This window comes from Dipteris shenzhenensis, chromosome 18 (genome assembly GCF_047967505.1).
Source record: "Dipteris shenzhenensis isolate YYH24624 ecotype China chromosome 18, Dip_SZ_1.0, whole genome shotgun sequence".
Lineage (NCBI taxonomy): Eukaryota > Viridiplantae > Streptophyta > Polypodiopsida > Gleicheniales > Dipteridaceae > Dipteris > Dipteris shenzhenensis.
Genome location: NC_141613.1, coordinates 49,603,671 through 49,675,759, shown reverse-complemented (window position 1 = coordinate 49,675,759; position 72,089 = coordinate 49,603,671). Strand labels below are relative to the sequence as shown.

At 41.3% G+C, this 72,089-nt stretch overlaps 1 protein-coding gene across 1 annotated transcript; it reads right to left on the bottom strand.

Moving 5' to 3' along the window:
- Positions 1 to 36,483: 36,483 nt before the first annotated feature.
- Positions 36,484 to 39,722, bottom strand: LOC147891360 (uncharacterized). Its single transcript, XM_087389823.1, has 2 exons — positions 38,336 to 39,722; positions 36,484 to 37,421 (listed from the first exon to the last, which is right to left on the bottom strand). The coding sequence occupies exons 1-2, from the start codon at positions 38,648 to 38,650 to the stop codon at positions 37,176 to 37,178; spliced, it is 561 nt and encodes a 186-aa protein (XP_087245949.1). The 5' UTR covers positions 38,651 to 39,722; the 3' UTR covers positions 36,484 to 37,175.
- Positions 39,723 to 72,089: the final 32,367 nt, after the last annotated feature.

Sequence of the window (72,089 nt, the reverse complement as noted above, 5' to 3'; positions counted from 1 at the left end):
TTGAAGCATCTCAGGTTCTATTTTCAGTAGCGCTCATTACCGTGGGACTATGATTTCTTGAGCATACCTTATGCAGATCACTCTGGTTGCAGTTTGAGCAGTGTGCGCTCATTCGTGGTATGCATTGGGTTGCAGTGGATGATTTATAGGCCATTTGGATGCATTGCGGTCCTTGTTGGATGCGCTGATAGGCCCAAATTGCGTTGTGGGATGCTATTTTTTTATGGACGCTTTGCACATGGATGCTATTTTAAGCTGAGGGACAGCTTTGACACATTGCAGGTGATGCACTGATAGTGCTATGCTCTCTTGGATGAGACATTATTGATGCATATGCCAGTGGACGGTGTTTATGCTTGAGTCATTTGGTACTTATTGGCATTTTCTTTTGGGCCAGATTTGCTCATATGGATGCATAGTATATGCACATGAGTCAGATGCTTTGAGTTTTGAGTTTTGGTGATATTTCACTCTATTGTGGCATACACATTTGGGTGCACCTGGTATTTGGTGTGATTCTCTCTTGCAGGCACTAGCATTTGGGATTTTGCTTTATTTGCATCATGGCATCCTCTTCCATGTCTGAAAAGGAGTTTTTCAGCATTAAAAAGTTTGATGGGACAAACTTTTCTTTGTGGAAAGAACAGATAAGGGATGTGCTTATTCAAAAGAAGCAGATTAAACCCTTGGCAGGGATTGAAGCTAAGCTTGCAAATATGTCTGAGGATGATTGGAATGAGTTGGATGCATTAGCAAAGTCTACTATTAGACTTCATCTTGCAGAGTCAGTTTATTTCACAGTAGTAAATGAGCAGACTACGGAAGATTTGTGGAAGAAACTGTGTGCCACTTATGAGAAGGAAACTGCCTCTAATAAAGTTTACCTCATGAAGAGGTTGTTTGAGCTGCAGATGAAGGAAGGGGTCTCCATTGCTTCTCACTTGAATGAATTCAATATTATTTTCAGCCAGCTTCAGGCTCAGAAAATGAATTTTGATGCGGAGACTAAGGCAATATTTCTCCATTGCCATCCTCATGGGATACCTTCCGTACAGCTGTCAGTAACTCTGCACCTGGTGGAGTACTCAAATTTGATGATGTTGTGGGTAGCTTGTTGGCCGAGGAGATTAGACGGAAGTCTATGGATGGCAACAAGCAGGATGCAGCCTTAAATGTGCAAAGGGGCAGATCACAGTTCAGGGGGAAGTCCCAAGAAAGAGGCAAGTCTCGTAGCAAATCCAGGGCACGGAACATTGAGTGTTACCATTGTGGCAAGAAGGGCCATATGAAAAAGGATTGCTACAAGCTGAAAAGAGAGCAAAAGGATAAGAAAAAGAATGCAAATTGGGGTGCAAATCAAAAGGAAGAGAGTCCAAGGGAGGACAAAGGAAAAGTGAAGATCGAGGAGATCAATGCAGTCACACGTGATAGTGACAATGATGTTCTCTTCATGTCTAGTTTATCTGCAGAGTTGCTTACCACTTCAGATGATGCATATTCCCAGGATTGGATTTTGGATTCTGGTGCTTCATTCCATGTTACTCCCCATAGGGAATGGTTCTCCACTTATGATAGTGGAAAGACAGGTTGTGTGCATCTTGGAAATGACTATGCATGTGACATAGTGGGAGCAGGTGACATAAAGTTTTCTTTTGCAAATGGGTCTGCATTTGTTTTGAAACATGTGAGACATGTGCCTAAGCTGACCAAGAGTCTTATTTCAGTGGGTCAGCTAGATGATGCTGGTTTTCACACCACTTTTGGCTTTCAGAGTTGGAAAATTCAAAAGGGCTCTATGCTTTTGGCCAGGGGTGCCAAGTGTGGGACTTTGTATCCCTTACATGTATCAGGGGTATTTGATCATGTTGTTGCAATAACCGAGCAGCCAAGCACTTCTTTGTGGCATTGCAGGTTGGGGCACATGAGCCAGAATGGAATGAAACTCTTATGCCGTTTGGGTTATGTACCGCATTTGAGTTTCTCTGATTTTGAATTTTGTGAGCATTGTCTCTATGGGAAGCAGACTAAATCAGCCCATAAAAGAAGGGGAAAGAAAGAGTTTGAAATGCTTGATTTGGTGCATTCAGACGTATGTGGTCCCATGCCTACACGGTCATTAGGCGGGGCCGAATACTATGTGACATTCATTGATGATGCAACTAGGAAAGTGTGGGCTTATGCTATAGCTCGGAAGAGTGATGTATTCCAGGTATTTCAGAAATGGCTGGCCTTGGTTGAGAATCAGTCAGGTAGAATGCTTAAATGCCTACGGACTGACAATGGTGGAGAGTATCTCTCTCATGACTTTCAGCATTTCTGTGATACACGTGGGATTAAGAGGGAGCTCACATCCCCTCGTACTCCAGAGCAAAATCCAGTTGCAGAAAAGATGAATCGTACCATTCAAGAAAGGTTGCAATGCATGCTTTCCAATGCAAGTCTTTCTGGTGTTTTTTGGGCTGAGGCAATGAAGACTGCAGTGCATGTGATCAATAGATCACCTAGTAAGAGTTTGGATGGTGGTATTCCTGAAGAGGCATGGAGTGGCAAGAAGCCCTCTTACTCTCATTTGCGTATATTTGGGTGTGAGGCATATGCACATGTGCCAAAAGAGCTTCGAAAGAAGCTAGATCCTAAGTCTAGGAAATGCATCTTTCTGGGTTATGGTGAAAGTGGAGAGATGGGCTATCGTCTCTGGGATCCAGAAGCAAAGAAGATCATACGCAGCCATGATGTGGTCTTCAATGAGAAGAAGATGCATAAGGCACCCATGAGGGATGTGGAAATGAGGAGAATCACTTTCCAGGATGTGAATCCACCTGCATATGTTGATAGACAGCAAGCTGTCCATGCACCAAATGTGCAAGAAATGGTACCACCAAGTACTCCCACAGGTATACAATCGAGGGTAGATGATGGATCATCTATTGGTGGAAATGATGAGCCAAATGTGGCTGATATGCAAGTGGGACAGCAAGCTGAAATGTTGAGAAGATCATCTAGAGTGTCTAGACCGCCTGATAGGTTTGTTCCAGGGGTAGACTATGTGATGCTTACTGATTGCGGGGAGCCTTCTTGCTATAGAGAGGCTATGATGCGTGAGGATCAACGCAAGTGGGAGTATGCTATGCAATCAGAGATGAGTTCACTTATGAAGAATAAGACTTGGGACTTGGTTTCTTTGCCACATGGAAAGAAAGCATTGCCATGTAAATGGGTCTACAAAATGAAGGTCACAGGTGATGATGTGCCTAGATACAAGGCCCGTTTGGTTGCTAAAGGGTTCAAGCAAGAGAAGGGTGTGGACTTTGATGAGATATTCTCTCCGGTTGTGAAGATGACCACACTTAGATGCATGCTTGGACTAGTGGCAGTAGAGGATATGGAGCTTATGCAAATGGATGTCAAGACAGCTTTCTTGCATGGGGACTTGCATGAGGAAATTTACATGGTGCAGCCAGAAGGCTTTGAAGAAAAGGGCAAAGAGCATTTAGTTTGCAAGCTAAAGAAGAGTCTCTATGGTCTTAAGCAAGCGCCTAGAGAATGGTATCAGAAGTTTGATGCTTTCATTCGGTCCCAGGGTTTTAGGAGGAGTGAAATTGGTCACTGCCTCTACACTAAAAGGGCTAAGGATAGTAGCCTGATAATCTTGGCACTATATGTGGATGATATGCTATTGGCTAGCAAGAATACTTATGAGCTAGATGCATTAAAGGCCAAGTTGCATGAGTAAAGGATTTGGGATTTGCAGGTCATATTCTTGGTATGCGCATCACGCGTGATCGGAGTAGGAAACTCCTTTGGCTTTCACAAAAAGAGTATGTTACAAAAGTATTACAGCGTTTCAATATGCAGGGGGGGAAGGCAGTGAGTACTCCATTGCCTCCATATGTGAAACTGAGTCATACAGATAGTCCCAAATCAGATGAGGAGAGGGCCATGATGGCCAAGGTTCCTTATGCATCAGCAGTTGGGAGTCTTATGTATGCTATGATAGCTACTAGACCAGACATTGCATTTGCAGTGGGAGTTGTTAGCCGGTATATGGCTAATCCAGGAAAGAGGCATTGGGAGGCAGTTAAGTGCATCATGAGGTACATGAAGGGTACCAAGGAGATGTGCATTTGCTTTGGTAAAGGAGACATGCGTGTACTTGGGTACACAGATTCAGACTATGCAGGGCATGTGGATAGTAGGAGATCCACTTCTGGTTATGTGTTCACCTTTGCAGGTGGTGCAGTGTCGTGGATGTCTCGCGCACAGAAGTGCATGGCTTTGTCTACCACAGAGGCTGAGTATGTTGCAGCCACAGAGGGTTGCAAGGAGGCTATATGGCTTGATCGGCTAGTGGGAGATTTGGGGATTCATACAGGTGTACCGACATTGCATAGTGATTCCATGAGTGCTATTCAGCTAGCACGGAATCCGGTCTTTCATGCAAAGACCAAACACATTGAGGTCAGGTATCATTTCATCAGGGAGGTACTTGAGGACAAGCGCATAGAGCTTGTCAAGGTTCATACAGATGATAACCCTGCAGATATGCTGACGAAGAGTCTACCTAGTGTTAATCTAGATCTCGACATGTGTGGCGGACCTACTTTTCTTTGGCCTTATCCTATGTGGATGGCCTTTTTTGACCAATTTTCATTTGTGTTAGCTCAACCTTGTGAGGGATATTTCTCGATGTCATTTGGATGGTTGTGGTTATGACATCTAGTTCTATTCCATCCCCTACTCTGATTAAGGGGGGATTGTTTTATAATCAAACTCATTGATGGTTGTTGTTATGACATCTAGTTCTATTCCATCCACTACTATGACTAAGGGGGGATTGTTGGATAATCAATCTCATGAACTATCATTTGAAATGGGTGAAAGGACCGTGAAGGTGTAAAATGGATTTTGGAGGTTTGATAGAGCCAATCAATGTGGAAGCATGCATGCATTGACCAATAAATTTCATATATCTATGTCTCTTCTGGCAATTCAAAGATGAGGTGATGGATCCCTTTATGAATTGGTTTGTTTCATGCATCAAAGTCCTCTTTGTCCAGTCATTGCTCATGAGGGTCGACCCTTGAGCTGTTCTCTCTATCTTATGAGATGTCATCATGTTTTCAAGCAAGATGATCTTGTTGGAGGGTCCTTAGAGGTTTGGATTCTTTGATCATAATAGCAACAAACCTGGTAGGGGTGAGTGACATGTCTATCTCAAGTCTTGGTCTTCGAATCTATACAAAGATTTTTTGATAAATTTTCTTTTCTATTATTTTTCTCGGGTGTAATTTTGGGTTCTAAGAGAGGTTGTCAGTCATTCTCATGCATGAAATTCCTATAGGTACAACAAGATTAACATATTTCAGTAGCATGGGTTCACAAGAAGTGAGCTTAATCATGAAATATATGTGAAGAGAAATGAAAATGTTCTTACGATCATTGTGCTCTATCTAGATGACCTCATCATAGTAGGCAACATCAATGAGGTTAAAGTGCATCCTCACAAGAGATTTGAAATGCAAGTGGGATTCTTGCATGACACTCTCGATTTTGAGGTAGAAAAAATAAAGGAAGTCAGATTTCTAATCAAAAAATGTATATTGACTCTATGTGGGAGCAATTTAGAATTTTAGATCCCATACTTTTGAGCACACCTATTGAAACTTCTCAAAACATGTGAACCATTTTCAGATCCCACATTATACCAACAAGAATTTGGTAAGCTCATCTATTTGATGACATTGGTATAGCGTGAGGAAAGCCAAATATAGTCTAGTATCTCTAAAAGAGGAGGGATCATATGTACAACCACAACTTGAGGGGTTCTATGAAGATTGTCCCTAATCATAATCTAATTTTTGTGATGGATTGTCACTATGTATCTTGGTTTAGTAACTCCCAATCTACCATGGAATCATCTATAGTAGAGGATGACTATATTTCTCTTATGTAGTGTGCATGTGAAGTAAATTTTTTTGGGAATCTCTTGGTGCAATCGAAGATGGTACTACCATGCTATTTTGTGGCAAGAAGAGTGACATTGCCTTGGAAAAAAATCATGAGCAATCAAAGCACATTGACATACACTATCACTTATCCTAACATCAAGTGAAAGAAGGAACTATTTAGCGAGTTCACTTTGTCTTTAAGGTCCAAGATCCAATTTTTTTCACAAAATACTTTCCTAATGAGAAGTTTGTTAAGATAAATACTTTCCTATATCTATGTGATATAGAGACCATTCAATGATACGAGAGTGTTAAAGTATGTTCATTAGGATGGTCATCATATATGTACATGTGGTGGGACATATGTGTATATGATGTACACATGGGATAGATGTTTATTCATATAGAGAAGTGCAAAAGGGACCCACTTTAAGGTGTGAACTTAGGGAAACCCACACTAAGGCTCTCGATGTATTGTACCATATTTAGTTTTGTTAGTAAATAGAAGAGTGTATATTTTGTATATCCAATAGGATAGTTCCTCTTCACTTCCTTAATGTGAGTTATGGCTTCACTTACATGGTATAAAAGTATGTCCCTACATATGGAAGGCCCAAACAAAACATAGATGCACCAAGATTAATTTAAGGATGCATGGTAAATCAAGAATAACCCAAGTGGTAGGCACTAGGCTAAAAAGAAGATTCTAGGGAGCTTAAGAGACAGATGGGTCTAAAAGAGGACCAAGGGCAATAGGAGATTCATACAAGGAAAGAAAAATCTCTAAGGGAATCGGTGTGGGTGGGAGGATAGTTTGGGCAAAATCTCTCACATGGTAAATCTTTATTGGTATAAGAATAACATTTGATAGTGGGATTAGCTAGCTAAGAAGGGATGCACATCCTAAAATCATGGTATGATGACAATTATGTAAATTAAAGATAGCTTATAGGTTATGTAGCTAATAACCTCATGAAATTAATCAAGCATCTATTTGAGAAGAAAAGATTTATCAAGTTCATGAACCACAAATAAATTTACATATCAAGTAATGTCCAAATTGATGCACTGTGCATGTAAATGTGCTACTAAAGATTATAGAAAGTGGAAGAGTCACTTGCACCTTGACATCAAACCATTTCTTCATGCTTGCACCATTTTATTATAGTTTAATGCATCAAACTATTTCTTCATGCATGCACCATAGCTAAAGGTAGCAAACTATTTCTCCACCACATGAATGCATCACTTTTTCATTGCTCAACTCTATATAAATGAGTTTAGAATCCCTTGAGTGGAATAGCAATAGGAGGCAATCATATAATGTGTTGTAACTAGTAAATTTCCAAATCAAGTGAGTGCCTCAACAACAAATTTGGAGCTCTAATACCCTTATAGAATGTCATACGTAGAAAGTTTCCAAAGCAAGTGAGTGTGTCAATGAATTTTTCATCTTTGACACTAAAAAAATATGGAGGTATTATATTCTAAAACTATCTTATGGAAAGTGGAAGCAAAATCTCTACAGCATCAAGCTCTTCTGTGGATAGTTGTGGGTATTCAAAAGTGATGCTCTTGGACATTGTGAATGCACCTACACCCATGCTAAGGGAGAATTTACAAAATCAAGATTGGGTTCAATTAATTGGCTACTAAGTTCTCAATTCTATCTCAACTTTTACATACATAAGTAAATGGTTAAAACTAAGGTCTTTGAATGTTTGAAAAATGCCACATCATCCAGACATTTTTACACCTTTGAAATTAATTTTCCTCTATTTGCACTAAGTCTTTCCTATTCGTTGGTTGAAACACCTATAATTCTCTTGGGCATATAAGATAAATGTAGCAATGAATATTGTGCTAATAGCTACAATTGATGCCACAAAAGTAGCAAGATATATGACAAATGATGAAGCAAGAGTGGCATTTCCAAATGGATTCACTAAAGAAGAAGAAGCAAAAAGGAATTCAGTCAACAAAAAAAATCAAAAATGGTATTTCCAAAGGCATTCACTCAAGAAGAAGAAGAAGGCATTCACTCAACAAGAAGAAGGATACAGGAAAATTCCTTGCATGTTACATTAGTAAAAGTAGTTGGAAGGCCAAATCATTTAGGGATAAGACATCAAAGGACTCAATGTGAGTTCAAAAAGAGAGCCAAAAGTGATATAGATCAAGAGTTATTGAGAAAGCCTATGAACTCTTTTCATGATACAAAGTGGTCTTCACATCGGAGTACATAAAGATAAAGTGTGTACCACCCACATTGATTCCCTCTAATCTTGGATGCAAGGATGTGTTGAGAGTTCATGCTCAACATCATGTGATCATGTGTGCATAGCAACATTATGTGATCGTATGTGCATAGCACTAACCTTATAGAGTGCTATAAAGGAAAGGGTTAGATGCCCTAAACCTAACCCTAAATAGTGTACAGTTTCAACTAAATCTAGTGTACAGTTAGTCATTTGTGGTGTGCTCTCTAGCTGTGCCCTCTCTCCTCATCTCCACTCTTCTCCTCTCCCCTCTTCATATTTTGTCATGGTACGAGGGAATGCATCCGCCAATGTGTCAAACATTCAGTGCAACAACTGTCACAAGTTTGGACACTATGAAAGAGATTGTCTATTGTTCAATGGGTAGATAGCACATGATTTGATTTTACACACACATGCCATCATTGTAAAGCCTATTCGGCTATTTCATGACATTGTGCACATCATTTCAGCCTTGTAAAGCCTCTTGGCTAGTCCCAGCATAATTTGCCACAAGCCTTATAATACAGATCGGATTTTATATATTGCAGTTCTACCTTCACTGACAATTTAGATTTCACTTAGCACAGTCAGTGTTTTGCAGTTGATTCATAAATACCAAATGGAGACCATCTTGTACTTCAGGATAAATGGGAGTATGTCGATGGACCTACACCTAGACCATTGGACGATCTATCCACTAGTAGCTCTACTCCACTTATTGTCACATCACCCCAACAACAGGATCTACAATGGGATCTATAGCTATACAAACAGTTTTCGCACCTGTAGCAGATCTTGCCATTGCTTGACCATAGGCAGAATGGGATAAGAAAGATAATTATGCATATCATCTAATCAAGTAGAATGTGCAAGATGTCATGCTAGGATAGCTCAACAGACATCAAAAGAAGCATGGGATATGTTTGTAGCTCTCTACGAGTCCAAGAACACATCTAGGATTTTCACACTGAGAAACCAAATCAACCAGAGTTTCTACAATAGCAGCGAAATCGATCATGCTTATGTACTCCAGATAAATTACTGCAACAATCAACTCGCAGCAGTAGAAGAGACCATGAATCCAGCAGAAATGGTTCAAGTAATCTTGAACAGAGAGGGATATGAGAATCTAGTTCAAAGTATTGCCATCCAATGGCAAATACCAACACTGGAAGAACTTCAATCAGTCCTACTTGGTGAAGAACTCGGGACGCGAACTCGGGACATAAGCCATTCAAGCATGCAAAAGTCATTCTAGATCAGGCATTCATAGCTTCAGACAGAAGCAAAGGTAGAGGCAGAGGCAGAGGCAGATCATTCCAGCAAAGTGGTAATCATCAGCAACAAAATCAGCAAAGTCAGAATCAGCATCAACATCATCCTCTGTTGAGAGCTCACGCTCAACATCATGTGATCATGTGTGCATAGCACCATCACGTGATTATATGTGCATAGCACTAACCTTATAGAGTGCTATAAAGGAAAGGGTTAGATCCCCTAACCCTAACCCTAAAAGGGTTTGTATATATTCTATTTTTTCAACTAAATCTAGTGTACAGTTAGTCATTTGTGGTGTGCTCTCTAGCTGTGCCCTCTCTCCTCATCTCCACTCTTCTCCTCTCCCCTCTTCATATTTTGTCATGGTATTAGAGCTCCCTTGCCTTCCACTGAGGCATTGCAACCGAGAGATCGAGAGTGTTCTTGAGTGACCGTGAGGACTCTCTTCCATTGAGAGAATTTCCATTTGCTTAATAGAATTTCTGTCCATTTCCGTTCATTGCTTGAGTGCAATATGATAGTTTCTTGTGAGGGAGAGAGAGATCATTGAGGGATTTCATTAAGTTTCATGAGAGATCTATGCTGAGAGATTTCTCTGAGAGAGAGAGTGCTTAATGCTCTTACATTGAGAAAGAGAGAGGTGTGACAGTCGAGACTAAGATCCAAAGCGGCTCCAACACATGCTTATCCACACAAAGCTTAGGCTTGCATAGCACAGCTCTACCTCAACTCTAGAGCACTTATCATCGATTTTTGCAATCACGGCCAAAAAACGCAAGCTCCCTTCAAGGCCAACCACAAAGGCTGCCTCTCCAATGATAGGCGACAGGCAAAAGCTCCAGCTACACTATCCACAAGCCAACGGGCTACTCCATCGATAGCTCAATGGCCTCGATGAACCTTTGACTTAGGCGTAGAGGATTCGAATCCATCGGTGTATCGGTGGAAAGGCCAAGGAACCAAGCGCAACTCTCAGGGCTCCCATAATGATTAGCAATAGAACGATCGAAAGCCGCTCCTACGTCAATGCTCTCTAAGTCCTACAGTAGCCTAATGCAATGACTCCACCATCCCTGGCTCAGTAGCTTCATCACCAAGCTCCAGCAGCTACAAGTCGACTCCCACAATTCCTGCAATAGTCGACTCCACAACGATGGTCTCCATCCCTCAACGAAGCACACAAGCTTTACGATGGCTGAGATGGGCCTCTATTAGATGTGCAACAGCCCACAGTGCTCCTCTAGCAACCATGGCTCCTGAGGCGCTGCCAAAGCACCTTCATGCCACAAGCGGACCTCCAAGTCGACTCAATCGACTGTGCCTCCATCGACGGGCCTCCTCCAAACAGTAAGCCTCCTTCCACAAGCAAGCTTCTACAATAGCATCTGCCTCAACCAGCCACCAACGGACAAGCGAATGGCAGTAGCTCCTAGCACCTCGATCCTCAGGAGCTTCAACCTCCTCAACGACCTCCTACATCTGCCATCAACAACAGCTGTGCCAATGCCATCTTCATGGTTGCAGACAGCTCCTACGATAGCGGCAACGTCCACCTCCAAGCCTCACGACTCCATCGATAGAATCTTCAAAGATTTTAAAGCATCTCAAAAGATTCCGGCTACCCATGCCTTGACAGGTGGAGGATATGGCACACACCCATTTACGACACCTGGCAACCCTATCCAAGGGTAACCACTCAACTCAGGAGTGGTCAATGATTTGACACATGGTAGATTATCTGCCACATTAGCAAGCATGCTTATCTACCACATCACCACCTCGCTCAGCTTGCCACATCAATAGTACACGTCATTTGCCATGGTGGCAAGCACATCATCACTGATTGCCACATTATCATCGACTACCACATCACCATTGCCACATCATCAGCACATGTCATCTTGCCACATCATCTACCACATCACCATTAACACGCGTCACCTACCATGTCATCAGTGCCACATCATCCAACCATGTCATCATTACAACGTCACCTTGCTGACATCATCATTTGTGCCACCTCAGTAGTGCCACCTCAGCTGTCCAGTCAGCACTGACCTTTGTAGGCACACACAATGCTCTACAGTCACTTCATATGACCACTCTTGCCACCTCAACACAGAGCTTCACTAGCACACCTCCTACTAGGCACAGTGCCACATCATCATTGCATGTGACTCACAGTAACACATCATCATTGAGCACATTTGCACTCCTTTTGCCTCTCCACATAGATCAAGTCGTATCTCTTGATCCAGGAAGAATTTGAGGGCTCCAAAAAGGAAAGTCGCTCGTTTTTTTGTGCTCATCACATCACGTGCACATTTTGGCACAACTTACACTCACATTTTAGCCTCGCCGACAAAACCACTTCCTTCATGCACATTTGCCTCTACATCGACGCGTCTGACCCAGCACTTAAAAAGAACAAAAGAAAAGGAATTATTTGCTATTCTTTCATCGATCGAAGGTTGGTTTAGATCTAGATTAGAGTAGACTAGATCGCCATAGAGGGGACACTTTGAATCTCCCCAAGTTGCCAATCTAAGCCATGCCCAAAATTTCCAACTAGTACCTACTCGGAGTTAGTCCATATGCTCACATATGGTTTCACATCATTACATTACCTAAAACCTTACATTCATCAGTTCAGTGAGCAGACTTTAGAGTTTAGAGGCATTGCATATTGATTCAATGGGCAGATTGGATTTGATTTCACACACACATGCCAACATTGCAAAGCCTATTCGGCTATCTCATGGCATCGTGCACATCATTTCAGCCTTGTAAAGCCTCTTGGCTATTCTCGGCGTCATTGCCACAAGCCTTGTAATACAGATATGATTTTATATAGTGTAGTTCTATCTTCATCGACAGTTTAGAGATTTCACTTGGCATAGATAGTGTATTTGCAGTTGATTCATACAGAGATTTTCATGACACCTTTGAGTACATTTCTTGCACCATGTTGACTAGCAACCTCAATCTGGAGGCATCTGCTAAGTTAGACAACTCCAATTACGGTACATGGAAATACCAAATGGAGACCATTCTTGTGCTTCAGGACAAATGGGAGTATGTTGATGGGTCTACACCTAGACCATTGGACAATCCAGCCACCAGCAGCTCTACTCCATTTGTTGTCACAGCACCAGCAACAGAATCTACAATGGGATCTACATCTACACAAATAGTTTCTGCACCAGTAGCAGATTCTGCCATTGCTTGAGCTCAAGTAGAATGGGATAAGAAAGACAAGTATGCCTATCACCTGATCAAGCAGAATGTGCAAGATGTCATGCTAGGACAACTCAACATAGTCAAGACATCAAAAGAAGCATGGGATATGTTCGCAGCTCTCTACGAGTCTAAGAACACATCCAGGATTCTCACCCTGAGATACCAGATCAACCAGAGTTTTCACAACAGCAATGAAATTGGTCATGCTTATGTACTCCGCATAAATGGTTCAAGTCATTCTAAATGGACTAGGAGAGGGATATGAGAATCTAGTCCACAGTATTGCCATCCAACGGCAAATTCCAACACTGGAAGAACTTTAGTCAGTTCTACTTGGTGAAGAACTCAGGACTCAGGCCATTCAAGTACGTAAAGTTCATTCTAATGATCAGGCATTCACAGCTTCAGACAAAAGCAGAGGCAAAGGCAAAGGCAGAGGTAGATCATATCATAAAAGTGGTCATCATCAGCAACAAAATCAAAGTCAGCATCAACGTCAGCATCAGCATCATCCTTAGCAACATCAGAATCAACAAAGAGAAAATCATTCCAATCGAGGAAGATTCCAAGGATGAGGGAATGCATCCACCAATGTGTCAAACATTCAGTGCAACTACTATCACAAGTTTGGACACTATGAAAGAGATTGCCGCAAGAAGCAATACGACCAAGGCGGTCAATCCAGCAGTAATCGAGGGAGGCAGAGGAAATCATCGTGGTGGACATTCTAGTCACAGTCATTTTGCAAATGAACATGGAAATATGTTTCTTGCAAGCGAGGAATTGCATATAGTGTACCTAGACAGTGTACCTAGACACTGATTTCAATTCCAAAGAGGATTTCAGCTATCAAGTCAACCAAGTGGAATAGGATCCTTGGTACATCGACAACGGTGCATCATCTCATATGACAAATCATCAGGAATGGTTCACAGAAATGAAGCCATTAGAAGGACAGAAAAATGTCATCTACACAGTAGACAATACACTGAATCTAGTTCAAGGGACAGGTGTAATCCCTATGAACAATTTCACTGGTACAAAAGGATTAGTGAAAGATGTGCTCTATGTTCTGAAGCTCAGTAAGAACCTCTTGTTAGTAGGTCAAATGATGGAACACAATTACAAAGTCATCTTCAACGGTGATGAATGCACTATCAGAGACAAATCCAAATGATGTCAGAGCAAAAGGTGTCAAGGAAGGATGCTTATACAAAATGCTAGCTATAGTACTAGATAAGCATGCCATGTCAGCTCAACTGCAACAGATGCCACTATCTACAAAATGGCACAAGAGATATGGTCATGTCAATTTCAAGTACTTGTTAGATCTCAGGAATTAGAATATGGCAATTGGGATTCCGAAGCTATAGTTTCTTGGAAAGGTTTGCGAAGCGTGCTGCTTCGACAAACAAAAGCTAACCAACTTTGTCAAAAGTACCTCTCGTGCACAAGGTATTCTTGATTTGATACATACAGATGTATGGGGTTACGCCCATACCCACAGCATCAATGGTTCACTTTATTACTTGACCTTCATCGACGACTACAGCAGATGGGTCTACTTTTTGAAAGAGAAATCTGAAGTGTTTTCCGGATTTCAAGAATTCAAAGCCATGGTAGAAAACCAGATAGGCAAAAAGATCAAAGTCATGAGATCAGATAGAGGATGTGAATACATGTCTTTAGCATTCATGAACTTTTGCAGAAGTCATGGCATTCGAAGACAATTCACATGTGCAGATACTCCTTAGTAGAATGCAAGAGCTGAAAGGAAGAATGGGACTTTAGTAGATAGTGCTAGAGCAATGCTTAGTGAAAAGCATCTTTTGAATCAGTATTGGGTAGAAGCAATAGCCACTACAAACTATTTGGTTAATCAGATTCCTACCAAACCGATACAAGGTATGACACCTTATGAAGCATTCACTGGACATAAGCCACACATTGGGCATCTCTGCATATTTGGTTGCATAGCATATGCCCACATAAATGATGATCATTGCAGGAAATTGGATACGAAGTCACGCAAATGCATCATGGTTGGCTACAGTGAAGAAAACAAAGCATACAAGTTGTATGATCCCATTCATTATCATGAGAGATGTAATCTTTGATGAGGAATCAAAATGGAAAACCTCAAATACACATGAGATAGACGCACTGATTACATAGTCATCTATAGAAACGGTTGATGAAGAAGAGAAAGAATTGCCAACACCACCCCAAGTAGAGCCACAGCAGCTCATACAGTCTACTAGGGAATGCAGACCTCTAGCCAGATTGACATATGCTCAAAAAGGAAAAGCAATTCAAGTTGAAACCACCAACTATGCTCTTATTACTACCATCATGGCTACAGAAGAGCCATTGTACTTCAAAGATGCAGTAGACAAGCCAGAATGGCAAACTGCTATGAATGAAGAAATGGATGCTTTATATAAGAATAATTCTTGGGAATTATACGACCTTCCACCAGGAAAGAAGGCAATAGCAAAAAAATGGGTATACAAAGTGAAGTACAATCCAAATGGATTCCATACGGTTCTTGATATCACTAGCGACACTCAACAGATGGAATGTGTATCAACTTGATGTCGAGACTGCATTTCTCAATGGTTATCTAGATGAGGAAGTCTACATGAAACAACCAGCAGGTTACGTTGAACTAGGAAAAGAGAATAAGGTTTGCCATCTCAAGAAAAGTCTCTACGGCTTAAAGCAAGCACCTAGAAGTTGGTACAATAGAATCGATAAGTATTTTGTTGATCTGGGATACATGAAGTCTAATGCTGACCATACTCTACTACAAAATTCAAGGGGAAGCCATTACTATTCCACTTTTGTATGTAGATGATCTGATTGTGATAGGAAGCAAGGATAGCTTCATCAGAAAACTAAAACAAGACTTATGTGCAGAGTTCGACATGAAAGATCTTGGACTTATGCACTATTGTATTGGAATTGAGTTTTGGAGAGATTCAGATAGCACATTCATGAGTTAGCTCAAGTACGTTGATAGTCTCCTGAAGAAGTTTCATATGGCAGACTGCAAGATTGCAGCCACTCCCATGGAACATAGTTTGAAACTTATAAAAGATTCAGAAAAGCCTACAATCAATGACAGGGATTACAGGATGCTCATCGGATCTCTTATATATCTGACTATCACACGGCCATATATCTGTTATACAGTAAGCTCACTAGCATAGTTTATGGAAAATCCAAAATAGTCTCACTGGAATGCAGCCAAAAGAGTCTTGAGATACATCACAGGTACAAGACACTTTGGAATAGAATATAGAGGAAGCATCCATGGTTGCATGGATACTATGACAATGACTATGCTGGAGATCACGAGACCAGGAGATCAACACATGGATATGCATTTTTCCTTGGTCAACGTGCTATATCATGGTTGTCAAACAAACAGCCAACTATTTCTTTATCTTCGACTGAAGCAGAATATAGAGCACTCACTATAGCATGTGAGGCTATATGGCTCAAAAGACTATTGTCAAAAATAGATTACTTTGATGAGTTAAAGCCAACAACAATATACTGTGATAATCAATCGGCTCAAGAATTGGCCAAGAATTCAATATATCACTCCAGGACAAATCACATTGATGTCATAGAGCACTTCATTAGAGAAAGAGTGTTACTTGGTGACATCACATTGCAGCATTGTGATAGCAAAGAGAATGTTGCAGACATCTTTACCAAACCACTCGATAAAGTGCTTTTCGAGAAACATCGACTAGCTCTTGGTTTGACACAGAGAAAGGACATTCCCATTAAAGGGGTGTGATGGAATGTAATGTTTACTCCTTCTTCGATTCCCCAAAATCATCATCTTGAGGGAAGGCCTACTTCATGATGTTGATCTTGAGGAAAGGTGTTGAGAGTTCACGCTCAACATCATGTGATCATGTGTGCATAACACCATCATGTGATCATATCTGCATAGCACTAACCTTATAGAGTGCTATAAAGGAAAGGGTTTATATATATTCTACATTTTCAACTAAATCTAGTGTACAGTTAGTCATTTGTGGTGTGTTCCTTAGTTGTGCCCTCTCTCCTCATCTCCACTCTTCTCCTCTCCCCTCTTCATATTTTGTCAGGATGATCATATAGTAGAGATACCAAATCCATATCAAGTACTTAATTTTGGTCAAGGAAGAAATTTATGAGATCTAGGCCAATTTTTTCTTGGATGTAGCCATTTTTGGTGAGGTTACGAGGCATTTCTTGTATATAGGTATCTTGTATGACCCATAACTTATGCATTTCTTAATAGAATTTGGAAAAAATTGTATTCAAGTTGTAATACACATTCCAATCTTGAACGTAAGACCAAAAAAAACAGAATAAACATTCGAAATAGGACTATTAAAGCATTACAAGTGCTATGTTGCATGTGAAGCATGCATCTTGAAGAGTATAGGATAATATAATTTATTCAAAAACATCAAAATTTTGTTCTATAGATACATGCAACCAAGTAATCATTTAAAAGTACACTATGTGATATTCTCCTCAATCAAAGGAAACACCTAATTGAGAACCTTAGGTGTGGTTTAAGGGGGCTCCTATGTCGTGCTAAAACTATGCACACCCATTCAAAGGACACGCCCAATAACTTTTTCTTGTTTTGTTGAAAACCAAAACCGACTAAAAAAATGGAAGCCAAACTAGTGGGACTACTGCATGGTGGGAATTTGAAAATGTGTAATGTGTGTATGTGCAAAGATCTTTTAATAAATCCACCACTATTTAAAATTTTGTATTGGTCCTTTTCCATGCAATTCTTTGCTATATGGATAATGAGCATGTCAAATGTCATTGCATTTCATAATATACATCATCAAACCCAATAGTGTGCCCTTTGGACTATTTGTATTTTGAAACAATTTGGGCCACATTGCACTTGCTTGAGGGTGACCATTCTATCCAATTTTGTAGACGTGTATCACCAGAGGGGCAAAATCATGATGATTGAAAATTTTGCTATCCCTGCGCACTTTCAAAAATTTTCACCTTGCGCCATGTAAATCTTTGAATATTAAAGTACATCCTCCTCCTACCACCTTGCAAAGTACATCCTCATCCTATCAGCCTACAACATGCCCCATGTAGCTCAACATGACTGTGTTATTTTGGTTTGGCATTATCTTCTTTACTCAGGTAAGTCATCTTCTATTATTTGCTCACCTCACAAGATAGCTAGTCTCTGTTCTAGTGGCATTTCACTGATTGTCTCCATGGCATCAATGGCAAGATGTAGCTCGTTATGGCTTGCAAGAGAACTAGACAAAGGCTACGAGATAGGAAAGCTAAAAAGCTTAGTCAAGGCACAAGGAATAGTGTGAGGCAAGGAAAGATTTGGCACAGTGTTAAAACAAAAATGAAAACTTTTGCAACATTTATGGAGGGAGAAAAAATGAGAAAAAAGAAGACTTGTTGCAAGCAGCAGCATGGAGTTGTAGATGCACGCATTCGATCACGAGCTATGGTCTCACATTTGGAAAGACCATTCAAGGCAACAACATTAGGCCATTCAAGTATGATACCAATATCAAGTCTTCATAATATTTAGCATGCATCCTAAATTTATAGAATGATAACCCTACCAACACCTCGAGAGATGTACATGCAAGAGATGATGCCCTCTAGCCTTAGAAATGGCCTATAGAAAGTGAAATGGGTGCACAGCTTAGATAAGCTATTTGCAAAGAGGGTGACGTTAACTATGCTGGTATTCTCTGAAACAAAGGAGAAACAGCTTGGGCGCACAATGTCAAAGGTGTTGTCAATCAAAAGAACCAACATGGCTTCAGTAGTTGGACGTAGAGAGAAAGAAATGCAAGATCATCCCAATTTGAGAACTCTTTAGGCTTCAATTGGCTTCAATTGAACACCAGAAAGGAGAGATAGCCTAAGTGCAAAAGTTATTGATCAAGTCACAACGTTTGAGCATGAGAATACGAGAGTTTCTCCAAATAATAATGACATCTACAAAATGTGGATGGGATGCAAGCAGTGGGGTGAGCACATCATATACATGATTGATACAATGCAGGTCAGTTTTTGCCTAAACCAATCCTGTGGTTGTCTGTGAATGAGTTTTGGAATAGTTTAATTGTTTAATTTCTAGACTGGGCTAGCTTGGACTTAATGTGACTATCCTAAACCAGCCGAGTGGTCAGAATATCATGCAATATATCACCATGTTACTTTAGGTCAAACATCAGTTATGTGATTGTCCTAAACCAGTGTGGTTGAATAGCAATATATTTCACCAGTCAAGTGGTTGTCTATGAATGATTTTTTGAATACTTTTATTATTTAATTTTTGGCTTGGACTTAATGTGATTGTCCTAAACCAACTTGGTGGTTGGGACATCATGCAATATATCACTGTGCTAGTTTAGGAGGTCAAGCACTAGTTATATGATTGTCCTAAATCAATGTTGTTGAACAATAATATATTTCACTAGCCTAGTGGTTGTCCGTGATTGAGTTTTCGAATACTTTAATTGTTTAATTTCTAAACTTGGTTGTCTTGGACTTAATGTGATTGTACAAAACCATTTTTGTGGTTAAAACATCATGCAGTATATCACTATACTTGTTTAGGTCAAACATCGGTTATGTGATTGTCCTAAACCAATGTGGTTGAAATGCAATATATTTCACTAATATATTGTTATTGTTTGATTGATGACCAGCTGAGTGGTGGTGGAAATTGTTGTGTTTTCTAGTAGTTAATTATTAGTTAAATTTAATATACTAGTTAATTTCTAAACCGGGATGGCTTGGACTTAATGTGAGTGTTCTAAACTAGCTTGGTGGTTGCCATGCAATATATCACCAAGCTAACTAATGTCAAAATGGAGTTATGTGATTGTCCTAAACCAGCGTGGTTTGAAATAAAAATATATTTCTCAACAAAAATACTTTATGACCAACTTGGTGGTTGGTTGAAATTGTTGTGTTTCCTAGTACTTTAATTATTTAAGTTTAATTTACCAATTGGTCCAGGTCATATACTAGTCGATTTCCAAACCCGACTCGCTTGGACTTATGTGATTGTCCTAAACCATTATGGTGGTTGAAACATCATGCAATATATCACTGAGGTGGTTCAGGTCAAATAGGAGTTATGTGAATTTTCCTAAAACAACATGGTTGAAGTTTCTACCCCAAAATTGGATACTACCAGCTCACTTGTTGTGTGATATTGTGGGGTTAAAGGTCACTGTGCCTTAACCCTAGTTATGTACAATACTCAAACACATATATAAATGAATGAAAAAGAAGATTAGGGTGGTTCTGCACCCACCAAAACTTGTGTGGCTCTCTGTCTCTCTCTCTCGCTCTCTCTCCTTCTTCCATTCTTACTTCCGTTGAGAGCACTCTCAACTGGTATCAGAGCCCGGGTGATCTAGCTGAGCGTGCGTGAATGCTTGGAAGCTCAGCAGCTCTGTGGGAGGAAGGAGAAGCTCTGTGGGAAGCTTTGTGGGTGATTTTACTTGCATCCGAGTGTGCAGAGACCTTGGAGGAACATTTGGAAAAGTCACTTTGGCTTTGCGAAGTGGTTTTGAGAGCCTGTTAAGAGTTTTCAAAGAAAAAGTCGTTTTTTGAGCTTTTCCCTGTTCCGTTCGATGACAGAGACTCCGTATTGACTTGTGGAGGCAACTATTGCTTGCTTTTGGTGTCCACATTACTTCAGGAGCTTGGAAACATCTTCATTCTTGAATCTGAGATCATTTCAGTGGATTTCTGACTCAGTGTGTCAATTCCTGCGTTTTTTGCCCGGGTGTTGGAACTCAAGTTTGGAGCAACCATTTGCAGATCTGTCAGTTCCGGTGGACTCAGGAGGTCCTAAAACTTCTATGTTGCTCATCATTCGCACTCCGGTGGAGTTTACAGATAGCTCTATTTCCAAAAACGTTTTTCAGTCCGTGTGTTGGACCCAGTGATTGAGGCCACGGTTTCCAAAACCGTCTGTCCCATTGCGTTCCGGATGCCCAAAAACCCCTACCTATCAGTTCTTGCGTGATTCGGTGGAGGATTTTCAGAGTTATAAATCTCTGTGTATTCGATTTCCTCTCTGTTATGCATTTTTCATGCTAAGGTTTTGAAACCTTAGATTTATGCCACATGGCAGTGGATAAGTGTTAACTCCCATTTCTCATTCATCGGTTGGGATTTTGGAGTTCTGGCAGAAGAGAGATATTTGCAGATTTTCTTGCTGAGTCCGATTATGCAATGGCGCCCATGTTTTGAAGCATCTCAAGTTCTATTTTCAGTAGCGCTCATTACCGTGGGACTATGATTTCTTGAGCATACCTTATGCAGATCACTCTGGTTGCAATTTGAGCAGTGTGCGCTCATTCGTGGTATGCATTGGGTTGCAGTGGATGATTTATAGGCCATTTGGATGCATTGCGGTCCTTGTTGGATGCGCTGATAGGCCCAAATTGCCTTGTGGGATGCTATTTTTTATGGACGCTTTGCACATGGATGCTATTTTATGCTGAGGGACAGCTTTGACACATTGCAGGTGATGCACTAATAGTGCTATGCTTCTTGGATGAGATATTATTGATGCATATGCCAGTGGAAGGTGTTTATGCTTGAGTCATTTGGTACTTATTGACATTTTCTTTTGGGCTAGATTTGCTCATATGGATGCATAGTATATGCACATGAGTCAGATGCTTTGAGTTTTGAGTTTTGGTGATATTTCACTCTATTGTGGCATACACATTTGGGTGCACCTGGTATTTGGTGTGATTCTCTCTTGCAGGTACTAGCATTTGGGATTTTGCTTTATTTGCATCATGGCATCCTCTTCCATGCCTGAAAAGGAGTTTTTCAGCATTAAAAAGTTTGATGGGACAAACTTTTCTTTGTGGAAAGAACAAATAAGGGATGTGCTTATTCAAAAGAAGCAGATTAAACCCTTGGCAGGGATTGAAGCTAAGCCTGCAAATATGTCTGAGGATGATTGGAATGAGTTGGATGCATTAGCAAAGTCTACTATTAGACTTCATCTTGCAGAGTCAGTTTATTTCACAGTAGTAAATGAGCAGACTACGGAAGATTTGTGGAAGAAACTGTGTGCCACTTATGAAAAGGAAACTGCCTCTAATAAAGTTTACCTCATGAAGAGGTTGTTTGAGCTGCAGATGAAGGAAGGGGTCTCCATTGCTTCTCACTTGAATGAATTTAATATTATTTTCAGCCAACTTCAGGCTCAGAAAATGAATTTTGATGCGGAGACTAAGGCAATATTTCTCTTATGTTCATTGCCATCCTCATGGGATACCTTCCGTACAGCTGTCAGTAACTCTGCACCTGGTGGAGTACTGAAATTTGATGATGTTGTGGGTAGCTTGTTGGCCGAGGAGATTAGACGGAAGTCTATGGATGGCAACAAGCAGGATGCAGCCTTAAATGTGCAAAGGGGCAGATCACAGTTCAGGGGGAAGTCCCAAGAAAGAGGGAAGTCACGTAGCAAATCCAGGGCATGGAACATTGAGTGTTACCATTGTGGCAAGAAGGGCCATATGAAAAAGGATTGCTACAAGCTGAAAAGAGAGCAAAAGGATAAGAAAAAGAATGCAAATTGGGGTGCAAATCAAAAGGAAGAGAGTCCAAGGGAGGACAAAGGAAAAGTGAAGATCGAGGAAATCAATGCAGTCACACGTGATAGTGACAATGATGTTCTCTTCATGTCTAGTTTATCTGCAGAGTTGCTTATCACTTCAGATGATGCATATTCCCAGGATTGGATTTTGGATTCTGGTGCTTCATTCCATGTTACTCCCCATAGGGAATGGTTCTCCACTTATGATAGTGGAAAGACAGGTTGTGTGCATCTTGGAAATGACTATGCATGTGACATAGTGGGAGCAGGTGACATAAAGTTTTCTTTTGCAAATGGGTCTGCATTTGTTTTGAAACATGTGAGACATGTACCTAAGCTGACCAAGAGTCTTATTTCAGTGGGTCAGCTAGATGATGCTGGTTTTCACACCACTTTTGGCTTTCAGAGTTGGAAAATTCAGAAGGGCTCTATGCTTTTGGCCAGGGGTGCCAAGTGTGGGACTTTGTATCCCTTACATGTATCAGGGGTATCTGATCATGTTGTTGCAATAACTGAGCAGCCAAGCACTTCTTTGTGGCATTGCAGGTTGGGGCACATGAGCCAGAATGGAATGAAACTCTTATGCCGTTTGGGTTATGTACCGCATTTGAGTTTCTCTGATTTTAAATTTTGTGAGCACTGTCTCTATGGGAAGCAGACTAAATCAGCCCATAAAAGAAGGGGAAAGAAAGAGTTTGAAATGCTTGATTTGGTGCATTCAGACGTATGTGGTCCCATGCCTACACGGTCATTAGGCGGGGCTGAATACTATGTGACATTCATTGATGATGCAACTAGGAAAGTGTGGGCTTATGCTATAGCTCGGAAGAGTGATGTGTTCCAGGTATTTCAGAAATGGCTGGCCTTGGTTGAGAATCAGTCAGGTAGAACGCTTAAATGCCTACGGACTGACAATGGTGGAGAGTATCTCTCTCATGACTTTCAGCATTTCTGTGATACACATGGGATTAAGAGGGAGCTCACATCCCCTCGTACTCCAGAGCAAAATCCAGTTGCAGAAAAGATGAACCGTACCATTCAAGAAAGGTTGCAATGCATGCTTTCCAATGCAAGTCTTTCTGGTGGTTTTTGGGCTGAGGCAATGAAGACTGCAGTGCATGTGATCAATAGATCACCTAGTAAGAGTTTGGATGGTGGTATTCCTGAAGAGGCATGGAGTGGCAAGAAGCCCTCTTACTCTCATTTGCGTATATTTGGGTGTGAGGCATATGCACATGTGCCAAAAGAGCTTCGAAAGAAGCTAGATCCTAAGTCTAGGAAATGCATCTTTCTAGGTTATGGTGAAAGTGGAGAGATGGGCTATCGTCTCTGGGATCCAGAAGCAAAGAAGATCATACGCAGCCATGATGTGGTCTTCAATGAGAAGAAGATGCATAAGGCACCCATGAGGGATGTGGAAATGAGGAGAATCACTTTCCAGGATGTGAATCCACCTGCCTATGTTGATAGACAGCAAGCTGTCCATGCACCAAATGTGCAAGAAATGGTACCACCAAGTACTCCCACAGGTATACAATCAAGGGTAGATGATGGATCATCTATTGGTGGAAATGATGAGCCAAATGTGGCTGATATGCAAGTGGGACAGCAAGCTGAAATGCCCTTGACAAGATCATCTAGAGTGTCTAGACCGCCTGATAGGTTTGTTCCAGGGGTAGACTATGTGATGCTTACTGATTGCGGGGAGCCTTCTTGCTATAGAGAGGCTATGATGCGTGAGGATCAATGCAAGTGGAAGTATGCTATGCAATCAGAGATGAGTTCACTTATGAAGAATAAGACTTGGGACTTGGTTTCTTTGCCACATGGAAAGAAAGCATTGCCATGTAAATGGGTCTACAAAATGAAGGTCACAGGTGATGATGTGCCTAGATACAAGGCCCGTTTGGTTGCTAAAGGGTTCAAGCAAGAGAAGGGTGTGGACTTTGATGAGATATTCTCTCCGGTTGTGAAGATAACCACACTTAGATGCATGCTTGGACTAGTGGCAGTAGAGGATATGGAGCTTATGCAAATGGATGTCAAGACAGCTTTCTTGCATGGGGATTTGCATGAGGACATCTACATGGTGCAGCCGGAAGGCTTTGAAGAAAAGGGCAAAGAGCATTTAGTTTGCAAGCTGAAGAAGAGTCTCTATGGTCTTAAGCAAGCGCCTAGAGAATGGTATCAGAAGTTTGATGCTTTCATTCGGTCCCAGAGTTTTAGAAGGAGTGAAATTGATCATTGCCTCTACACTAAAAGGGCTAAGGATAATAGCCTGATAATCTTGGCACTATATGTGGATGATATGCTATTGGCTAGCAAGAATACTTATGAGCTAGATGCATTAAAGGCCAAGTTGCATGAGGCCTTTGATATGAAGGATTTGGGATTTGCAGGTCATATTCTTGGTATGCGCATCACGCGTGATCGGAGTAGCAAACTCCTTTGGCTTTCACAAAAAGAGTATGTTACAAAAGTATTGCAGCGTTTCAATATGGAGGGGGGGAAGGCAGTGAGTACTCCATTGCCTCCATATGTGAAACTGAGTCATACAGATAGTCCCAAATCAGATGAGGAGAGGGCCATGATGGCCAAGGTTCCTTATGCATCAGCAGTTGGGAGTCTTATGTATGCTATGATAGCTACTAGACCAGACATTGCATTTGCAGTGGGAGTTGTTAGCCGGTATATGGCTAATCCAGGAAAGAGGCATTGGGAGGCAGTTAAGTGCATCATGAGGTACATGAAGGGTACCAAGGAGATGTGCATTTGCTTTGGTAAAGGAGACATGCGTGTACTTGGGTACACAGATTCAGACTATGCAGGGCATGTGGATAGTAGGAGATCCACTTCTGGTTATGTGTTCACCTTTGCAGGTGGTGCAGTGTCGTGGATGTCTCGTGCACAGAAGTGCGTGGCTTTGTCTACCACAGAGGCTGAGTATGTTGCAGCCACAGAGGGTTGCAAGGAGGCTATATGGCTTGATCGGCTAGTGGGAGATTTGGGGATTCATACAGGTGTACCGACATTGCATAGTGATTCCATGAGTGCTATTCAGCTAGCACGGAATCCGGTCTTTCATGCAAAGACCAAACACATTGAGGTCAGGTATCATTTCATCAGGGAGGTACTTGAGGACAAGCGCATAGAGCTTGTCAAGGTTCATACAGATGATAACCCTGCAGATATGCTGACGAAGAGTCTACCTAGTCAGCGGTTTGAGTATTGTCGTGTATTGATGGGCATTGGATAGTATGCTCACTGGTTGTTCTCCCTTAAAGGCACATTGTCCTTTAAGTGGGAGGTTGTGGGGTTAAAGGTCACTGTGCCTTAACCCTAGTTATGTACAATACTCAAACACATATATAAATGAATGAAAAAGAAGATTAGGGTGGTTCTGCACCCACCAAAACTTGTGTGGCTCTCTGTCTCTCTCTCTCGCTCTCTCTCCTTCTTCCATTCTTGCTTCCGTTGAGAGCACTCTCAGATATCACGTCTTGCCATACCATCATCTCTAGCGAATCTATTGATTGATCTTTGTGTTTGTCCCATCCTTTCAACTATCCTAGGTCAAGACCACCTTTGTCTCCTCGAATATGATATGGCATTGCAGTTTTGAGCAAGTGGGCAAGATCACTCTTGTTAAGGCTCATGATATCAACGAGTACAGACATCAAATGCACATAATAGATTGAGAAACTTCCACCACCAATTATCATATCTGGTCCATCAAGATGGAAATACTCTTGATACATTTTGAGATTTGGGACATTATCATTGGTATTTCAACTAACCTAGAGTTGTGTTGCTTGCCCTACATAAAGCATGGGTGCTTTTTAATTCCAAATCACATTTGTACTTGATCCCTTACTATGGCAATACACATATGTGATTGGTGCAATACTTAAAGTAGGCTTACGACCATGTTGATGTCGCTATTTCTATTGACTCACACTAGTGCCTAATCAACTTGTGATTAACCATAGTCAAAATATTCCCAGTACCTAATCAACTTGTAATTAACCACAATCAAAATATGCTCCCCAATCCTATGAATCAAACAAGCGATGTCATCCCACTCTTAAGCAAGGTCATCGTGGGCACCAATTGATCAAGCAAATGTGTTTGCAGTGGACCTCCCACTCCAAATATGTCCATAGTCTAACTCCCACTCCAATTAATTAGGCAAATGGGTCCACAGTCAAATCCCTACTCCAAATGTTTTGGCTCATTGATTTCAATTCCTTGTTCCAACTCATATTAGGGCTTCAATGATGACTGTTGGCTTCTTGCTTTTGGCATTGTCAAAGTGCTTATTCAAGTGACACATGGTGTTGGGGTATTGATTATGACATCTACTTTGTGCCTAAACTATGCAAAAGTCTTTTATTAGTTGTTGGTAAAGCTACAACATGAGATACAAGCATTGGGTTCTTTGAATCTCTATGTCATCAAGACTCAATATCAAGGAAAGAGATCAGACATTCCTTTCCTCAAGAAGACTAGCTTTAACCATTCAAGCAAAGGACCCTCACCATCCATGCTTCCTTTGCATGCACATCTTGATCTCAAGGTGACCTATGCCATGATTGTTTGGGCCATGTCAACTCTATCATTCGACTATAACATTACACATAAATGTACTTCAACAAGCATAAGCGTCAAGCCCTTGCTAAAATAGTTTTTGCCTTCGAATGCTTTGCTTAGGCAATGGTGGTGAAGATTGATCAAGTGCATTAGAACCAACTACCATGTGCATGGAATTCTCTATCAAACTACCATCTCTTACACATCAGAACATAACGGTGTCCTAGAGACAGAGATCCAATCTTGTATGAAATGTGCTTCGACCATGCTTTATGCCACTTCCCTACCTACTTCCCTTTGGGTCAGAAGTCGTTTATCCACTCTAGGAACTTGTTGAATCTCTAAGAGAAGCTCAAGAACCCTATTCTTACTTGAAATTTCTTATCTCCTTCAACTTTTAAGTAGAACCAATATTTGTTTTCTCCATCATAATACATTTTTTCAAAAGTGTGCCTTAATGTTACCCCAAACAAGACACAAAATTCACATTAATGGATTGGGAGATTTTAGTCTTCTTGCATTTCCAAAACACCTTCATACACTTTGTGTGTATACTAGTCATTCAAAATGTGTAATCCTGAAATATTTCCCACATGAATGTCTAAAAAATATTAGCATATTTTTAAGGCCAAATGGAATCAATTTTCGTGAGTATGACTCCCATGTTGTGATAAATTTTCTCGATCTTCTTTGGCCAGAGTGAGCTAATTGGACTCACTATATTTAAACATGAACAAATACATCTCATGCCCTATCTAAAATGCTATTGGTGGAGTATACGGAAAAAAAGCATTTAATGCATTTTCAATCAACTTCCTCTCCACATACACACACACACACACACACACATTTCCGTTGTTATCCTTAGGCATTATGATGATGGGAAGCACAATCCATGGCATCATTGAACCTTGGCATTGGTAGAGAGGTCAATGCACGATTGGGTGTAGCCAACCGTGAAACTTAGGGACTATTTTGGGGCTACGACGCGATGCACTGGTGGGCGATATTTTGAATTTTGGATGGACTCGAGCTCTCATCAAAAATTTTCTCGGCATAATGTGCCTTACTGGTAGAATAATGAGATGCAATCTTTCAAAACTTGCTGTTTGGAACATCACAGAGCTCGTTGCACTTGTTGTTCTAAACACCATCGAGCTCAACACATGTCACTACATGAGCAATTCTGTCCTCCTTCGCACAGTCCTTGTGCTGCATCTTTATGCATCAAAGTGTCCACAGTTTGTCTAGATTCATGACTATGATGTTGACGTTGGCTTGGTGTAGCCACCATGCTAGTTCTTAGAGGTATTTCAGTATGGCTATAGCTTCTCCTAATTTAACCAAAGAAAATATATTTATGTTAATTGATTGAGTCACGTGAGACTTTCATTGGCGTTCCACAATTGTTCATATATTTCGCATTGAGTGGTCCCCTTTCTTAACTTATGTTCTTTTAGTGTGCCATCAAGCAGGTTTAAAACCAACCTAGTGGTTGGAATAACATGTCTTATAGTATAATGAGAGTGCAAGAAGAAGTGGATAAAAGTTAATCCTAAATGAAAGAAAATGTATTTCCTTGTGCAACCATCGTGTTGGTTCTATTTTAGGATGGGCTGTAGGTAACCCTAAACCAAGGAAAATATATTCCTTGCAACCACCATGCTGGTTCTATTTTAGTACGATGGTTGCGCAAAGTTAAACATTTTTCTTCGTTTAAAAAAGTGAAGAAAAATGTATTTCCTTGTGTAACCGTGCTGGTTCTATTCTAGCAGGGGTTGTAGTTAATCCCAAACCAAGGAAAATGTATTTTCTTGCAACCACCATGCTAGTTCTTGGAACTATTTCAATGCTTCTTGCAGTTAATCCTAAAACCAAGGAAAATGTATTTCCTTGTGCAACCACTACACTCGTTCTATCTTTGTGCGGGTTGCAATTAATTCTAGACCAAGGAAAATGTATTTTCTTGCAACCACTGCACTAGTTCTTGGAACTATTTTAGTGCTGCTTCTAGTTAATCCTAAAACCAAGGGCAATGACCGCTATGAGCAATGACTGCTACTAGTAATGATTGCGATAATAGTATTATGTATATTAAAATTGAAACTTAAATGAAATTACACTCGATAAGTATAACAACCGAGCCTTTGTTGAAAGCAAAAGTTGAATAAAGAGATTACATCCAAAAATAATTTATAACAACTCAACAATTGCTGAGAGCCACATCGAGCAAAAATTGAACAAAAGACATTAAATTTACATCCAAAGATAGTTTTATAAAAACTAACAACTTAGCAATTATTGAGAGTCTCATAGAGTAAAAATATGAACAAAAGAGAATGCATTTATAAGAACTCAGCAATTGCTGATAGCCTTACAACCCAAAAGATTACCTCCAGTGAGGATAACCACTCAGCCATTGTTAAGTGGTTATGAGCCTCGTTGAGCAAAAATTACAAAGAGAATATTTGTACAAATTAGTATTGTCGATTTTTGTGTTGATAGACCATTATATATTATCATATTCACAGAGGCTAGCCTAGCTTGCTGCGATCAAATTTTTGGGGAGACGATGGAGAGGCCGAAGACCATGCACAAATGCAGGAGTCAAAATCCGATCCCACAACAACACAAGAAAACTCTGCCCTGACAACGTCTCCAGGGAATCCATAGAGCATAGCCATGTTAGATGTGTGCATGCCATCCAAGGTGGCAATCTGGAGATGTGGGGGGAGTTGATGGAGATTACAAAGACATTCCAAAAGAGAAGTTATTTCAATTCCTAGTAGCGAGTACAACATAATGACCTTATATGAGAAAGCAGACAAGAGTAGAATCACGTTGTATCAAGGGGGGGTAGTATTGTTGGCTATGTTTCCTGCAGTTCCTATCTACATGAAAAGAGTAGGTGAGTAGTGGAGCAGATGAGAAGGGGAGTAGATGAGCAGATGAGAGTTGGGAGAGGGAGCACAGAGCAAAGTAGTAGAGCATGGGTAGATGAGAGCTAGAGGAGGGACATGGACCAAAGTTTTAGAGCAAGGGCAGATGAGAGCAAAGTAGCCAAATAGCATTCTCCATGTTTAGGGCCATGGTAACAGTGGCACTCTAATAGTAATGAGCCACCTTAAATTAATTAATATTCAAGCCACCACGTGGCTGGAGGAGGTAGAGTGGTGCCATCCAAATAATCATGGACCATCTTAATAAGCCACCTTAAATTAATCAAAATTCAAGCCACTGTGATGACTGGAGGCTTGGTGGTACCATCCAAATAATCATCAGCCATCTTCAATTAGTCAAAATTTGAGCCACCAATTTATCACATGTTTGGATGCCTGGGCAGTGCTGTATTTTGTAGACATTATTTGCCATGCAAAGCTTCATCCGAAGGCCTTAGAAAATAGTAAAATTTGGCCTTCTCACTAAAGGTGAGGGCATTGCGGTGACTTGGACTAGATTGCTTGTTTTGCCCCAAAAATAATTGCTAGCACGCAAGCCACCAATTTATCACATGTTTGGATGCATGGGCAGTGCTGTATTTTGTAGACATTATTTGCCATGCAAAGCTTCATCCGAAGGCCTTAGAAAATAGTAAAATTTGGCCTTCTCACTAAAGGTGAGGGCATTGCGGTGACTTGGACTAGATTGCTTGTTTTGCCCCAAAAATAATTGCTAGCCCATAGAACCATGACTTGTTATTTAATCTCATACCACCACGGTGACTAGGAATTAACTGCACGAAAAATAATCGAGAATTGTTTTGCCCCAAAAACAATCACATGCAAGCCCGACATGCAAGCCCATCCAATTATAGAATCATGAGCCACTATTAATCACATGGTGACTAGTAATTAAATGCACTAAACTCAATCGGGATGTCAAAATAATCATGAAGGAGCCAACATGCCGGTGATTGGTAATTAAGTGTTAGTTAAATCGCATGCATGCCGGTGACTAGCGCACCTTGGGCACTACCCACAAAACATGGAAGGGAAAAATTGCTCACATTGCACTTGCATTCAATGCACCATTAGATTGCATACAAGCATGGTGGTGCCTTCCAAATAATCATGAAGGAGACACATGACAGTGATTGGTAATTATGTGATAATTAAATTGCATGCAAGCTTGATGGTGTCGTCACTGCCACATTCGATTAATCAAAATTCGAGCCGCCAATTATTCACATTCCACCCATCTAAATAATCATGAAAAATCCACCATGGTGGCTAATGATTAACTGCACTTTCCCTAATCGCATGCACGTCAAACTTTTTTTCGCAAAGAAAGACTTTTGGTTTAGTCGCCGATTCAAGCCTCATCAAACCACTGTGGTGGGGTCGCTTGAGCCAAACCACCATAGTAGAATTCACTCTACTTAAGCCTCTACTATTCCATTTCATTCCCCATTTCCAACTTATTAAGCCTCTACTATTCCATTTCCAACTGCTTTCATTGTTTCTTCTATACCATAATCACTCTTTTGCCATTTCCAACTCCCTTCACCATTAACTCTCGACCTTTCTCTGTTGTACTCTTCTTGCAACTCCTATTCCCTCTCATACAATGGATCCCTTGGACACACCGAGATCCCAAGCATGTCATCTTGCTCCTCCATCTCTTCACAATCCAAACAATTTGTCCTCCTCCTTTGCATAGTGGGAGAGCTTCTCACACGATCTTTCTTCCCCCAATCTTTAAATTGTGACATGAAAGAGCTCCTCACACGATCATTTTCTCCACTATTATTGAAATTGTGACATATGAGAGCTCCTTACATAGTATTTAAAGGCCCAATTTAAATTCTCTCTCCAACTTTACCAAGTTGATAGGTAAAGTGAACGTGAAGGATGGATACATTGTCTGTCGAATTCAGAAGATTAACGAGAGATTAACATTAGTGAAAGCATTATTGAAAAGGCACTAGGAATTTGTGGAGGAGATTTGCAAGTGCAATTCATGGAGAATCCATGCAATAAAAATGATATTAAAGATTTATACCCCAACACTCATATTAGTGTAGGTGGTGGAATCAAGCATTCGAGCTTGCCAAAACTGATGTTCACGATGTATTGAAAAAGGCAAGGCAGTACTTTCCTAACGTGACCGAACCATGAAGTTTTGGCATGTTCAAGCAGCATTAGAGCAATTGTTCAAAACTACAGTCTCTTTTTCAAAGGCGATGTCCAAAAGTATGATGACAAACTTGAAGAATTGCAAGGATGGTAAATCCAAATGATCATCTCAAAAGATCTGATTTGTTATGGACCTAATGGGGACATCCCTCAAATCAGTATTTGAGTAATATGAATAGAAGATGAATTTTCTACATATGAAAGCCACTGATACAAAAAAGACAATGCTCTATGAGACAAAAGCCAAGGTGTAGGAGGTAGAAGCAAAGGCCTTGAGGCACAAGAGCAACAAGCTGAGGCCGTTGAAAAAATGGCCAAGATGAAAAGGTATAGAAGAGAAGAAGTAGAGAAGCGCATCAAGCTACTATATTAGCAGCTTGATGATGTTAGAATGGATGGAGACAAACGGAACAAGAGCTAGCAGGGATGAAAAAAATTCTTGGAGATCAAAGAGCCAACAAGGAGGCTCTTTACCAATAGCTCTGCAAAATACAGAACGCATTGAACATCGATAAAGATTGTAGGATCCCATAGGATAGAATAGATGCATCTTGCAAGAGGTGTGAGAGCACAATGAAAGAAAGATGGTAGATCTCTATTATGATTGTGAGAGAGAGGACTCTCTCTTATAGGAAGGGGGAGAAGGTAATACCTTCCCTACATAGTGGCAATCAGCCCCTACATCAGTGGGAATCAATCCCTACATCAGTGGGATTGCCTTTGTCTTACATCATCACTTAGGTCACACAACACTAGACACATCATAGCACTTGATGTGCCTTTACAACACACACAAACACACATGTGACTCCCCTAGATGCACACATGCACCATAGAGCAAGCCCTTGATCATACTTACCCCAACAAACCCCCCCTCAAGGGGTTGCCTCTTGCAGTGTCAAGGATACATCTAGTCTCATAGTTTCTCAAGCCATCTCATGGTGGTCAAGGATTAATCTATGGCTAGGATCTCATGCTAGCAAGGGTTCCCAAGGGTGTGAGGTTCACAGAAATGGGATAGACAAAACACATATGATCTACATCATATGGTGACCAGAGGTGATTTTACAAAAGACATAACATATGATATTCTTTTTGGAGTACTACCCTAGGCAGAGAACCTCAAAATTTGACCAAGTGATGATAAACAAAAAAGACAAAGTGCCTAAATAGCATAGTCTTCATTTTCTTCATTTGCTTATGGAGTTCTTCCTTTAGGCATAATTGCTTTATTGTTGAAGTAGTCCTTCTTGTCTTTAGCTTTTTCTTTTGTAGACTTCTTTCCATTCACAACATTCCATATCTTCTTTTTCATAAGCATAAACTTGGCTTTTGTTTGCCAAGTATGGAAACTAGTTCCATCCAAGTTCTCAAAAAAGGTCTTAGCTTCCATGGCAAGGTCTTACCCGAGGGCAGTGTCTATGCCTTACAAGTGAAAATATGAGCAATAAAAAATAATCCTTCAAAGTACAAGCATTTAGTGTAGCAAAGACTTGTAACCAAATTCCATACTACAAATCAATGATGCTTTCACTTGCATGCTTCATATAGGTGGCTAAATGAAAGTATTCCAAGAAAATTCAGGTATAGCAACTTAAAGCAAAGCTGTAGCCATAGTTATACTAAAGCTATTCAACACTTTAAAATGTCAAAAATGCTAAAGTAGCATCTAATATAGCATCAAACTCACAACCTTGTCAAAACTGTCCAAAACAGACTCCTAAACTTGGAGGGCTTGTATCTCACTCTTCAAAGCAAAGAAAAGAGGGCTTTCTAGGTAGAAACAAAGCTGGTATACCACAGAAGAGCCACTGAGGAGGAAAGGCAAAATGTCGTGTCATGTCGCCATAGCCAATAGCTTGAAAGTCGACTGGTTTTTTTACTGTTTCTCCCTCCCTGGTGGACCATTTCCCTTCAAATCTGGACAAGAGCTAGCTCATACTATTGTGCAAGCTTGGCTCAGAGGAATTTTGGAATGGCTGCTCCAACAAGTCGCATTGCAAGAAAAGGCATTAGGATGAAAATGACTATTACACAATTTCGTGTGCAGCATTCTCTAATTCCTCTACATGGAAGTTCGCCCATATGAAGGGTCTCTCTAGCCAAAAGGACCCTGGGAATGGTTGCTTGTAGGTGGTGAACTCAACTCTCAAAGATTTGGGGAAGAAGGAGGAAAATGGAGAAGATGAGAAACTAGTAGTGTATGCTAGAGATAGCATCTAATGCTAGGCTAGGCTAGATCTAGAACTTAAGGCTCTGATACCACTTGTAGGATCCCGTAGGATAGAATAAATGCATCTTGCAAGAGGTGTGAGAGCACAATGAAAGAAAGATGGTAGATCTCTTTTATGATTGTGAGAGAGAGGACTCTCTATTGTAGGATCCCATAGGATAGAATAGATGCATCTTGCAAGAGGTGTGAGAGCACAATGAAAGAAAGATGGTAGATCTCTATTATGATTGTGAGAGAGAGGACTCTCTCTTATAGAAAGGGGGAAAAGGTAATACCTTCCCTACATAGTGGCAATCAGCCCTTACATCAGTGGGAATCAATCCCTACATTAGTGGGATTGCCTTTGTCTTACATCATCACTTAGGTCACACACTAGACACATCATAGCACTTGATGTGCCTTTACAACACACACAAACACACATGTGACTCCCCTAGATGCACACATGCACCATAGAGCAAGCCTTGATCATACTTACCCCAACAAAGATGATCTGATAAAGCAACTAAAAAGGGAGAATGCAGAAACCAGAGCATTGTTACCGGAGCTATGAGAGAGCTTCAAGTCAAAGGAAGGATGCAAATTGGATAGAGAGCAAACATGATGGAGAAGACAAGAGAATGTGCAGTTTTGACAAGATTTATACAATTCCCTACAATCGAATTGCACTAGGACTCTACGTAAGCTTGCCATGGCTCTTGAAAGTTTCAAAAATAAGTCCTCCATGGCTCTTGAAAGTTTTGAAAAGTCCTCCATCTTGACTTAAACCCTACATAGAGTGGATCTCTTGGAAGAGGTCTATGATGAAGCTGCTAAATAAATTTTCCACATTCAATAGTAACTATGATAGAATCAGATAGAGATGCAACCAATGTGAGCATTAAGTGGAGGTACACACCCTCACACTGGCAATAAACTTTAGATACAACTCTGCCAGCTCACCCAACATGTAAAAAATAAAAATTTAAAAAAGCAAACACTATGTTTTCTACACTACTATAAGAAAAACAAGCACAAGTACGTGCAAAAAAACAATCTAATTAAGCTAGTTAAACTAATAAAGATACTAGAAAACAAAACAATTTCACTATTACAAAACAAAACAATTTCAACCGTTAAGCTAGTTTAGGACAATCACATAACTGGTATCTGACCTATACTAGCTCAGTGCTTTGACCAATTTAGGACAATCACACTACTAATTAAACTAATCAAGCTACTAGAAAACAAAACAATTAAACTATAAAACAACAATCATATTAACCAGCTGAGTTATATATTATTACTTCAACCATCGGATTGGACGATCACAATCCAAGCATGATTCAAACTATTCCAAAAATTAAACTAAACGAGTTTAATTACTAGTAACATAAAATAATTTAATTACTTGAAAACACAACAATTTCAACCACCAGACTAATCATCAATTATTTTGCTTGCAAAATATATTTCTGTTTATTTGAAGCTTGTATTTTATGAAAAAGATGTCAATAGACGAAATACAAGGAATTATTAGCTAAGTAGTTAATCGACTAATCGCATGAGGATATAAAATTTTCAACCTAATTCAAACTCGACCTAGAATTTATGATAATCTAACCAAGTAAAGATTGCAGACTCACATTGTCCCAAAAAGTGCATATTACTCCAAGATTCCAATTGTGTTGTGGCAAGAGTACAATTGTAGAAGTCTTGCCTCTTGCCCATCGTTCATGTTGGAAGTATAGGGACTTGGAAACTGCCCTTGGAGGGCTGTACAAGGAGACGAGCTCATTATATATATTGAGCTTTGCTCTCTATATTGTAAAAGGTATAGAAGGGCAGCCTAGATTCCTTGTCTATTGTCATTCGAAATGAACGCATCAGCAAAGCAAAAGCACTACGCTTTGCATATTTCTTCTAATTTGCATTTTCTTGCTCCCATGTAAAACCTTTTTCACCTAAGAGCAAAGCACTAGGCACTATCCCTGTTCATTTTATCGAAGCATCTCTGGATTGTATATAATCTTTCACTAGACTGACTACACGAATACATCTGTTAGCATTGTTTGTGGACTTCTGGCGGAAACGTTTATAGCACATTGTATTTTTGTGCCAAGTTATTGGTTCCACAATTTGTAGCAGATTGCAGCTTGCAACGGCCTAACATCCTAGATTGGCATTACATCCTGAGCCTGGCAGGCTCCACAAGCTTAAACGAAGACATGCAGCCATTTGAGTGTGCAATCCAGTCAACGTTTGTTTGCAAAAAATACCGTGCTTATCCAAAGATTACTGAACATCAACTGTTTCTGGTAACCCAATATGGCTACGGAGGGCGACAGAGAGGGGAAGAGGCATGGTTTTTGGTTTTGAGAGCACACTTTCTGTGTAGGCACAAACACCCATCAGACATCTCATCGAGCCACAGAAGTCTTCTCCTCTCTTTTTCTAAGACCTCCAGACAACCAGTAGGGAAGTCCTAAAAATGTTAGTAGAAATTTGAAAAAAGTCCTGGCAACCCTGCCCTCTTTCCTTAAGCCTTCAAATTTTTTTACGGATATGATTGAAGCAACTAAGCATTCTTTCTGGTAGGCTTTACTGTCCCGGTGTTAGTATCGTAACTGTTAGGAACATCAAGAGTAGCACCACAGTTCAGGCAATCGGAGCCTTGGAGGTAAAATTGTGACGCTTCTTTTTGGCTGCTTAGAAAACTCCTCTGCACAAAGTCACTCAGTACTTTCATCTCCTCCAGGTTCCGAAGAAATTAGCCCATGTGTAAAATGTTCCTCCCCCTACTTTGCAGCTAGTTTGAGTTCATTAAATGACTATTTTAACGCCAATGCATCATGCTGCACTACTTCCTCCAGGAGCTGTCACACTGGAAGATACACTCAATTCCGTGTATGTAGGTATCAATACCTCCACGCTGTTCTCTGACGTGGCATTAGTGAACCCTGTATCAAAATCACAAGATCCTGCATGAGTAGGCCAGGATATGCTTTCCCGTGGGCATAAAATTGGAAGTGGCTTGGCAATGAAAGTAGGAATGTCTTGCCCTGGCATGAGTACTGAGATGCCTGTGACATACTCCTGTAATCAAGGAAATCGAGCGAGTTAATTCTTTAACAAACAAACGAGACCTAAGATACGCACTGATTTTTACAAAAGACAACATGCACATGGTCTATAAAATAGATTACAAACTGGGTTCTCAGAAGAAGAGTTGCAAAAGAGAAAAGTGAAGGCCTGCACTATATGAAGAGATCCAGTCTCCTCTACAGAGCACAACTTACAACCTTCTCTCTCTCTCTCTCTCTCTCTCTCTCTCTCTCTCTCTCTCCCATGATCCATCAAAGAAACAGTTGGACCTTAACGGAAACAACACATTCCTGGCAGCTCAAGTTTGGAAGTATACATTATATCGCTTGCTAATGAGAGCAACAGAGTGGGCTGTATATCATCCAGGCGTTGAATAGGATTGTAGCAGATCAGACTCTTACTATGACCATGCTTGAGATTCTCCTTAAAGGACCGTCCGTTACAAGGACAAAACGAGATCTGTTCAGTGAGAAAGACTAGATCCAAAATTTTAAATCATTCACTCTTCCTACTCAGATTGAGCCGAACATGAGATCCAATTGCCGAGTTAAAGTAGTTCTTGAGCCATGACCTGCGTCAACTTACCAAGAAAAAATTTGCATCAATAAGCAATGTCCCTCATGTAACCATTGGCCATTGTGCCTGTCAGGCTCTTTCCCTCGATCTCACGAGTGTACCTAACTAAATTCAGCCGAGGCTTACGAATTATCACATAGCCTGGAATGATGATAAAACATAACTGTTCTATAAACCAAGAGCCCAGCATGAGAGCAACCAACGATTTCCATCTCTAAACGACAATTATAGTACAACAAGAATAGAGCGAGGAAGAAGGGCGAAGTTGAAGCGTATGCGAATCTCAAGAGAGTTTTTCTAGAGAAAAGGCTCTTGAGCAAGAGACTTACGATGATAGCATTATCCCTCTTGAGAGGACCTTCGGCAGCCGCAGCGTCTCTGACAACGGATTGCCCAACGCGAAGGGGAGAAACAGGGGCAAAGGAGGACCTTGGTCGAAGAAACCTTTCAAAGAATGCCATGGCTAAGAACATGGAGATTAGGACTGCTGTTGCCACGAAGCCAAAAGAAACCGCATTCACAGAGGCATTATCCCGCTTTCCATAAGTCTCTTTGTCAGTAAGAGGTGGTGGCGGCATCTGGGAAGTGCTCCATGCACCTCCGATCACTGCTGCTTTTGGGCTAAGGACGGAAGAATCGTCCATCCCTCTCGCCACAATACCCAATTCCCTACCCAGCCATTCGAGATCGGTGGAAGCCGGGCATCATCCACAGTCTTGCGTCTGCAGGAGGCTCAACGGCGACTGAATCCAATGCATATACCAACCGGATAGCTACAGTATGGGATCCCTTCAAACTTGACAGCCAGATTTTGATAACTTAACAGCTCGCGTCACCTCACTACACTGTTCGTCAAATGCTTCTTCGGTGTCTTTCAGCCTCTGCCGTGGCAAGAATCTCACCAATCGAAATCCAAGAAGGTAAATTTCTGGTAGTTTGTCACGCTTCTCAGGATTGCTCTGCTCAGACTGTCGCTGATATGTCGAGCAGGACTGTAAGCATAAAGGTGAGACAACCCTCTTCCGCTGCTTTCAAGAGAACCTGTATGACAGACGCATGAGGCTCTGGTTTCTACAGGACCCAACCTTGCATTTGCATGGAATCGCTGCATCGAAGTAGCTGCTGATGAGGAAATTTGTAGAGATGCTTGCTTGCTGATGTAGAACAAGAAGAAGCTTGATTGTGCAAGCTACAAGATCAAGTTACTGCACAGCCAGTCGCGAGAATTTTTCTCGAAACGAATCTAGGCGCGTCGGTGATTCTGCAGCGACATTGCCAAAACATGTTGCTGGAAACCCGGGGGAGCGGCGCATTAAAATTTCCTACAATTTTATACGAGAGCCGAACGCCAGCAACGCAGTCACTCCGTGATCATGCGCGCAAAGCCAGGCCTCGCAAACTCCACGGCCCACTCACATTTGTCGCGAACGTAAAAGCATGGCACTGTGGAGCGGCGGGGCCATTGATGATGAAGCTGGGGGAGACAATGTCGTGCAAAATCTGGTAGAAGGCTGGGATGTCACGGGCAAGGAGAGAAGAGAGTGAGGGCAAAGCTGCAGGAAATGGACAAGGGAGACGAGGAATAGGCTGGCGATGGCAGGAAGAGGTGCTGGAGGGGAGATGGATGGAGCTGAAGCTTGGCGATGGAGATGGCGAAGAATGTGGAGCTTGGGATCACGAAAGGCATAGAGAAAGCTGAGGGGGAAGCATCTGAGAGAGCGAGCTATGGCGATGGCGATGGAGCAGCAGAGCATGTGAGGAGGACGCAGAAACCAATGCAAAGCACCTCGCGAGCTACAAGTTCCGATCAAAGGTGTTGTTGTGTGGAGTTCCGACGACGTGAGCGAGTCCCGAAGCGCCAGATGCCGGCAATTTTTTAATAAGTTGCTCCCCCGCTTGCCTCCAATTTAGTTTTTTTGAGGCCTATCGCTTTGCCGGAAATTTTTCCATCAACGAAAGCTTGCCTGCCGGAACTTGACCACCGTTTCGTACAAAACCCCTTGTCCCTTTTTATAAATTTCCGTCCCATTTTTCTTTCTTTGATTCTTGACTTCTATGGCTATTGCATCCTAAGAGGGTGACATTCCCCTTCACCAACTCATCGAGTTCCGCCTTGACAACTCCATCGTCTCACTGATTGGGACTTGCTCTCCATTATCAGTGATGATGACCGGCTACAATGGGATGAGCAATTAGGCCGGGTTCATAGCACCCTCCCGGTCATGGACCATAAGAGGATCACCAAGATTGCGGAGAACATAGTAAACCTTGGCATTCCATGGCATTTACACTCAGGGTTGAGTGGGAACGGCCCTGAGGGCTGGGACACACTAGTGTGCCATTGCCACCTGAGCTTGCTATTGGCTGCAAAGGTTCAATTCAAATATGGGCGAGCGGTGGACAGCCTGCCCATCTCATGGACGGTCATTTATTTGTGCACCACTGGTTTGCTGACATGTTGTAGCCACATACGCACATGCCCTACCTACCACACTTGGGCAATCAATGTGTAACCAGCCTAAACTTTGAAAACTTTACATGCCGCCTTCGTTGCATGTGGCTTTACAAATTCCAAGTAGCATCACACATAAGCTAGGGGCACCGAGACACCAAGGGCAAGGGGGAAAAGCAAAGCTCAAGGACAACACTTCTTTTACACAAAGGAAAAATGCTCGAGAAACATCATTTTTCAAACCCGCTTTCTCTTACTCTTTGCACATTTGCTACATTCAAACAAGCTTGAAAAAGCTCTCAGATCTCACTCTTAATTTCGATGAGAAAAAATATATTAGACCCAATATTTTCCCAATCAAGATAATAAAAAATTCGTAAGCACATGCTTTGGGTTGATGTCACGATTTGTGACTTGAATGATAAGGCATTAAGCTCCAACATTAGTGTACATATGATGTTGAAAGCTTGATTCCTTTGTTGATTGCGGGGGATTTATGACTTTCAGACAAGCCAACATAAAGTGTGTAGAAAATTGTGACAAAAAGTTGGGAAATCTTAGAAAGGAGAATTTTCAAGGTGGTTTGATGTTTGCAAGGTAAGTTGGTCTCAGGCATTGTGACATGGCTTAGTAAAACATATGAAAGAGTGCATTAACATCTGATATTAATGAGATCTTTACGTGACTAGCCTAGACCAAGTTTGAGGATTCTAAGCCTAGATGAGCCACGTGTTCACATCAAAAGCCATTTGATTTATAATGAGATTCAAGAAAAAGTAATGAAGTAGCACTAAGAGATGCTTTTAGAGTTTTGAACAAGAATCGTTCCATTCAGTGTTTTGGTCATCTAACCTTTTGAGATTTGGGAAGGTAGAGAGCTTAAGTCCAATATCTTGGCTGGCTTAATTCTTGATGTCCTTCACCCATCATTTTTTTAAGTTTATACTATTGGGATTTTTTGGAAGGTATGCATGGCATTTGGAGAGGGTGATGGTTTGATCATCTAATACCTTTCAGGCATCCTTGGATGAGGGAATAGATAATTGGAATGGCTGAGGCAAGAGGCAGTAGCATTCAATGGCAAGAGAATTAATTTACCAAAGGATAAAAACATTTTGAGGAGCCAGCCAGAACAATTCTGAGTGAAGCGACCATGGAAAATTTGCCCAATAAGGTGGATGGTGAAGAGAAGACTATTTGGCCTCATCTTGTTGTAGTGACAGGTGGTGCATAGTATGGACTCATTTTGACGGCTCTTTTATTTGCATCTCACACCGTTCTATCGTTATCTCCTCATGAATGGGTAAAAATGACAATGGAAGTATGCCTTCGCACCAGTGTGCAAAGGAAGGAATGGGTGGAACAACTAAATAAACTTTTGGATCATGGTGCAAACTATAGTAAGGTGGATCAAAATGGAGAGCTTCCTATCCCCACTACACGGCAAGGAGGCAGCAAAGGACCTACTGTGGATGCATTATTCAATAAATCAAGTGATATGAATAATAAAACTAAAAAGGAAGAAGAACCTGTAGCATATTAGCAAAAAGACACTGTAGCATGGTTGTTAGAGAAGGAAGCAAGTGTGGATGAAGAGGATGCTACTGGAAACACACCATTATACCTTATAATAGCTGAACATGAGAAGGCGCTAGATGTTGTGTGGCTGCTAGTGAGCAAAGGAGCAAAAATGTAAAATAACAATACAAGCATGCCAGTGGGAGTTGCTCATGCTTAGGGAGAAGCCATGTTGGGAGCATTCATGCCTGATATGATGTCGCTAACAGGATGCTTGAGACATAGGGAGTCAGATGTACTTGTAGAAAAAGATAAGCACTAAAGAAGCATCTTACACTATGTAGCAGAAGAAGGAACTCAAATTGTTGCATTGAGAAAATGTCACTACATTTCTTCGAAGTAACTCGTAACATGAAATATGCACTGTCAACGAGTATACTAATCACTTTACTAATCTACCTACTTATCTGGCCTTGTGTGTAGGCAGCCAAGAGGCATTCATCATATTGGTCAAATCAAGTGAGATAAATGTCAGCTCAATGGATGAAAAACATTGAAGAACATGTCTACCTTGGCCAATTGTCCATAAAAGGGTTGTTTTAGTGAAAAATCTTGGATTTGAACCCAATTCTTAAAGATAAGTACCAAAAGATTGCAATGAAGTACTATATGGGCAAGACAAATTGGGTCATGTGCGATACCTTAATACAAAATATTAAAGGTTTGAAACTTTGGTTGGAGGGCCTAGATAAAGAGAAGAAATAGCATGTGGATGCTATCAATGCCAACCTTGTGAGTGCAACCTTAACTGATGGTTTGCCTTTTGGGGCATTGCTACGACTCGCACCACTATGCACCATCAACATTCCAAGTCATCTGAATCGTATCTATTTGAAGCTATTCTAGATACACAATAGCTTGTCATTTTTACATGACCAACGGCATCCCTAATGAGTGGAAAGAATCTATGATGCCTATGAGACACAGACGTAGCAGATTTGTTTATGAAGCTAGCCTCATTAGCGATTTGGTGACGCTTTCTCTAGATTGAACCGGACAATACCAAGGTTATCACTGATTTGCAAAACCTGATGCCAATTCTATGCAATAGTGTGATCCCATGTTGATGGTCTGTTTGCCTACATGCAAAGGGCAGAATGATCCTATCGTAGATAGGGAGCTACAAATCCATGAGACTAGAGAAAATACTAGCATCGCTCAACTTAACAATCACATAGTAAGCTACAATAAGACATTTGGCCAAGGCCACAAGATGACCCAAATAACCCTCTGACCTTGCTATAGTATCAAATGCATACTAATTATGGACCCTCAAAATTGCTAAGACATCCATCAAACCTTGAATGTAAGGGAACCCTTCTGCACAACATTGGATAACCCTTGTGCTTCGCCCAACAACATCATCTTATGATTGAGCTTACATTGAGCACATGATAAAATAACAAAGTGCATCTTCCAGCGACCATGAGCTTCTGAATGCTAATCAGTCCTAGATAGATGCTTCACTATTTCCATTGCACACTTATGTAATAAGCACACCGAGAGACATCTGCACCCACTTTGCCAAATACCTCCAAGTGGCACCCAAATTCAATATCAGTCTTTACAGCAAGAACTCCACTTTCCACACCTAGCATTAACCAAATATCATTGAGTAACATTGTTCCACTTCAAACCATTGTATTTTTTTTGAAACCCCACACTGATGCCAAAGAAATTGTACCACACACAACTCATGTTGGATCATGAAAAGCCTAGCATTCTAGCTCAAGCAATGACCATGCCATGTGTGGCAAGGATATGACTATTCTAATTAATCAAAAATTTCACATGGATTATCTACCTAAGAGAACAAATACTCACATTGTGAAATTAATCCCTAAGAGTCAGAAGAGGTCTCTACTTGGGCACCGGAGGCCCCTTCCTATGTTGAGATCTAGAGGCCAGAAATAGTCATCCCTACTAAGACATATGAAGAGCTGCTTGATTGTGCTATCACCCTTGAAGGCTTGAAAGGAAAGACAAAGAAGAGAGATGCCGACAGTGATACTGAGAGAATAATGACAAAGAAAGAAAAGCTCAAGACCGTGCTAAAAAATGCATTGGAGGAATTGGGCATTCGAGGGAAACCAGGTAGTAATGAAAAATGGTGTAATAAGTGTTCGAGGAATGAACACTTAGAAGAAGACTACAAAACTAAGTATTGCAACACGTGCACCAAGCTTAGGCATGATGACTTGGAATGTTGGTTCAATGGTAAAAATTGCCAAGTATCAGCAAACCAGGTGACCAATGATACTCGGTCTACCAGTGACAAACCACCACGCCCCAGAGCAGAAAGATAAGGATAAGAATGGCAAGGAGAAGACATATCCATCCAAGATCAAGTGCTTTTGGTGTGGAAGAAACCATCTCCATTCCGACTATCTAATTTGGGCTGAATATTTTAAGTTTTCAAAACTAATATGGAATGAAAAGAAGTGGATCCAAAATGCCGTGGAGTTGTAGTTGAGCTACCAGATGAACCCTCTTGCTCTATACATTTTTCCATCTTAAAATTTAGACACCCCTTCATAAATATACACATATGAATTACATTAAGTCCCTACTTTATAAATCCCCTCATGTATGTAAACGGCATGGACGTTCCCCTATTAAAAAAATACCCCTCTGTGCACTAACATGGTTATGCCCTGAGCACTTGTGAACTATGCATCATACAAACATTTCCCATCAGATCCTTAAAAACAGAGTCAGAAACAGATAAGAAACAAGTCAGAATGGATAATCATTCAACTTCGCATTGGAAACAACAAATGCATATCAAAAGTTACTTCCTTGTATTCATCATCATCATATCATAGTAGAAGATCAACATAGAACTAGATAACAAAGTATGATTGCAGTCTTACCAATGTCAGATTCTCATCAGATTTCTCATCAGATTGCAGAGACTCTTAACACGAGCACCCAGAAGCCACATGTAGACTAAGTTTTTGGTGCCTAGCTAACCCCTAATACCTAGCATTTCTGATGGTTAGGATTTTTGATTTGTCAAAAAGCCATAAGACACGAACCCTTTACATATAGTATTCTCTGCAATAAGTAAGATCAATTCCTATGCTCTCCCTTTTAGTTATTAACTCAAAGTCTTTACCACCTCTCACTTCAGCAAATTGACCAGTAGCACTCTTCTTAGAACATTTTCCTTCTTTGTCTTCAGGTGTCTTCTTAGGTCACAAACTGTGTTATGCTGCACTATGCTGAAATATTGAGCTTCAAGCTCTTTCTTGTATTCAATTTCCACCATGTCTTCATCAGGTTCTTCTACAGTGACCTTTACGTCTTTATTAGCAGTATATATAGTAGCTACATCCGTATCATCGAACTCAGAATCTTCACCTACTCTTTGGCTACTAACCCTGCACATTAGAAGAACAAATCTGAAAATTTTGGTTAGTTGCAAGACCTGTTGCATCTTCGACTTTGCTTGAGTGTTCTCCTTTAGCCTCTTTCAACTGAGCTTTAAGCTTTGCATTTTCTGCCATAACTACCTCCACTATGTAGGCAGCTGAGGCAAATGCCTCATATGGTCTCTGAGCTACCACCTTCAGTCTACCCTTCAGGATGGTCCACAAAGCTTGTTATGTCTCTATCAATTGAATCTTTAGTTCCTCTAGTTCTGACCCTACCATAAAGATACCATCAACTTCATTTGTCATGGCTTTCAGTTGAATCTCCACATCCTCCAATGCCTTAACTGTCTCTTTGGCAATTACTATGTCAACCCGTAGCCGCACATAATCCTCGGCAAGTTGTTGTAACTAAGTAAAGAATGCATCCTTCATTTCAGTGAGCCATTTGTGTACTGTTGGCAAGAATTCTTTCTGAATTACCAATTGATTAATTAGCTACTAGATCTCTTCTTCTTTCTGAGATTTGTACTACTCAAATTCATTATGCTGTCTCACTCTCTATTTCTTCAACTCTATGATCTGCTTTCCCTCTTGCTGGCTTGCATCAATCTTCTTCTGTAACCCCTGCTTGCCATTTTACAAGGCTTGAATCTATGCTGAATTGTTTCTTTGCATTCCACTTTGCTGGTCATGAAAAGACTTCAGTATACCCATGGCATATTTGACCTCTTTCAGGAATACCTTCCCCAACAAACTTGCTTTAGGAGCTGACATCTATGCCTTGCTCTGTTGCATTACTGGTTTAGACAATGAAGTTAAACTATTGTCAAACTGCTCTGTCAAACTGCTCTTTGAGATTTGTTGCAACCACTTCTTAACATTACATTAAAATTTCCTCTCCTTATGTGTCTCTTACATATTTTTTAAGAGCTCACTACCCCTAATTGGTAAATCCCATAAAAATTGTGCCAAAATTTTCTCAAAGATCATCCTATGAGCTTCTTCAGTAGCATATTTTTCCCCTTTCAATTCTTCCACTGCTTTCCATTTATCCCAATCTTGGGTTCACATCTTGTTTCCCCTTAGTTTTGGTTTCTGAATTAGGGCTCAGAATCTCCTTTAGCATCATGGAAGATCTCTTGCTAAACTCAAATAGAGCTATGATAAACGAACCAACTTTTGAGTGATTATTTGTACATGTCAATTTTTTCTTACCCACTTCAGCCATCAAACCTGTTGTAAATTATGTCTGCCCACTAAATCTTGTACCCATTCTCAGCCACTCTCAACACAGAGTAGATATCTCCTGAAGTAGTATTGGTCTTGAGAACCGTATGGAATCCATCTTTGCAACTGGATCATAAGTCTCATCATAGTCTTGACCAGATTGCTGTGCAAATCATTTTGCAACTAGTCTAGCTTTGTATCTTTGAATGCTTCCATCTGGATTGTACTTTACTTTGTATGCCCATTTGTTTGCTATGGCCTTCTTTCTTGGTGGAAGGTTGCATAATTCCCAAGTATTAATCTTATACAAAGCATCCATTTCTTCATACATAGCAATTTACCATTCTGGCTTATTTGTACTACATCTTCGAAGTACACTGGCTCTTCTAGAGCCATGATGGTAGTCATAAGAGCATAGTTGGTGGTTTCAACCTGAATTTATTTGCCTTTCTGAGCATAAGTCAATCTAGTTGGAGGTATACTTTCCCTAGTAGACCATCTGAGCTGCTATGGTTCTTCTCGGGGTGTTTCTGACAATTCTTGCTCTTTTTCATCAACCTTTTCTATAGATGACTGAGTAATTGGTGATTTTATCTCCAGTGTGTTTGAGGTTTTTCATTCTGATTCCTCATCAAAGATAACATCTCTGGATATAATGACCTTGCAATTGATGGGACCATACAACTTCTATGCTTTGCTTTCTTCACTGTAGCCAACTATGATGCATTTGTGTGACTTCGCATCCAATTTCTTGTGATGGTCATCATGTATGTGGGAATATGCTATGCAACCAAATATGCAAAGATGCCCAATGTGTGGCTTATGTCCAGTGAATGCTTCATAAGGTGTCATACCTTGAATTGTCATTCAGAAGCCGATCAAGTAAATAGTTTGCGGTGGCTATTGCTTCTGCCCAATACTGATTCGAAAGATGCTTCTCACTAAGCATTACTCTAGCACTATCTGCTAAAGTACCATTCTTCCTTTTAGCTCTTGCATTCTACTGAGGAGTATCTACACAAGTGAATTATCTTCGAATGCCATGACTTCTGCAAAAGTTCATGAATGCTAAAGACATGTATTCACGTCCTCTATCTGATCTCATGACTTTGATCTTTCTGCGTGTCTAGTTTTCTACCATGGCTTTGAATTCTTGAAATATGGAAAACACTTCAGATTTGTCTTTCAAAAAGTAGACCCAAGAATATTTGCTATACTCGTCGATGAAGTCAAGTAGTAAAGTGAACCATTGATGCTACAGGTCTAGGCATAACCCCATACATCTGTATGTTCCAATCAAGAATACCCCTTGCTCAAGAGGTGCTTTTGCAAAAGTTGGTTTGCTTTTGTTTGTCGAAGCAGCATGCTTCACAAACTTTTCCAAGAAACTATAACTTAGGAATCTTGATTTCCATATTCTGATTCTTGAGATCTAACAAGCTCTTGAAATTGACATGACCATATCTCTTGTGCCATTTTGTAGATAGTGGCATTTGTTGTAGTTGAGCTGACATGGCATGAAAATCTGGTACTGTAGCTAGAATTCTGTACAAGAGTTCTTCCTTGAATGCTTTTCCTACTAGCTAAAATTTTTTGGATTTGTCTTTAATAGTGCATTAATCCTGTCGAAGATGACTTAGTAGTTGTGTTCCGTCATTTGACCTACTGACAAGAGGTTCTTGCTGAGCTTCGAAACATAGAGTACATCTTTCACCAATCCTTTTGTACTACTAAAATTGTTCATAGGGATAATTCCTGTCCCTTGAATTGGATTCGGTGTATTATTTGATGTGTAGATGACATTCTTTTGACGTTCTAATGGTTTCATCTCTGTGAACCATTCTTAATGATTTGTCATATGAGATGATGCACCGCTATTGATGTACCAAGGATCCTGATCTACTTGGTCGACTTGATAACTAAAATCCTCTTTTGGATTGCAATCAGTGTGTCTAGGTACACTGTATCAGTCTTCTACATTTCCTCATTTGTAAGAAACATATTCCCATGTTCATTTGCATAATGACTGTGACTAGGATGTCCACCATGATGATTTTCCCTTCCGTGAAAATTGCCTCGATTGCTGATGGATTATACTACTTCTTGTGGCAATCTCTTTCATAGTGTCCAAGCTTATGACAATAGTTGCACTGGATGTTTGACACATTGGTGGATGCATTCCCTCATCCTTGGAGTCTTCCTCGATTGAAATGATTTCCTCTTTGCTAATTCTGATGTCGTTGAGGATGATGCTGATGCTGACTTTGCTGCTGACTTTGTTGTTCTTGATGATGACCACTTTGCTGGAATGATCTACCTCTGCCTTTGCCTCTATCTCTGCTTTGTCTGACGCTGTGAATGCTTGATCACTAGAATCACCTTTGCATGCATGAATGGCCCGAGTCCTGAGTTTTTCACCAAGACTAACTGACTAAAGTTCCTCCAATGACGGAATTTGCCATTGGATGGAAATACTTTGGACTAGATTCTTGTACCCCTCTCCTAGTCCATTTAGGATGACTTGAACCATTTTTGTTGGATTCATGGTCTCTCCTACTGCTGCGAGTTGATTGTTGTAGTCTTTGATTCTGAGTACGTAAGCATGAGTGGTTTCGCCTGCTATTGCGAAAACTCTGGTTGATTTGGTTTCTTAGTGTGAGAATCCTAGAAGTGTTCTTGGACTCGTAGAGAGCTGCAAACATATCCCATGCTTCTTTTGATATCTTGACGGTGTTGAGGTTTCCTAGCATGTTATCTTGCACATTCTGCTTGATCAGATGATATGCATACTTATCTTTTTTATCCCATTCTGCTTGTGCTCGGGCAATGGCAGGATCTACTACAAGTGCAGAAACTATTTGTGTAGCTAGAGATCCTAGTGTAGATCCCGCTTCTATTAGTGTTGTGATAACAAGTGGAGTAGAGCTACTCCAACACAGTATTAGATAAAGTGGGACGAAAGTTGCATTTTGGGAATATCGAAATTGGGTAGATTTCATTAAAATTGGGAAAGGCTTCATTAAATTTGGGAAAATTTCCATTGATTGTGGGAATTTTACCAATATTGAATAAGCTAATATTTGGAATTCCAATGATTATGAAAAACTTCATTGGTTGTGAAACAGTTCATTGCGTATAAAAACCGGAACAAAGCATTTGTGGCAGAGTTTGAAAATCATGTATTTGGTGGTGTTAATAAACACCGTCTAGGAACAACATGTATATTTTACTTGAGGTGTTAATAAACACCAGTTGGTGGTGTTAACAAACACCATGCATAGTGAGTTCCACTAGAAACAAAGCAGTTGTTGGTGAAGGTCAGCTTCTGAAAATTGTCATATTAATAATATGCAAATACCCATTGACAAGATAACAACAATTGAGAAACATCACATGAGAACACACCTTACAATGGAAGTTTGGGAGATTAAGAGGGAGAAAATCGACACCATTTTCTATGCTCTGATACCAAGCAAGCTCTCCTGTGCTTTGATACATACGCTCTGTGGAATCTTGATCTTCTTGGGTCTATTTATGGATTTTGATGTCCATGACCAGACAATTGCATCAATACACTCCCATACCTGTGGATCCAACCTATTCTTTGCCCAATACTTGTTCCAGCAATCAACATAGGCATCTGCATCACTGAGCCCCTTTCTCTTAACTGATGGTGCCCAATACTGAATTAATAATTTCTTGAAATTAGGAGAAGCAGCATCCATCTCGGCACTTGATATGGTAACCCCAAGCCATATGGGGTATATAGGATCTGATGGCCTCACCAAGACGAAGTCACCTTGCTTAACATCCACCATTGGTCTAAACTCTTCCCTCGGCTTACCTTTTAGAGGCCCACAATAGTGATCATTCCATTCCTCATAGCCTTGGAAATCATTAATGCAAGCATCTATATCATCCTCCTCATCAGGAGATTGTGTTCTTGGCCAAAACTCTCTGTACACTCCTATCTCTGAGATGTTTTCATGTTCGAGCTCACCGATCATGGTTTTCCAATAGTCTATCACTGGCCTAATGTAGGACTCATAGGATGCATTCTTTCCACTTGCACATTTCTCCCAAAACTTAATGTAATCCTTTATCCCTGATATTACTTGCAAGTGATCTCTCACAAATGCAGCCATTGGCAGTATATCCGGACAACCTGTTGGCAACAATGATCGACCCTCACTATCTTTCTTCCATAGCTCGATTCCCCCTTCAATGGGCATCCAATTCGGTGATTTGGGATGCACCTTGTACTGCATCATTGGTATGTCACCTTGCATGTAAAATCGAAATTGTAATGGCTTTGCATGTCCAACTAGCATTTCTTGCCCATCACATAGGTAGCCATCTACATAATCCTTGAAGTTAGGAACCCGTGTAAGAACAAATGGTGCCGGTGAAGATGATGTACATTTTTTGAATGTATCCATCAGATGCGGGAAAGTGAATGTTTGTCCCACCCGCAAGCTCTCAGAAAACCTGCTGAACATTGCATCAATGTCCTCATGTGTGTGCCCTACCATCAAGAAGCCCAATTGAACTGTCTTGAAAATGCCCCTTGCTACAAGAAGAGAAAGGTATGCAAACAAGTATCTATTTTTGTTCTCAGACCCACAATTATCTAGTTGGAGTAGCAAGTTCTCTGGCAACTTTTGGAATGGTGGCTCAATAGCAACACTCCCCTCTAAAGAGGGTGGGTTTTCTCTTGTATTTGACGGAAAAAAATTCACACATGTGTCTGTAGCCCTTGCAATGGAAGTTGGCATGGCCTCCGTGACAGACTTCGCGCCACTTTCCGATACAGTTTCTAGATTTGCATTTGTGATCGTGACATCTACATTTTCAGACAAGCTAGCTCCACTTGTGGAAACATGTGCACCTTTAGAACTGTAATGGGAGTCCAAAGCGTTTCTTGAACATAGAGCATTCAAAAGGCGAGCATTGCTTCTAGGAATCCCATTGGTAGCAAGGTCTCCAAGGTCATGCATATCCATCCTCTCGAGGTTGCGCAAACAAATTGAGAGCGATCCAATCGTCAGGTTGGGATCAGATGGCCACAAACCATTGAGGGTGAAGTGTCCATAATGACCATTTCCATGCCCATGGGTAATCATTCCAATGAGTGAAACCTGTAATTGCCATGCAGAATCGGTGTCCTTGGACCTCACCCGAAGTCTTGGAATTGCCGTCTTTTTTTGGTCCATCTTATCATGGATTATGCATACATACTTTTTTGGATCCATCTCGGAGTACCTACGCCATGCATAGTATAAGTTCCTACAACTTTGTTGCTGTATCATATGCATCTTTCTCTCTTCCATCAGCGAATTGTGCTCATCTTGACTTTTTGTGGCTGCCAATTGAGCCTTGATCCGGCTGCATAAGCTACATTTAGAGAATTCACTCGTCTTAGCAAGGGCTACATTTTTTAAGTCTGATTTCCAAATCCTGCCAAATGTGGATGTGGATAGGCTCTGATAACCACGTTGATTAAGTGAAGTGTTGACCTCACGTAGGACGTCTATCTTCTTATACACTTCAGGTATCACTTGCTGTGTCTCTCTAGAACCATCCTGCATGGTTCTACTCTTGTGAGGCATATGCTCTGTGCTATTATCCACAAAGTGTTGAATGAGAGCCCTTCCCATACCTATGTGCTCCCTGCTCCTCCTCACAATCCCTGAATTGCCATGCACATATCGCTGCACACCACTCTCAAATTGCTCCCTGTATCGATAAAATGATGTCCTTGGAATTCCATGCATCTCATACCATGCTCTACAACAGACATCCCGACCATTTATCCTGAAGTTGTAGCATATCCTCCCTGTGTAGTCATGATGCCAAGCCGTTGACAACACATCGTATATAAAGTTTGTACGAGACTCCAAGGAGCTGCCCCAAAAGTTCTTCCTTAGATTCATTAAGAGATCTCGCTCTACATGTTGGCAACACCACCTACTCCCACAACAATCGATGGAAGAAACCTGCTGCACCGAATCTAGTGACATTTTGTACATTGATGTTGGAGGCTCTCTTTGTTTAGGCACCCTGTTAATGAAAGTGTACCTTCTTTTCTTTGATGTTGGATCGTCCCTTTTCAACATTTGATCATTGACCAACTCATTTATACCAGCAACGTGGTCCATGGGCACATATTGTTGCAATGGGCTTCCATCAAGTAAGGTAATCTGCTTGATGGGCCACTTTACTAGGCTGAGAGAGCCGACATCTTGCATAGAAGACCCTGAGTCACTTCCTCTAATTTGTTCTTTCTTTTCAATACCCACACCAATGCAATCGTTACCCAATAGGTCAAAGTTTATAGAGTCTCCCGGGAGAACATATAAGATCACACCTTCCCCCACGGTCTTTGTTTTGCTCTCATCCCATAAGACAACCTTTTTCTCTTTCCAAGATTCACGAATGAAATTGTCAATTTCCAATGAAGAAACTGGCATTGCCTCAACATAAGGTCGCTCAGGCTCACTTGGTGCAGCTTCTTCAGTTACCGCATCATCTAAAGAATCACCAACATGTTTTAGAGAGCCCTTAGGCCACTTGACAACGCTCCAAATTGCCTCACCAACAAGCACTGCATCCATAGTGGGAAATGGCAAGAGCATTTCACTATTGATAGACTTCTCCACTATCACCGATACATTTTCTGTCCCAATCTTCATACCACTACAGTAGGCCTCCGGATCTATTGCACACACTCCACCAATTCCAACCACTTCATTCCCCACCATCATCATGACCTTGTCCCTGCTTCTGATAGCCATCCTCTGTCATTACGATTATGGAGAATTAATTATGAACAAATTACAACCAAAGAATTTCATAAGACCATCAAACATGTCCTTCTAGATGGGAAGAATGGCATTGGTGCAAATCTCTATAAAGCATGAATGAGTCTATACAAAATTTTCATGAAAGCATGAATTATTTCCCTAAAAATTTTAGCAATTTGATAAAACTTTTTCTAAAGCATGAATTATTTTCACCATCGTCATGACCTGATTCATGCATCTGATAGTAGCCATCCCCTCTCATTACAACGACAAGAAATTGATTATGAACAAACTACAACCAAAGGATTTCATAAGACCAACAAAGTTGTCCTTGTAGCGGGGGGAGAATGGCACCAGTGCCATTCTCCATGTGAATTTGGCAATGGGAGAATGGCACTGGAGAATAGGAAAATGGAGAATGGCACTAGTGCCATTCTCCATTTTCCAATGGGAGAATGGCACTAGTGCCATTCTCCCAATGGAATGTCCCAATGGAATGTCCTAACATTTTGGCTTTGTAATAGGAAAATGGAGAATGGCACTAGGAATAGGAAAATGGAGAATGGCACTAGTGCCATTCTCCCATTGGAAAATGGAGAATGGCACTAGTGCCATTCTCCCAATGGAATGTCCTAATTTTTTGGCTTTGTAATAGGAAAATGGAGACTGGCACTAGTGCCATTCTCCCATTGGAAAATGGAGAATGGCACTAGTGCCATTCTCCCAATGGAATGTCCTAATTCAAAATTTTGGCTTCACAAAGGTAGAAGGGCACCAATGCCATTCTCCCATTGGAATTAGTGGAATGTCAATCTATAGGTTTAGTGCCATTCTCCATTGTAATATGAAAATGGAGAATGGCACTAGGAATAGGAAAATGGAGAATGGCACTAGTGCCATTCTCCCAATGGAATGTCCCAATGGAATGTCCTAATATTTTGGCTTTGTAATAGGAAAATGGAGAATGGCACTAGGAATAGGAAAATGGAGAATGGCTCTCCCAATGGAATGTCCTAATTTTCTGGCTTTGTAATAGGAAAATGGAGACTGGCACTAGTGCCATTATCCCATTGGAAAATGGAGAATGGCACTAGTGCCATTCTCCCAATGGAATGTCCTAATTCAAAATTTTGGCTTCACAAAAGGTAGAAGGGCACCAATGCCATTCCACCATTGGAATTATTGGAATGTCAATCTATAGGTTTAGTGCCATTCTCCATTGTAATCGGAAAATGGAGAATGGCACTAGGAATAGGAAAATGGAGAATGGCACTAGTGCCATTCTCCCAATGGAATGTCCCAATGGAATGACCTAATTTTTTGGCTTTGTAATAGGAAAATGGAGAATGGCACTAGTGCCATTCTCCCATTGGAAAATGGAGAATGGCACTAGTGCCATTCTCCCAATGGGGAAGGGGGGGTGGGGGGGGAGGGGAAGGGGGGGAGGGGAGATTGGGCAATGGGCAATGGGGAACTATAATCTAGTCATTCTTGTCTTGCTGATGGGCACCATCTATCAATGAAACTCATCCCAATAATTGATTTGCAATTGAATTCACTCTTTGATGAAATATACACCAATTTCATTGATATATTTGATTATATTTAAATATGATAATATATATATTCTGTATGTTTTTTGTGTGTTTACTATATTTGTATTTTATTAATTATGTATTCTCCATTTTTAAGTCGAAGTAGCTGAATGGAAGCAGAGACTCAACCCTATCCATTCCATTGGAATGCCTCTCTCTCACCCCTATCTTTATATCAGCCCATGGTGTTCTTCTCCCCCCTATAGTATAGTGTCTCTCTCTTGTAAGCCCTTGGTTTTGTTACGCTCAAAAGCCCTCCCTCTACAACATTGCCCATCTTCACCATTTCTTTGAGTAGTATAGTTCCCATTTATATTTGAGAGCTCTAGAGCTTGATTGTAGGAGCCCCCTAGGAACTCATTTTCTTGTTGTTTGAAATTTCTGTTTGATAGGATTTGTGTGTGGAATTCCCGTCTATGAGAGAGAGAGAGAGGCAGAGGTTTGTGAATTTGCACAAAGTCTACGACTTCTACATCACTATGAGTATGTCTAGACAACATTGACTATATTTTTATGTGTTTCTCTTGAAGCTTGCATTCTAAACTCCAATGAGAACTTATTTCTTGGATCTCGCACCTCCCAATGCAAGAGTACCTCCCCACATCTGCACTAATGACACAAATGGAGGTTGTGTTCTAGCGTCTCAATCTCGGAACATGAAGTTGCAATATTGTTATGTTTCTTGATTTTGATGGCGATTGGGAGATTCTTTTCTCATTAATAATAAGTATGAGGGTTTGAAAGTGTTTTAGGAACTTCTTGTGAGAATTGTTTTAGCCACAGAGTGCCTGATTGGACCCTCCTAATCTCCATAAGGCATACCAATTTGACTTAGACATGAGAACAAAGTCTACTAGAGGCTAAATCCCATTAAGCCAAGTAGTGGTACGTAGGGTAAGATCTCCTCACATTGGTATAGGAAGATGCTTCATCCTAGTACAAATGGAATATCTCTCTTTATTCTACTTCCCATTGCTCATTCGAGGTCTGGTAGAGTAAGTAAGAATGTCATCTGAACTAAAAGCAACCATTTGCTAAGAACCTCTCTCTCTCTCTCTCTCTCTCTCTCTCTCTCTCTCTCTCTCTCTCTCTCTCTCTCTCTCTCTCCCCCTCTCTGCATGCGTGTGTGAGCATGTGCATGCCCGCGTGTGCATGCGTGTGTTCCACGCACATGCACATAGGTGTGTGTGTGTGCTTGGGTGTGTATATATGTTTACATGTGTGCATCCATGCACGTCCGTGTCGATGGTGTGTGTGTGTATGTTTCCATTCTCTAAATTAACATAATTCGTAAAGAATTTATATGTAAGGTTTTCGTTCCCTATAATATCTTGCAGAATGGGATGGCATTGACCAAAAATAGATTTTTGGTTGGCACAATCAAATGCTGATACTCTCCATCTTCGTCTACTTTTTTAGTAGATAGGTTACATACAATTTATGAACACTTTCTTTTAACTAAGCATTCATTAAAGCCACAATTAATATTCTTATGCTCTTGAAAAGACTGTAGTTCTTGTAAAGCCTATTACAAGAGGCTTCTAGAGCCTTGTGTGGTTCTTGTATGTTAGAGTTAGCTCAAATGTCCACCTCTCATGTAACCCACCAATATTCTGTGTACCCAATGTTGTAAGGCCCCCATATGAGGAGAAGCCATGATGGGTATCGGATATTGGGAGGGATCCCCAGTTTAGACACTGGAAGGGGTCTTAGAGTAGACCAGATGGTTATGAGATGGCTTAGGAGCCAAGAGTAGATACCCGTCTACAAAAGGGGGGGTTCGGGGGGGCGATAGCCCCCCCGATAGCAGGGGGTCTGGGGGGCACAGCCCCCCGGTGGGGGTCTGGGGGCAAAGCCCCCAGCGGCAGGGTCCGGGGGCTACCGGTAGCAAAGCCCCAGGCCCGACGGTATGACCTATGCACGATCCTTCATCTGCCCACCGGCATGTTTTTTGAAGGGTCGGCTGGTCTTCCAGGCCGACTGTCTATTAGGCCGACTGCCTATTACAAGGCCGACCGTCAACCGACTTACACTATATAATAGTGGCCACCGGCAAAAGGTTAAACTAATGAAGGTAAAAAATTAAAAAACCCTAGTACCTTCATCTCGTTGCCCTAGGTTCATTGCCTTGCATGCTGTGCTGCTTTTGAGCCCATCGTTATCTCATCTTGTACTTTCGCACCACTTTCCTCCCTTTGCTTTTTCGAGTTCCTAACTTTAGCTTGCCTTTTGCCTTTTGCTGTTGGCCGCTCGACTTGCCCTCGCTTTTCCTCTTGCTGCTTGTCGCTCAACTTGCCCTCTCTTTTCGTTTCATCACAGCATGCCTTCGTCCGCTCGCCTCTAGCTTCACTACATACTCTTATCGCTAATCTACTAGAACTCACTCTTTGCTCATCTACTCAAAATCCTATCGCTCATCACTCGCCGCATATCGTCGTTCTACTCAAACTCTTATCGCTCCTACGCTCGCTGCTCGACTCACCGCCTATCGTTCACCTACTCATTCTTTAGCTCGCATCTCTACTCTTTGCTTTTCCAAAGATTGAAGGGATTCTCTTCCAACGAAGCATGAAGGATTCACCGCTCACTGTTATTCATTCTCTTTGCTTTTCGAAGGATTGAAGGGATTCACACTTCCAAAAAAGCATGAAGGATTCGCTTTTCCAAAGAATGGAAGCATGAAGGATTCGCTTTTCCAAAGAATGAAGGGATTCACACTTCCAAAGATCTAAACGTACGGTAAGATTTCAAAACTTAAGCTTTCTGAGATGATTAACAAAAGCTTTCAAAACTTTAACTTTTGTAAGCTTTCGTACGTACGCTTTGCTCGAATTTAACTATGGAAAGCTTAATAAAATATAGAAATTGGCTATGGCGAATCCAAGGGAGCACTTCGTTCCTTAAACAATAGAAAATCAGCGTTTCAAAGCAAAAAATCCGTGAATTAGAGAGGAAGCTACCGAACTGATTGAGCGTCAATTGTGTTGTTTGCTTCCAGCTCTATCAACTTCGCAGCTCCGGTGGAGTTCAGCCTTCTTGCCTCAAGAATCTCCGTGCGAGCTATGGTGAGTAAAACTCTCAGACTCTGAGACTCCTCTCCAATCCACTTTGGAATGAATAGAAAGTGAATGAGGGAAAGACATCAATTGAAATAAGAGAAAAGGTCTTGATTTGAAACTACTAAATAATTCAAATTTTGAAATATAGGTCTTCCCGCCATTGTGCCCTTTTGAATTTTGGATATATAGAGTGGCACTTATGCCATTCTCTCCAATATTAAATTTAAATTCAAATTCATATTGATAATTTTAATTTCAATTTGTATTTCAAATTGAAATTATTCTTTTGAAATTGTATTTCAAAACCTAAATTCTAGTTTTCAAATTTTGATTTCAAGTTAAACTTCAATTTCAATTTTGATTTTCATGATTGAATGGCAAATTTAGAGATTGAATTTCTAATTTTAAATGGAGAATGGCACCAGTGCCATTCTCCAAGACCTCATGAGAAGTCCGTGAGAGTGGCACCAGTGCTCTTCCCACCATTGTTCCCTTTTGAATTTGGATATATAGAGTGGCACATATGCCATTCTCTCCAATATTAAATTTAAATTCAAATTCAAATTATTCTGTTTGAAATTGTATTTCAAAACCGAAATTTATATTAGGACATTGCAATGGGAGAGTGGCGCTGGAGAATAGGAAAATGGAGAATGGCACTAGTGCCATTCTCCCAATGGAATGTCCTAATTTTTTGGCTTTGTAATATGAAAATGGAGAATGGCACTAGGAATAGGAAAATGGAGAATGGCACTAGTGCCATTCTCCCATTGGAAAATGGAGAATGGCACTAGTGTCATTCTCCCAATGGAATGTCCTAAGTTTTTGGCTTTGTAATAGGAAAATGGAGACTGGCAATAGTGCCATTCTCCCATTGGAAAATGGAGACTGGCAATAGTGCCATTCTCCCATTGGAAAATGGAGAATGGCACCAGTGCCATTCTCCCAATGGAATGTCCTAATTCAAAATTTTGGCTTCACAAAGGTAGAAGGCACCAATGCCATTCTCCCATTGGAATTAGTGGAGTGTCAATCTATAGGTTTAGTGCCATTCTCCATTGTAATAGGAAAATGGAGAATGGCACTAGGAATAGGAAAATGGAGAATGGCACTAGTGCCATTCTCCTAATGGAATGTCCAAATGGAATGTCCTAATTTTTTGGCTTTGTAATAGGAAAATGGAGACTGGCACTAGTGCCATTCTCCCATTGGAAAATGGAGAATGGCACTAGTGCCATTCTCCCAATGGAATGTCATAATTCCAAATTTTGGATTCACAATGGAATGTCCTAATTCAAAATTTGTACAAGTGCCATTCTCCCATTGGAAAATGGAGAATGGCACTAGTGCCATTCTCCCAATGGAATGTCCTAATTCGAAATTTTGGATTCACAATGGAATGTCCTAATTCAAAATTAGTACTAGTGCCATTCTCCCATTGGAAAATGGAGAATGGCACTAGTGCCATTCTCCCAATGGAATGTCCTAATTCAAAATTTTTGATTCACAATGGAATACCCCTCCTAGAATAGTGGTGCCAATCTCTTATTAGGCCCTAAGAAATGTCATTGAGAAGCCTAAACTCACATGTACAAGGAATCCTAAACTCACATGTGCATTGGCACTACCACTAATGGAGAATGGCAGTGATGCCAATCTCATGCTGGCAACTACATAATGACAATGAGATCATCAAACTCACACTACAGCCAATAAATAATCCTACTAGAGCCAATAAATATAGTGGAATGTCAACCTACAGGTTTAGTTTGTCTAGATTACCACTAGTGGAGAATGGCAGTGATGCCAATCTCATGCTGGCAAATGCATAATGACACTGAGACCATCAAACTCACATGTGCGAAGATCATAGGGAATTGTGCCAATCTCTGTGGGGAATGCCACCAGTGGAGAATGGTAGTGGTGCCAATCTCATACCATGACCTGAAAACATGCACAAAGAATCCTAAACTCACATGTGCATTGGCACTTTTGCCATTATCCTATTGCCATTCTCCGCTAGTGGTAATGTGCATTCTTCTATGTAATGATCACTCTCTCCGCTGTGCAGAGATCATATGGAATTGTGCCAATCTCTGTTGAGAATGCCACCAGTGGAGAATGGCAGTGGTGCCAATCTCATACCATGACCTGAAAACATGCACAAGGAATCCTAAACTCACATGTGCATTGGCACTTTTGCCATTATCCTACTACCATTCTCCGCTAGTGGTAATGTGCATCCTTCTATGTAGTGATCACTCTCTCCGCTGTGTAGAGATCATATGGATTTGTGCCAATCTCTGTGGAGAATGCCACCAGTGGAGAATGGCAGTGGTGCCAATCTCTTACCATGACCTGAAAACATGCACAAGGAATCTTAAACTCACATGTGCATTGGCACTTTTGCCATTACCCTATTGCCATTCTACACTAGTGGTAATGTGCATCCTTCAATGTAGTGGAATGTCAATCTATAGGTTCAGTTTGTCTAGATTACCACTAGCGGAGAATGGCAGTGATGCCAATCTCATGCTTGCAACTACACTATGACACCACTCTCCTATGATCACTGGAATACCCCTCCTAGAATAGTAGGGTAAACATTTGTACAAGTGGAGAATGGCCCAGTGGTGCCAGTCTCTTATTAGGCCCCAAGAAATGGCATTGAGAGGCCTAAATTCACGTGCATAGATCACATGGAATTGTGTCAATCTATGTGGAGAATGCCACTAGTGGAGAATGGCAGTGGTGCCAATCTCACATGTGCATTGGCACTTTTGCCATTATCCTACTACCATTCTCCGCTAGTGGTAATGTGCATTCTTCTATGTAGTGGTATGTCAATCTATAGGTTTAGTTTGTCTAGACAACCACTAGTGGAAAATGGCAGTGATGCCAAACTTATGGTGGCACCTACATAATGACACTGAGATCATCAGGCTCACATGTGGGTTGGAATCGGACACCACTCTCCTATGATGATTGGAATACCCCTCCTAGAATAGTAGGGTAAACATTTGTGCAAGTGGAGAATGGCAGTGGTGCCAATCTCTTATTAGGGCCTAAGAAATGGCATTGAGAAGCCTAAAATCACATGTGCATCCTTCTATGTAGTCATCACTGTCTCCGCTGTGTAGAGATCATATGGAATTGTGTCAATCTCTTTGGAGAATGCCACCAGTTGAGAATGGCAGTGGTGCCAATCTCATACCATGACCTAAAAACATGCACAAGGAATCCTAAACTCACATCTGCATTGGCACTTTTGCCATTATCCTACTGCAGCCAATAAAATTAGTGGAATGTCAATCTATAGGTTCAGTCTGTCTAGACTACTACTAGCGGAGAATGGCAGTGGTGCCAATCTCATGCTTGCAACTACATGATGACACTGAGATCATCAAACTCACATGTGGAATGGAATAGGACACCACTCTCCTATGATCAATGGAATACCCCTCCTAGAATAGTAGGCTAAACATTTGTACAAGTGGAGAATGGCAGTGGTGCCAGTCTCTTATTAGGCCCAAAGAAATGGCATTGAGAAGCCTAAACTCACATGTGCAGAGATCATATGGAATTGTGCCAATCTCTATGGGGAATGCCACCAGTGGAGAATGGCAGTGGTGCCAATCTCATACCATGACCTGAAAACATGCACAAGGAATCCTAAACTCACATGTGCATTCTTCTATGGAGTGATCATTGTCTCTGCTGTTTAGAGATCAAATGGAATTGTGTCAATCTCTGAGATGATCATCACTCACATGTGGAATGGAATAGGACACCACTCTCCTATGATCACTGGAATGTCCCTCCTAGAATAGTAGGGTAGACATTTGTACAAGTGGAGAATGGCAGTGGTGCCAATCTCTTGTTAGGCCCTAATAAATGGCATTGAGAAGCTTAAACTCACATGTGCATTCTTCTATGTAGTGATCACTGTCTCTGCTATGCAGAGATCATATGGAATTGTGTCAATGTCTGTGGAGAATGCCACCAGTGGAGAATGGCAGTGGTGCCAATCTCATACCATGACCTGCAAACATGCACAAGGAATCCTATACTCACATGTGCATTCTTCTATGGAGTGATCACTGTCTCCGCTGTGTAGAGATCATATAGAATTGTGTCAATCTATGAGTTCATCATCACTCACATGTGGATTGGAATCGGACACCACTCTCCTATGATCACTAGAATGCCCCTCCTAGAATAGTAGTGTAGACATTTGTACAAGTGGAGAATGGCAGTGGTGCCAATCTCTTGTTAGGCCCTAATAAATGGAATTGAGAAGCCTAAACTCAAATGTGCATTCTTCTATGTAGTGATCACTGTCTCCGCTGTGCAGAGATCATATGGAATTGTGTCAATCTCTTATTAGGCCTTGGAATGTCAATCTATAGGTTTAGTTTGTCTAGACAACCACTAGTGGAGAATGGCAGTGATGCCAAACTCATGGTGGCACCTACATAATGATACTGAGATCATCAGACTCACATGTGGATTGGAATTGGACACCACTCTTCTATGATCATTGGAATATCCCTCCTAGAGTAGTAGAGTAAACATTTGTACAAGAGAATGGTAGTGGTGCCAATCTCCTATTAGGCCCTATGAAATGGCATTGAGAAGCCTAAACTCACATGTGCATTCTTCTATGTAGTGGTCACTGTCTCCGCTGTGCAGAGATCATATGGAATTGTGTCAATCTCTCTGGAGAATGGCAGTGGTGGCAATCTCATACCATGACCTGAAAACATGCACAAGGAATCCTAAACTCACATGTGCATTCTTCTATAGAGTGATCATTGTCTCCGCTGTGTAGAGATCATATGGAATTGTGTCAATCTCTGAGATCATCAGACTCACATGTGGATTGGAATAGGACACCACTCTCCTATGATCACTGGAATACCCCTCCTAATAGTAGGGTGAACATTTGTACAAGTGAAGAATGGCAGTGGTGCCAATCTCTTATTAGGCCCTAAGAAATGGCATTGAGAAGCCTAAACTCACATGTGCATTCTTCTATGTAGTGATCACTGGAGAATGGTACTGGTGCCAATCTCATACCATGGCCTGCAAACATGCACAAGGAATCCTAAACTCACATGTGCATTCTTCTATGTAGAGATCACTGTCTCCGCTGTGTAGAGATCATATGGAATTGTGTCAATCTCTGAGTTCATCAAACTCACATGTGGATTGGAATCGGACACCACTCTCCTATGATCACTGGAATACCCCTCCTAGTATAGTAGGGTAAACATTTGTACAAGTGAAGAATGGCAGTGGTGCCAATCTCTTATTAGGCCCTAAGAAATGTCATTGAGAAGCCTAAACTCACATGTGCATTCTTCTATGTAGTGATCATTGTCTCCGCTATGCAGAGATCATATGGAATTGTGTCAATCTCTGTGGGGAATGCCACTAGTGGAGAATGGCAGTGGTGCCAATCTCATACCATGACCTGAAAACATGCACAAGGAATCCTAAACTCACATGTGCATTCTTCTATGGAGTGATGACTGTCTCCGAAGTGTAGAGATCAAATGGAATTGTGTCAATCTCTGAGATCATCATCACTCACATGTTGAATGGAATAGGACACCACTCTCCTATGATCACTGGAATGCCCCTCCTAGAATAGTAGGGTAGACATTTGTACAAGTGGAGAATGGCATAGGCCCTAAGAAATGGCATTGAGAAGCCTAAACTCACATGTGCATTCTTCTATGTAGTGGTCACTGTCTCCGCTGTGTAGAGATCATATGGAATTGTGTTAATCTCTGTGGAGAATGCCAACAGTGGAGAATGGTACTGGTGCCAATCTCATACCATGACCTGCAAACATGCACAAGGAATCCTAAACTCACATGTGCATTCTTCTATGTAGAGATCATTGTCTCCACTCTGTAGAGATCATATGGAATTGTGTCAATCTCTGAGTTCATCAAACTCACATGTGGATTGGAATCGGACACCACTCTCCTATGATCACTGGAATACCCCTCCTAGTATAGTAGGGTAAACATTTGTACAAGTGAAGAATGGCAGTGGTGCCAATCTCTTATTAGGCCCTAAGAAATGTCATTGAGAAGCCTAAACTCACATGTGTAGAGATCATATGGAATTGTGCCAATCTCTGTGGAGAATGCCACCAGTGGAGAATGGCAGTGGTGCCAATCTCATACCTTGACTTGAAAACATGCACAAGGAATCCTAAACTCACATGTGCATCGGCACTTTTGCCATTATCCTACTGCCATTCTCCGCTAGTGGTAATGTGCATCCTTCTATGTAGTGATCACTCTCTCCGCTGTGCAGAGATCATATGTATTTGTGCCAATCTCTGTGGAGAATGCTACCTGTGGAGAATGGCAGTGGTGCCAATCTCATACCATGACCTGAAAACATGCACAAGGAATCCTAAACTCACATGTGCATTGGCACTTTTGCCATTATCCTACTGCCATTCTCCGCTAGTGGTAATGTGCATCCTTCAATGTAATGGAATGTCAATCTATATGTTCAGTTTGTCTAGATTACCAGTAGCGAAGAATGGCAGTGATGCCAATCTCATGCTTGCAACTACACTATGACACTGAGATCATCAAACTCACATGTGGAATGGAATAGGACACCACTCTCCTATGATCACTGGAATGCCCCTCCTAGAATAGTAGGGTAGACATTTGTACAAGTGGAGAATGGCAGTGGTGCCAATCTCTTGTTAGGCCCCAATAAATGGCATTGAGAAGCCTAAACTCACATGTGCATTCTTCTATGTAGTGATCACTGTCTCGACTGTGCAGAGATCATATGGAATTGTGTCAATCTCTTATTAGGCCTTGGAATGTCAATCTATAGGTTTAGTTTGTCTAGACAACCACTAGTGGAGAATGACAGTGATGCCAAACTCATGGTGGCACCTACATAATGATACTGGGATCATTAGACTCACATGTGGATTGGAATTGGACACCACTCTTCTATGATCATTGGAATATCCCTCCTAGAATAGTAGGGTAAACATTTGTACAAGAGAATGGTAGTGGAGCCAATCTCTTATTAGGCCCTAAGAAATGGCATTGAGAAGCCTAAACTCACATGTGCATTCTTCTATGTAGTGGTCACTATCTCCGCTGTGTAGAGATCATATGGAATTGTGTTAATCTCTATGGAGAATGCCAACAGTGGAGAATGGTACTGGTACCAATCTCATACCATGACCTGCAAACATGCACAAGGAATCCTAAACTCACATGTGCATTCTTCTATGTAGAGATCACTATCTCCGCTTTGTAGAGATCATATGGAATTGTGTCAATCTCTGAGTTCATCAAACTCACATGTGGATTGGAATCAGACACCACTCTCCTATGATCACTGGAATACCCCTCCTAGTATAGTAGTGTAAACATTTGTACAAGTGAAGAATGGCAGTGGTGCCAATCTCTTATTAGGCCCTAAGAAATGACATTGAGAAGCCTAAACTCACATGTGTAGAGATTATATGGAATTGTGCCAATCTCTGTGGAGAATGCCACCAGTGGAGAATGGTAGTGGTGCCAATCTCATACCATGACCTGAAAACATGCACAAGGAATCCTAAACTCACATGTGCATTGGCACTTTTGCCATTATCCTATTGCCATTCTCCACTAGTGGTAATGTGCATTCTTCTATGTAATGATCACTCTCTCCGTTGTGCAGAGATCATATGTAGCTGTGCCAATCTCTGTGGAGAATGCCACCAGTGGAGAATGGTAGTGGTGCCAATCTCATACCATGACCTGAAAACATGCACAAGGAATCCTAAACTCACATGTGCATTGGCACTTTTGCTATTATCCTACTGCCATTCTCCGCTAGTGGTAATGTGCATCCTTCTATGTAGTGATGACTCTCTCCGCTGTGTAGAGATCATATGGATTTGTGCCAATCTCTATGGAGAATGCCACCAGTGGAGAATGGTAGTGGTGCCAATCTCATACCATGACCTGAAAACATGCACAAGGAATCTTAAACTCACATGTGCATTGGCACTTTTGCCATTACCGTACTGCCATTCTCCGCTAGTGGTAATGTGCATCCTTCAATGTAGTGGAATGTCAATCTATAGGTTCAGTTGGTCTAGATTACCACTAGCGGAGAATGGCAGTGATGCCAATCTCATGCTTGCAACTACACTATGACACCACTCTCCTATGATCACTAGAATACCCCTCCTAGAATGGTAGGGTAAACATTTGTACAAGTGGAGAATGGCAGTGGTGCCAGTCTCTTATTAGGCCCCAAAAAATGGCATTGAGAAGCCTAAATTCACATGTGAAGAGATCACATGGAATTGTGTCAATCTATGTGGAGAATGGCAGTGGTGCCAATCTCACATGTGCATTGGCACTTTTGCCATTATCCTACTGCCATTCTCCGCTAGTGGTAATGTGCATTCTTCTATGTAGTGGTATGTCAATCTATAGGTTTAGTTTGTCTAGACAACCACTAGTGGAGAATGGCAGTGATGCCAAACTCATGGTGGCACCTACATAATGACACTGAGATCATCAGACTCACATGTGGCTTGGAATCGGACACCACTCTCCTATGATGATTGGAATACCCCTCCTAGAATAGTAGGGTAAACATTTGTGCAAGTGGAGAATGGCAGTGGTGCCAATCTCTTATTAGGGCCTAAGAAATGGCATTGAGAAGCCTAAAATCACATGTGCATCCTTCTATGTAGTCATCACTGTCTCCGCTCTGTAGAGATCATATGGAATTGTGTCAATCTCTTTGGAGAATGCCACCAGTTGAGAATGGCAGTGGTGCCAATCTCATACCATGACCTGAAAACATGCACAAGGAATCCTAAACTCACATCTGCATTGGCACTTTTGCCATTATCCTACTACAGCCAATAAAATTAGTGGAATGTCAATCTATAGGTTCAGTCTGTCTAGACTACTACTAGCGGAGAATGGCAGTGGTGCCAATCTCATGCTTGCAACTACATGATGACACTGAGATCATCAAACTCACATGTGGAATGGAATAGGACACCACTCTCCTATGATCACTGGAATACCCCTCCTAGAATAGTAGGCTAAACATTTGTACAAGTGGAGAATGGCAGTGGTGCCAGTCTCTTATTAGGCCCGAAGAAATGGCATTGAGAAGCCTAAACTCACATGTGTAGAGATCATATGGAATTGTGCCAATCTTTGTGGGGAATGCCACCAGTGGAGAATGGCAGTGGTGCCAATCTCATACCATGACCTGAAAACATGCACAAGGAATCCTAAACTCACATGTGCATTCTTCTATGGAGTGATCATTGTCTCCGCTGTTTAGAGATCAAATGGAATTGTGTCAATCTCTGAGATGATCATCACTCACATGTGGAATGGAATAGGACACCACTCTCCTATGATCACTGGAATGCCCCTCCTAGAATAGTAGGGTAGACATTTGTACAAGTGGAGAATGGCAGTGGTGCCAATCTCTTGTTAGGCCCTAATAAATGGCATTGAGAAGCCTAAACTCACATGTGCATTCTTCTATGTAGTGATCACTGTCTCCGCTATGCAGAGATCATATGGAATTGTGTCAATGTCTGTGGATAATGCCACCAGTGGAGAATGGCAGTGGTTGTAAAGAATAAGGGAGAGAGATAGGAGACTCAAGTTCAGCTTTCTTCACAACACACAAAAGAGAGAGGACACAAGGTTGGAGGGTGAAGCCTTTCTTCACTTTTGCACACAACAACAATACAATAGAAGAGGGAAATACCCTATATGTCAAAACCTAGAATACGTGGTTCATATGTGAACCCAAACCAAAAACATACGTGGTAGTCTAACTACACCACGAGTACAACTAACATAGGCGGTGACATAAATGATAGTCATCCAGGAGATATATCGGGGGTAGAGCTTGATATCTCAACACTCCCCCTCAAGCTCAAATCCATCTCACGTACACCAAGCAAGCTCCTAAATCTGCGAAGCTTCTCGGTACCCAATGCCTTCGTAAAAATATCAGCCACCTGATCCTCAGTGCTGACATAGACAAGATCAATCTCACCAGCTAGAACCTTCTCTCTCAAAAGTGATAATGCACCTCAATGTGCTTTGTTCTAGCATGATAAACCGGGTTATTAGCAAGCATGATGCTGCTAATGTTGTCACAATGAATGACAACTGCTGCATGAATTGACTGTCCCATATCTGCAAGTAGCTTCCGTAACCAAGCTACTTCACATGCAGCCATTGCTGCACCCCTGTACTCAGCCTCTGTGCTCGACAAGGCAACTGTTGGCTGCTTCTTGCTGCTCCAACTGATGGCACCACTCCCAAGGGAAAACATAAAACCATTAGTAGATCTCCTGTCTGAGACACTACCAGCCCAGTCAGCATCTGTGTATCCATGTACCTGTAATGCACACCCAGCTTCATAAAACAGTCCATAATGCAATGTGGACTTCACATACCGCAGTATGCGCCTAGCCGCATCCAAATGTGGCTTCCTCGGTGCCTGCATAAACTGACTTACCAGCCCCACAGCATAGCTCAAATCTGGTCTGGTTATAGTCATGTAAATCAAGCTACCTACTATGCGCCTGTACATAGTAATATCTTCAAGAAGCTCACCTGTCTCTGCATTGAGCTTCACATTCTGCTCCAATGGAACAGAGATAGGCTTACAGCCTGTCATCCCATATTTGGACAGCATGTCCAAACCGTATTGCCTTTGCAACAGCCATATCCCACTCGGGGATCTAATAACCTCAATGCCCAAGAAGTAACGCAGCTCTCCCAAATCCTTCATCTCAAATTTCTGCTTCAACAGCAGCTTCACTTCATTAATGTCTGCATCACTATCACCTGTAATAATCAAGTCATCAACATAGATGACTATAAGCACAATCCCTCTGTTTGTCCTTTTCACATAAAGTGAAAAATCTGAATTGGAAATCTGAAATCCAATAGTGACAAGATATTGCCCTATCTTGTCTGACCATGCCCTCGGCGCCTGTTTTAAGCCATACAAGGCTTTGCGCAACCTGCATACAAAATCGGGGTGTGAATTATCCTCATAACCTTCTGGCTGCATCATATAAACCTCTTCCTGCAAATCACCATGCAAGAAGGCATTTTTCACATCCATCTGATGCAAAGACCATCCCTTTGCAGCAGCCATAGCAATTACTGCTCTCACGGTTGCCATCCTTGCAACTGGGCTGAAAGTTTCCTCATAGTCAATTCCATATGTCTGTGCAAAACCTTTGGCAACCAATCTTGCCTTGTACCTGCTAACAGACCCATCAGCATTGTGCTTTACTTTGTAAACCCACTTGCAGCCAATAGCCTTCTTATCATGAGGCAAAGGCATCAAATCCCAAGTGTGGTTTGCATCCAAGGCAGCCATCTCTTCATCCATAGCTGCTTCCCAATTTTTATGCCCTGCTGCATCCTCAAAACATGTGGGCTCTGGCTCCTCTAGAACCTTGACCATATAAGCATAGTGATGTGCTGTATACCCATCATATCTCAGCCTGTCAACTGGATACTTAATACGAGTGGACCTCCGTACAACTGGATCAGTTGCAGGAGTCTTTAAATCATGCCTGCTTTTCCTTGCACCAGGTGTAACAACAGAAGGAATCCCAAGTTCCTCATCAAGGCTCATTTCAGAGCCGCTTGACTCTCCATCAACATGAGAGCTACCAGCAGAGACACATCAAACACTGGAGCATGGTCTACTTTTTCTTTTCCCTTATGTGATACCTGCACAACACTATCAGGGCTGCCATGTGACGATTCACTAGATCTCAATCTCCTTGTCCATGCATTAGATCCACTAGTAGAGGACTCTCTGGGTCCACTCAAGGCTTGAGATTGCTGCTCTTCTGCATTTATTGCAGCATTCCCATTTCCTGCATCTGCATCTCCTACCATAACAGTTGGTGCATACCAGCTGCTCATTTCATCAAAAACAACATCTCTGCTCACTTGCATTTTGCGGGTGGAAGGGTTATAACAGCGATACCCTTTCTGGTGCAGAGCATATCCAATAAAGATGCATTTTTTTGCCTTTGGATCCAGCTTTGTTCTCTTCTCATCAGGAACATGAACATAAGCTATGCAACCAAATACCTTCAAGTGAGAAATATCTGGTTTTTGGCCTGTATACATTTCTTCAGGCGTCATGCCATGGACAGCTGCAGTGGGGGTTCTGTTCATAATATAAACAGCAGTTGCTACTGCTTCAGCCCAAAAATAATCAGGCATGTTTTTCTCATTTAGGATCGCCCGTCCTACTTCTGCAATATGCCTGTTCTTCCTTTCTGCAACCCCATTCTGCTGAGGGGTAGACCTGCATGAGTACTTCCTTTGAATTCCCTGTTCTTTCAGATATTCACAAAATTCTTCTGAAAAGTACTCTCCCCCTCCATCAGATCTTAGCACTTTAATATGCACACCTTTCTCTTTTTCAACCATGGCCTTAAAAGCCTTGAAATGGCTGAACACTTCACTTTTCTGCTTCATAAAATAAATCCACACCTTCCTAGTGTAGTCATCAATAAACGTCACATAATAATGGCATCCACCAATAGAAGCAGTTTTGGTTGTCCAAACATCTGAATGGATCACTTCCAAAGGTCTTCTGCTCACCTTAGCATTTTTGGGAAATGCATGTCTGGCCTGCTTACCCATTTGGCATGCTTCACATACCTTTTGCATTCCCTCAACTCTGAATTTAGGCAAACCTGCAACAATGTTTTTTGTTTGCATAGATTTCAGCCTTTGTATATTCACGTGCCCAATGCGCTTGTGCCATATCTCAATATCTGCAATGACACCTCTCCCATGTGCAAACATAGCAGCTTTCACCTCAGGCATATCAACATCCAAGGTGAACATTCTGCCATTTTTGTTGCCTTTCGCAACCAAGCGGCACTTATTTTTCAAGTCCTCAACAAAGCATCCATCAGGATTAAATCTAACCTGCAGACCTTGCTCAACCATCTGGCCTATTGAAACCAGGTTCTTAGTGATTTTTGGAACATGAAGTACATCTGCCAAGTACTTCGTTTTGCCATCCTGCATAGCCAATGGCACTTTACCAACCTGCGTAATTGGGTGCGCAGTATCATCACCTGTTTCAACATAACCTGGCTTATCCAAATTTCTAACATCATGAAACCACTCACCATGACTGGTCATGTGGTTAGAGGCACCTGAATCAACATACCAAACATCATTGCAAGCTGCAGCATCTCCTGACATGGAGTTAACCATATGCTGCATCACAAAAAGGTGCTCATTTCTGTCGTCACCATGCCCACTTGATGATGCATAGTTGCTTTGCTGCAACTTCCCACTTTTGATGTCATTCTGCTTTTTATAGCATGTATTCTCCTTGTGTCCAGGCTTTCCACAATAATAGCATTCTGTGCTGCTATTTACTTGCTGGTTCCTTTGCCATGAACCACGGCCTCTTTGGCTCCCCCTGCCTCTAGAACTACCACGTCCTCCTCCATAGGACTGGTTTTCCTGTTGTTGCTGTTGATTCTGATTTCCTGCACGGCCACCAAAACGGCCTCTTCCTCTACCCCTGCCTCTACCTGTATTCGAGTAGAAAGCAGTCTCTTGAGAAGTTGAGGTGGCTGAACCACCATTCCTTTGCTCTTCACTCAGCAAGAGAGCAATAAGTTCCTGAAAATCAGGAAATGTTTCACGGACTCCAATGGATGTCCGAAACTGTGCATAATCTTTCCCAAGACCATTCAAGGTCACAGACACTAGGTCCTCATCATCAACAGGTGCTCCAATGGAGGCAAGAGAATCTGCAAGGCCTTTCACCTTCAAGGAATACTCATTTATATTCAGAATTTTCCTTTGCACATTGTGCAACTCCTGCTTTAGCTGCATCTTTCGTGCTTTGGTATTTGTGCTATACAGCTTCACCAATGTATCCCAT

What these genes read in the sequence shown, in the direction of transcription:
- LOC147891360 (XM_087389823.1), bottom strand. Translation starts at nt 38,650, where the DNA reads ATGGACGATTCTTCCGTCCTTAGCCCAAAAGCAGCAGTGATCGGAGGT. An exon ending in AGAGGGATAATGCTATCATC is followed by an intron (nt 37,422 to 38,335) that starts GTAAGTCTCTTG and finishes CCTTGATTACAG; the next exon opens with GAGTATGTCACAGGCATCTC.